Source organism: Dermacentor variabilis, chromosome 3 (genome assembly GCF_050947875.1).
Source record: "Dermacentor variabilis isolate Ectoservices chromosome 3, ASM5094787v1, whole genome shotgun sequence".
In the NCBI taxonomy this organism is placed as follows: domain Eukaryota; kingdom Metazoa; phylum Arthropoda; class Arachnida; order Ixodida; family Ixodidae; genus Dermacentor; species Dermacentor variabilis.
The window spans coordinates 84,371,871-84,443,959 of NC_134570.1; the positions used below are offsets into that span (position 1 = coordinate 84,371,871).

At 45.0% G+C, this 72,089-nt stretch overlaps 1 long non-coding RNA gene across 1 annotated transcript; it reads left to right on the top strand.

Annotated features, from left to right (window-relative positions):
* Window positions 1-20,708: 20,708 nt before the first annotated feature.
* On the top strand, window positions 20,709-33,581 carry LOC142574024 (uncharacterized). The gene is made up of 3 exons (XR_012826392.1): window positions 20,709-20,826; window positions 22,934-22,988; window positions 33,398-33,581. It is a non-coding gene; the product is annotated as an uncharacterized LOC142574024 (long non-coding RNA).
* The last annotated feature ends 38,508 nt before the right edge of the window (window positions 33,582-72,089 follow it).

Genomic DNA, 72,089 nt, shown 5'->3' on the forward strand with positions numbered 1-72,089 from the left:
CTTAGTCCAGGGCTCGAAACTTTTCTTGCCTACGGGTGTACGAGTTATTCAAGAGTGTAATTTTTTTGGGGTATGAGCCATTGCTCGTGATGATATTTCCGTACCACTCGTCCAATTTTTTAAATAGGTTATCCCGCTACGTAGCAACTAAACAGGCGTATGCATCCGGCCACTGCCTGCTGGAGTGTAAACGATCTCTATGGGGCAAATTTCCGCAACGGTCTAACGTCTATATAAAGAAGCGATCGGGGTCTCTACAACCTTTTGTAATACAGGTGAAGTTTTTGCGAAAACGGACACTATTAAGCTTGCAGGACAGCAGGCTCAGGAAGTTAGGCAAAATACCTTTATGTACCATGAAATAAAGAGATACCTAATAAAAGAACTCGTATTCTTCTGCATACTTCAGCCAAGGATGTTTATTAATAGAATTAAAGAGGAAAACACGTGCCTGAAGACGACGTTTTAGGTCTGAGTGCTAAGGAATTACAAATGTTGAGTGGTAGCATATCACGTGATTTATTTTCTTGATGACGTTTCCGTGTTATCGTTATTGCCTGTTGTCGCGCATGCGCTGGATCCCTTTCTGATATATTTAGTTCCTAGTATCCTTAAAAATATAGAAATGGTCATTCCTGCTTTTCTTCAAGTCGGTTTCTACGCGTGTAAGCTGCCTCTTTTGTTGGCATTTCAAGCTGTAGCATATGTGCCATTACACATGTTCAGCGGTGCATACATTACAGCGGGTGCTTATTGTATGTTTGAAATTTGGGATAATTCAGAATTCTCATGCATTTCTCTTGCGAGCGAACAGTCTTTAAAAAAAGCGCCACAAATGCAACTGCAACATTGGCAACGTGAATGAAGTTACCAATAGACAAGGTTGCACAATGTTGTCTGCGAGGTGTTTCGTTGAGTGATTGCGCTCTCGTTGTTTGTACTTTGGGGCATGCAGCTGAAACCAAAATTGGAAATTTCTGTGTGAAAAGCATCTCACGTTCACCAGACACTCACTCGTTATCTGGAATATTTTTATAGGGCTGGTATTGAATTGACGCAGCTGCTAACAGGGACACCGAGATGACACAGCTTTTCAATGTAACTGGCATTGAGAGCAGAAGTGCATATTTATCGACTTTATGCACCCATCAGTTTAGCGCCCAACAACAATTCATTTCGGGGGTAAAATTATGTTGGTTCGTACTGAAAGTAAGAAATCTAATCTTTCCCGCAATAAGGTTTCACACAAGGGGACAGGTTGTGTGCATTAAATAGAACATATAACAGTCCTCAGTTTATTCCTTCCTCCTATTGCTCCTCACACACAAATTCCAAGAAAAAAGGCAAGACACAAGAAAGCTGCATGAAGATCTTTAAAATGCATAAATATGTACCTTCCACTACCTCAAGTTATTCTTTCCCCTCATGGTGGGCGCGAATAAGGTTTTGTAGAGTAAATATTCACACCAAGTGTATTGCATTAAAGAAGAAAAAACAAGATCCTCAGTTAAGTTTAAGACGCTCCATGAAATTTCAGTCCTTCTTTTGTTTCCAGTTGCTTATGGCGCCGTTCAACGCTTTATTGCAGAAAGAAGGTGCACCAATTTATACATATTGCAAGCCCAAATTTCAGATGATATTGCGAAAATCTAGAACCACAATAACATCTGCCGGCGCAACCTATCAACGTTTCATCTGAATATTTGTAACACTTAAAGAGAGAAATAAATTATAAATAGCAATGACCACTTGGCAATAACAAAGCACGAATGAATAGTGTTCAGCAATAGTCATTCCGCAACTGCCAACCTTTATAATTCTGGAGAAACGCACTGCATCTGGCAGGATAAATAGAAAATGTACCACCGAAAAGAACAGCGGACACGATCTGTTTTAACTGCACAACGTTGCCTTCCACATCGCATATACTTGCAAAGTGCCCCGAGTGTCCAGTCGCAGTGCACTTTTGCCTGTATTTGCGAGCTTCTTTCGCGCTCGGAAAAACGCTTGTATGTAGCTCGTATTGAGCAACACAAAGCTGTGTTGGGAGTTCTTCATGTTGCAATAGAATTTTCTCTTTCAAAGTTTTAGTCAAATTATAATACTTGACTTCATCAAAATCTGTGCGCCAAGCGCAGGATAAATGTAGCGGAAAGGGGCTTCGCTACTCCTTTAACTGCGACTTCTGTAATTTACATGCTCATAATTACCGATATACACTGCAGTATAAGCTCCTACGGCACCTTTCTAAGGCTACACCGCATTCACTAGAGGCGCTTTTGTCCCATTTGAACCATCGAATTCATGGCTGAGTGGTAGCATCTCGCTCTCACACTCCGGAGACCCTGGTTCGATTCCCACCCAGCTCATCTTGCAAGTTGTTTTTATTTATGAATTGCATTCGGGAATTTTTCGCTCATGGCCAAGGCCGCCGACACCAACGCCGACAACACCGGCTTTTCTGCGACACGAGCTCCTTAACGCTGTCGCATTAAAAGAGCGTGGCTCCAGCAAATATGCGACCGTGGTGTACGCGCGGCGCTCCCTGCACTTGCGCTTCCGTGATGAAAACTAAAATTAAACCGTTTGAGGAAATACCCAAGACGCATTTAAGAAGTACACGATAAATAAATATTAGACCGCCGTTTGGCGTCGCTGTTGTAGAAAAAAAATGTATCATCGTGGCGGGTGCATTTCGTTTAATAATTTCCGAGAACTGAAATAAAGAACAGTCATGTTCTCTGTTTCCATCATTCAGTAACCTGCCGCGTCAATCGGCAGTGTGATGCCCTTTGGACACGTGGTGCCGGCCCGTATTGGCAGTGACAACTCGAAATAAAGTATCCTTCGGCCATTTCTAAAAAAAAAAAAAAAAACACTATTTCTTTAAGTGAGCGTTCAAGTCGCTGATGATGAAGCTGTTGCTGCTTTGAAGTTAGGAATGAGCGTTTGTAATTTAAATCTAGAAAACAAGCAAAAAATATATGGGCACTTTGCTGAGCTAAACTGCAATAGGCGAAAGCCTATCTGTGACTACCGCAGTTGCTGTTGTCTCAACTGTTCTGCGAACGGACGCCGCCATGGCTGCGAGCATGGGATGCAACCACAGCCATATGGCTGCAGGGTTAGTCGCCGATGTGCACGCACCCCCACGCGCAGTTCCCACGCGCTCACTCGCACAGCGCTACTGGCATGGCGCCTCCTCTCCTTGTTGCAGTCGCCGGTCATCACCACTTTCCTGCGTCCGCCACGGAACGCGCCCGGACACTCATGCGCCACTAAAGGCTTACGCCTTAATACAACGGTATGTCTCATTTTTGTCCAGCGTTTCAGTTTTAACCAGAAAGACTCAGTGAAAGAAAATTTACACTTGCGCTTAGGCGCCAAAGATGATGTGCACGCCACCGCGAATCCACATTCGCTCCGATGAGAGTAGCCTGCCAAAGTTAGTCATGCGTTACCGTAGCGGCTCCCTACCAATGCGGGGGACCTACTAAAGTGAAAACGAAGCATGCCGCGTCGCGAGAGAGAGAGAGAGAGAGAGAGAGAGAGAGAATAAACATATTTATTAGGTAAGTGCAGCTTTAGAGCGATATCCTGATGCACCTGCTTCACATTTGATTGAAAACACCTTTGCAAGTGTGTAAACTGTTTTGATGCCGAAGTCGTCGTTCGTGATATCGTGAGCACAGTGCACATAAGTGTTGATTCGCTGCAACGTGAATGATCTAAGCTGAAATCATTTTGGTGTGAAAGCATCAAACGGACCATTGAGCGAAAAAGTGGCCGTGTGTCGTCTCAAAAAGCAAGAAACGACACGTAAATTTCTATTGGCTGCGACGCCAAGTCATGAGCGTGCCTCGATGCAGCAGAGCGGGCGAAAGCCTACACCTGCTGCCGCCATAGAAGACCAAGTGTTTCATGAAGGGAGACGGCATCACCTCCACGCCACGCCACTCTCGTTGTCGCTCTGGAAACCTTGTGTTATCCGCGCTTTCCTTGTCAGCGCAAGCTCACGCCTGCGTTCTAACTGCGCCCCGGTAAACCCAAATCAAAAGGCGCCAAGCCACGCAAGCGTCTCAACGAGCTCGTGCCCGCGAGGAGTTCGCAACTTGATGGACCGCTCAGCGGCCTTCAAGTGGACATTAGTGCTTGCGTACTCCCAACTGATCAGAAGTGTGCAGGTGTCTTCGGATCTGTTTTCTTGGTGGGTAGCCAGCTTACTTTTGTAAGCCGAAAGAACAGCCTCTTTCAGCATGATGATATTCTCTACCGACAGAGTAGCTGTTTGCAGTAACCGTCTAAGTGCGTCTACAGGAAGTTCATTCGCATCTTCGTTAGGCCACTAGAGTGGCCTGTAAGCCGATGCGTATTAAGCTCGGATAAGAATGTCTACCCAGTGAGGCTTTAAAATAACATTTTCCTGCCACGACGTAGTTGTAAACTCAGGAAAATGGGTCAAGTAAGGCTTATTTCGCTGTGTAATTAGAGTCATCTGACATACCACTGCAATGTTTTTCATACGTCATGGCGGCTGAATAGGTGAGTCGAATTATGCTTATAAGCACAAGGTCGCGGGTTTCAATTCTCTCTCGAAAGTGGTTTCTCATAGCCTTCCTTTAAAATTGTAAGCACCACCGATAACAGAGAAAACTTCAAAAGTTTTGCAGAGTGAAATCATGAATTTCCATTAGTAAATCATACTTATACTGCCTAGAACAAAAATTCCTTGTTTGCAGGCTGCTGCGACGTGCGCAAGGTACTTGGCTCGGGCCTCCTTACAGGAAGTCAGTGAAATGCTTTGACAGTTAGAATGGAAGCACTTAGTCACCACTACCCTGCAACAGGGCTGAATGGAGCATTTTGTGAAATGCGAATTATGCGGGGCAGGTGCATCAATAATACTGCTGAGTATCATTTAAGCCCAAGCACATCTCGTGCTACATTATTTTGCCTAAAGTTCCCCAAGCATGTTCAGTGAACACATGATGATATAAATGTGGAGGAGACGTCCTTTCTTGTAAAATTAACGTGATCGTGCCGCCACGATGACGCCAGCGTGGCAGATTGCGGCACTGATGATGAGGCTGAATATGACGATCTCCATGACGATTTTTATTGGAATCCACATTCCACAGGTAGGCTGACTTCAGAATCACCAATGAGCAGGAGATAAGGCAACAAAGTAGGAAGCCGGTAAGTTCTACCACGTAAAAAATGGTCGACTAAAAAGTGAAAAAGGATTAAAGTGTCAAACTCAAGAAATAAGATGACATTCGCTCAATTGACCAAGCTGATACACAGCATGTTAATGATGTTACAAATTCTTACGTCGAAAAGTTTCAGGAAGTAGCAAAATATCGCTGCAGCATGAAATGAGTCAGGCCAAAACTTGGTATATGACAGGGAAACATGTGAGTAGTGAAAGCTAAACGCGGTGATGCCATCACTAATTTCGATAATCTAGAAAAAAAAGGCTGAACATTTTGGTACTGACCAGTACAGTCTCCAGAGTAAGCATGCGACCGTAATTGGAAGTGGGGATGAACACGATACAGATACTCTTTGTGTAACCAGCAATTGAGGAAGAACGGTTATAAAATAAATCCGCCGGAATACGTGAGAGAAGAAGATTGAACAAGGGTGAATTTATTCAAAAACAGAGGAGATAATATACTTTAAAGGCTTGTGGTCCTTTATGTGCCATGAGTCAACGCTTCTAGTGTGCCAGAGGGCTCAATGAATGCCCGCATACCCTAATGCATAAGAAGGGAGACGCTAAAAGTTGAATAATTATAGGCCATTAGTTTGTTTTCAACACTGCATAAAATATTCACAAAGGCAGTTTCCAATAGAATTAGGGCAACACTTGACTTCAATCGAACAAAAGCCATGATAGCATCAGGAAGGGGTAATCTACAATAGGTCACGTCCAAGTCATCATACTTGTAATTGAAAAATTTAAGCAGTAGCACCAACCTGTCCGCATGACTTTCATTGATTTCATAGAGATACCTTAGGCCACCGAGGCACTGCGTAGTCGAAGAGTAGGGGAAGCCTAATTGAATATCTAGCCATGCATCTCCAAAGCATCCACAGCTACCTTAACTCTCCACAAGAAAATTGGAAAAAGCACCTATCACAAAAGGGGTCAGGGAGCGAAGCACAATCTATCTAATCCTAATCAGTAAATGCTCAGAAAAAGTATTTAAGCTTTTACAGCGCGAACGACGAGTAGGCAGGATGAACACCGAATAATTCAACAACCTTCGATATGCAGCTCACATTGTCCTGTTCAGAAATACTGGGGAAGAATTGAAGCGAATGAGGACTATGCACGAGGAGTCGTACGAGTCGTAAGAGTAGGGTTTGAGGTTATTATGCAGATCGAAAGGTAACGATCAATGGCCTGGAAAGATAAGGATTCGTGATCGAAAATTAGTATCTATAGAGTCTTTGTAGCAATACGTTTATCTAGGTCAGTTACACACATAGAATCTTGATAATGGGTAGGAAATTAAAAAAATAATATTAATGTGTTGAAGCGCATACCACAGACAGCCCCAAACCATGACCGCGATCTTGCAGAGGTCGGCGAAAAGAAAAGCGCACAATGATTGTATTATACCGTTCCTAGCATATCGGGTAGACATCTGGAGGTCAACAAAGAAGCTTGAGAAGAAGTTAAGCACGTAGTGAACAGTACTGAAGATATTTGTTCTTACCTTCTCCGAATGTCTACGTTTTCTTGTTAACAGCGATGGGCGCTATAGATTTGTCTCTACTATATTGCAATGTATTCTCGTCTGGTTCATCGGCTACTTAAATGCCAGCATTGATGCAACCATCTCTATTGAATTTATCGAGGTCTGATCTAGAAATAGGGCACATTTCGAAGACTACTCTAGAAACAGGCTGATCCTATGCATGCCAGTCATTGTCAAATATATCTATTTCGAAAGGCGTTATGCTCTCTGCGTTTATTTAAGTTAGGCATTATCGTACTTCTGTAAGAGATTATCCTCGTGAACAACTTCTACAATACCGTGTATAATGTAACATACCTACAATATTTCAACAGTTTACTTCTCCATTCACGCAGTTTAAATTGTATTGGTAGTGTCTCCAACCTCCCATTAGCCATCATTGCGTCAAAGCATGGCGAGGTCTTCAAAATTATTCTGCCTTACGTTCAATAGTGAGCTTCAATCATCATGATATCAACAATAACTATTTTAGTGACCATAGAATGTATTCCGCCTCTGAACAATCTGATTCTAGGTTTGGAATTGTTCTGCGAAGTGTATAACGAGATTGTTTAGGCGCCTAACTTCTTTAAAGGCTTCAGACGCAAGCATTGCGCGCAAAATAGAATTTAGCTTTATTTTTAGTGCGACTGTTCATGAAAATTTTTGTTTTAAAATAATATGGCACATCTGCTGTCATTTTGCTTGCGGTGACTGCACATATGCAGGCTATCTGGTTATCACACTAAATATAACAATCACCATTGTGGTTTTAAAATTTAACCTTGGAACAAAAGCCGCATAAACAGCTATGACGTCCAAACCTCCGCTTTTGGTTTCATCTTTGTCACCTTAAATAAAGCCGGCAATTGGGCAGACACATGGGATGATGAATGTACTTGGACGCTATAATTTAAGCGTGTTTGCTTTTGCTGGTTCATTGCTGTTGGTAATTGTGATCAGCAGCAATATACGCCACAAATCAGAAAGAGGTGATGCTCCCGAGAACTCTATTACAACGGAGGCTTAGCACATAAAACGTGTAACTAAATTTGTTCCACTGCACTCGAGCGATGCCGCCTTTTATGTCACTTCGAAAATTTTAGCGAAGAAAGCGGCACTATAAACCTAAACAAATTAAAAGAAATCCCAGTTGGGCACCAAAGGCGAAGCCCTGATTGCAATAGCAAATTAGTAGATAGCTGTACGAAATAAAGATAGTAGTTTTATCGGCCGTATGAACTTGCAACCATTCCCTTACTAATCAAATTAACAATGATAGAACGTGCACGCGTGATTCAGCGAGGACGTAGAAAGAAACAGACACACAGACACAGCACTGTATTTGTATTTGTGCTTCTTCCTACGTCCTTGTTCAGTCACGCTTACACATTCTAACGTGGATTCAAAGCAACTAGCCCGTTAGCGTGTTTTAGCTAAATTTACCAGCACGGTGTTATGACTCGATGACAGCGGGAACTGTCTGTGAAAACGCTGGAGTTGGGAATGGAGGCCGTAGCCGCGTGTCAATTGACCTCCGTGCATCTGTTGCTTGAACGCAGAACGAAACGTCAAAAACACAGTGCACACGAAGCTACTGCCACTACGCGCACGCTGAAACATCACAGATCGCTTTGAAGATGAGGCCCGTGTGGGCGCGCGCTCTGGCCACGTCGCAGATTGCTTTCAAGACGCACGAGCGCGGGCAACGCGTCCCTACGGCGTTCGCCAAAGGCGTTTTCTACGGTGTACTCGATTTGCGTGGCCAACGCCGTAGTTAAAGCCGCGGTCGTCTCCACTCTGCACGGAGTGGCGGCTGAGGATGGCATCGAGATAGCCTAGCAGCCACCTGAGAAGAACGCCCCTCCTCCCTCGGGCTCTGCAGGAGAGGGCACGCATCTGGCGGCGTTCGTCGCTCCCGCACACGAGATTGAACCCCGTTCGGTGGCTCACCCTCGCAAGATTTCACTCATGCGGAATCTTACGGCGACGGCAACCTCGATGGCAGAAATGTGCCTGGAGTGCCCATATAATTGCTATCGCAATAAATAAGCGGCGGAAATGTAGCTCGGGAGGCCGCGCAATTCTTAGGGCAGAGAACCAGTGGCCCTTTAAAGTTGCAGGATGGGTAGCAAAGGAAAGGAAGTGCAGTCAAGGATGCCAGAATCTCAAGTGGTGTGATAAAATTTGGAAATTTGCAGGCACGAAATCAACCCAGCTAACGCCGACAGGACTAATTGGGAGTCGCTAGGAGAGACCTTCATCCTGCAGTGGACATAGATATAGGGTTATGGTGACGATCCTTTGAATCCACCGCATGTTATCCCCAAAATAGGGCACGCAGGGCCACGGTAAGCGGCGCCATGCACACGCGCGGCCTGAGTAAAGAGCAGGTTTGCTCTACACTTCCTTCCTCACCCCACCCTCCAAGCATGGGTGAGAAGACAGCCTACATTAGGGTGCCTCGATGCATTCTCTGTCCCCCCGCTTCAGGACCAGCACATTCACACACCCTACGAATGTAGCCGTCTTGTTAGGCGCTTCTGCGTTGTTTTTAGACAATGGATATTTGCGAAATAGCCTGAACTTCCGGCCTAGGAAACATACTTCAGTGCACCTTATACAATCTCTAGCCAGCGGGTGCAGAGATTATCCCCCATGAAATTCATAATTTACGAGGCGCAGGCAGCTTCACTTTCACGTTTCAGCGCAACAATTATTTAATGTCATACAGGCGGTGATTCTGTGCCAGACACTTATACTTCCAGCACACAGGACCATCAAAATATAATTTCTAGTTTAAAAATGTTCGCTGCGATCGTTTGAAATTTTTCGTTGCTACATTGCAGGGCGTTAAGCAGTGAATAAATATTAGAGATATGCCAGTCTAAGGCTCAAATTCATAGGAGTTCTAACTTAGAAAAGGGGCACCTGTAAATTTTTATACATTTAGGTTAATTTTGAGCAACTTTCTGTAATAAAATTTGTGACAGTGTATAATTTTTCTCTAAAGCCACAGATGGCAGCCCATTGTGAAAATATGAAAAATTTGCAAGTGTATTGGGATGAGTATATTTTCGTAGGAAATTAATACGCGCAAAAACAAAACAACTGGACCAGCTCCGCAGAGCTTTCTAGCCTAATTAACCTAGGAACATGCTTTGTTGTTGCGTTCATTTCAGTGTGTATTCAGATGAAATATAGCAATGCTATCGTTCTGCGTCGACGCAATGCGACACAGCATTCCAAGGAGGATTCCGCAGGAGCCCAAGATATGCATGCGCGAAACACCTGTTGCATACGTGCTCGTAGCAACAGGACGTACATGTTCAGCCAGTAGAAAGGGGATAGTGTTGCGTGCGAAGTCGCTGAAACAAAATTCTCCGAAATTTTTGTCAAGAAAAGCAGCTGCTAAACGACCACATCACGCTAAATGTTTTAGTTACTACTAATGAAGATACACAAGAGTTCCAAGAGCCGTGGCTGCTTTATGGCTGTAAAATTATAGCGTTAGTTTCAATTTTTTGTGTGAATTACTCTATATAACAGCAAGACATTTAGCACAAAAATAAAAAATTATGTATTTTTGTTTTTTGAGAATTTGTTTACTTTTAGCGTCACGCTCTTCGCTGAGATTTTCTACGTCACAAAAGAGATGGTACCGCTCGAGTGCAGCGGATAAAGTTATGCGTATATGTGGCAAGCCTCCGTTATAGTAGAGTGCACGGGAGCATCAGCTCTTTCTGATGTTTATGATCACAATTACTAGCATCGATAAACGAGAAAAAGCGAAAACCCGTAAGTAATAGCGTCCAATTTCATACATGATCACAGGTGTCTGCCCAATTGCCGGCTTTGATTAAGGTGGCCAACTTGAAACCAAAAGCGGAGGTTTTGACGTCATTGCTGTTTATGTGGCTTTTTTCGAAGGCTACACGGTAGAATCACAATGGTCATTGTTATGTTTAGTCTGATAACGGCATGGCGTGAATATTTGAGTCACCACAATTGAAATACCAGCCGATATAGCATATTTCTTGTTTACTTTAAAGCGGACAGGCTTTGTTGAAGGGTTTCCTGAAATTGTATTGGATAAATTGTAATAAAGGCCCTGTAGGTTTCATTAAATATCGCAAGAAAAGTGTAATGAAGAAAGTAAAATCGTGGGCGCTATGCTGGGAGCCGTGTAAACTTCCGAGAACAATTCCGAAGGCAGAACGACACAATTCCGAGGCCGAAATTATTGGATGGTCACTAAAACAGTATTGTTAATACCAGGGTGATCCATGCTCACTATTGCACGTAGGGAGAATAATATGGAAAACCTAGCCGTCGTTTGACGCAATGGGGCTATTGTGAGTTTGAAGACACTGTGGACATAATTTTACACCGAGAGAAGGAAGCACTTAAATATTGAAAATTTGTAGGTATGTTACAACGTTTGCGGTGTTGTGCAAAATGTTTAGCATGGTAATCTGTAATGAAACTACGATAATACTTTATTTAGATAAGCACAGAGAGCACGCTGACTTTATAGACATATTTATTCTACAATGAACGACGCGCATCGACTCATGGTGATTGTAGAGAAGTCTTCGAAATGTATCGTACTTTTGTTCAATTCAAGGCCTTTGTTCAATTGAATAGAGATGGGTGCATCAATGCTGATAAATAAGTAGCCGGTGAACTAGACGTGAATACCTTGCAAAATAGCACAGAATAATCTACATAGCACATCAGTATTAACAAGAAAACGTACAAATTACAGAAAGCTGACAATAAATATCTCTAGTACTGTTGACTACGTTCTTTTAAACTAATATTTAACAAATAAATTTAAATTTATTTTATTTTTTTAGTTTAAATAATAAAGAAATATAAACTAATATTTGACCTTTTAAATTGGAAAGATATGTGTACGAGAATCAAGGAGAAATGACAAATCAACGCGGGTTCCGCAGGTGACATATTGTAGCTAGCTCAATGCTTGACACCTCTAACCTGAAATCCCTAACCTGAAATTGCGCGTTATCGTCGGAGTATGGCCGATAACGGTACCACAAATGGCCGATGTCGCGAAGAGTAAAAGCACGTAAAAATGCTAGAATTGACGTCAAAATTATCAGGCAGGTTTCTGTAAAGAAAATAAATTGATCGAACTGAAAACAAAATTCTACAGATTTCGCTCTGGGTAGGAATCGAACCCGGCTCTCCGGGATACAAGACGAGCATGCTTTTCCGGTGATGCGGTGGTTACTGTATAGTTTAGTTCTGGCTAGTGCCTACCTCATTGCACACGTCATGTCCCTGCCCATTTAATGTCTCTAGTGTGTCACTCGGTGATGTGTCTATTGCTGTGCACTCTCGACGCCAAATCATAAGTGTAGTATAATATTTGGGGTTTTACGTGCCAAAACCACTTTCTGATTATGAGGCACGCCGTAGTGGAGGACTCCGGAAATTTTGACCACCTGGGGTTCTTTAACGTGGACCTAAATCTAAGCACACGGGTGTTTTCGCATTTCGCCCCCATCGAAATGCGGCCGCCGTGGTCGGGATTCGATAAAAATCATAAGTGTATAATATGAAGTGTGCCTCGTGTGTTCTTCATTGTACACGCCACGTGACTGCCTCCTGCGCATTACTTGCTCTTCGAATTTCATTGGGACTGTGTGTTCTGAGATGCACTCCGAAGCATTTTCCTCAGCAGCAGTTGTTAATCTGAAGCAAAATGGTCCGAGTGTTTCTCGCCTGTGGCAAACGTGTGCGCAAACACACACACACCGATTCAGCAAAAGGAACTTCATTGCATATCAAAAATCACAATCCATAACATTTCATCTATGCAATTATAATGATTTCGCATTCCCACACGTAAGCAGTCTCTTCTGAATTTTTTTAGCTGCCCTAAATTTTTTTCAAAATCACCTGTGGGAGTTAGCACAACGGTAACCCTTGCACGAAATTACTCGATGAGGCAGACATTAATTCCACGAGCGATCAAATGCACAATTGGCCATTTATTGAATTTTATGAAGTAGGTTTTTACTAATTAATTTATAACGCACGTTGCGATTTACCAATTCTAGGCAGTGAGCTTGCAAGGCATATGGACTAGGAACAAATTCTGAAAATGGCCCTGGTTTTGTGATTTGCGCCGTGGTACTTGCGGTAGAAGTCCACCATTGTTGAACCTATTTTTTTAAGAAAACGCTATTGCATCCATTGAATCGCAAAAATAAGTGAAACGCGCATGCATTAAATTGCACACTTCGAACATATAATCTCGGAACTGGTACCACCGCGACAATTCATTTAAAGTGGATGCGCTGTTGTGAACTCACCGGCTACAAATGCTAAGTTTATTTGTGCGCCAGAAAGTAATTATTACAACGACAGCAATAACTGGACACTCCAAGTGCAACACCTCTATTCTTTCGCCGGATAGAGGTGTTCACGCTGGTACTGTTTTGTGGCCTTAATAGCGTGCTACTTATTCTACAGCATAAGGCGGGACACATATTGACCTAGCAACAGCATCCCCCACGCAAACCTTAGCAGGCTAGGCAAAAGCAACTTCGCTTCAAAGGAAGACACGCTCTGTGTCAAGGAAACACGCACATTTTTAGACTTGAACTGCGACTTTCACGCCGCATCTCATTATATCTTGAGGCTAACCTTGGCAATCTGAAGTAAAAAAAAAATCACGATTATCCACCTCACGATGAATGTCGAATTTATTGCGAGTAACGTTGAAGCAATCTTGACACACACCGTATTGCCGTGGCAAAGACGCGTCATGTTTGACACGTGTATACAGCTTAAGTCCTTTAATGCGTTTTCTTCGTGGCCAGCTGCGCCATCTAGTGGCGCGAGCGCGAAGTTCGCGCGTGGCTGTTGTGCGAATATATAATCAAACAAGGTTGTCAGAATACATACGCGTGTCTGAGCTCACTATGAAGCGCGATCGATTGAGCTGACCACCACCACCACCACCATCATCATCATCATCATCATCATCATCATCATCATCATCATCATCATCATCATCATCATCATCATCATCCTGATTACGTCCTCTGCAGGGCAAAGGCCTCTCCCATACTTCCCCAACTACCCCGGTCATGTTCTAATTGTGGCCATGTTGTCCCTGCAAACTTCTTAATCTCATCCGCCCACCTAACTTTCTTCCACTTTCGGCTACGCTTCCCTTCCGTTGGAATCCATTCCGTAACTCATTATGACCATCGGTTATTTTTCCTCCTCATTACGTGTCCTGCCCATGCCCATTTCTTTTTCTTGATTTCAACTAAGATACGTTAACTCGTGTTTGTTCCCTCGCCCAATCTGCCCTTTTCTTATCCCTTAAAGTTACACCTATCATTGTTCTTTACCACCATATATATGTGAAATCATTCTTTTTATTATTGAAGAGCTGACCACCATATATAAGTCAGAACATTTTTTTGTTATTGAAGAGCGACACATCCAGTGGTGCATAACCAGTGACCCAAGTTCCCATTGAAGATGTTTATGACCCGAGCTACTGTGAAATAGGTTCACTGAAGAACAGCGCATAGCCATCTTCACATAGTCAGGGAGCGAAGTCAGTGTCAAGGAAGTTCATTGAACAGCGCACGTACAAAATGCACATGCCCAGTGTGCAAGTTAGCCTGACGGTTTGTTTTGCAACCGGGCTCCATCAGCACAGGGGCCCAATAGTCACCCAAGTTTGGCAGCAAAATGGTTAGACACACATATGCACAGATAGAAAGGCACAGAAATAAAGAAGTCGCAGTTTAGCCCGAGAAACGAACCACCGATTGTGAGAGCAAAATAGAAGACAGCTATAGGAAGTAAGGAGAGTAGTTTTGCCGGCCGTATCGACTTAGAAACATTTGCTTGCTAAGTAAATTAAGAATGATGGTGTCAGCGCGCACAAGCAAACATGAACACATCATACTCGATGAGTGCGGACTGTCGCCGTCAAAGCAGTGGTGTGAGCAAGCGCGGCAACAGCAGTGAGCGAAGTGACCTCGTGCGGCCTGTGGCTTCAACGCAAGAGCAGAGAGAAAAAAAAATGAAGGACGCTTGAGCTTAGCTCTTAAGAGTGGAACTCGATAGCATTCAAAGAACACTGACTGCTTCGCACGCTTCCCGGCCACTGAAGCGCATGTAACCGTAATACTTACCGGGCAACACTCGCGGCGAGCTCAATGCACGACGCTCTATGCACGGTGAGCTCTATGCAAACGCGGCTTTTTGCGTTGCTCGGATTCGCCGGACGCGAGCGCCACCAAGAATTGTTTCAAGGAAGCGGCCGCGCCGGTCCGTGCACTCCGAGCTACTCACGCCCGCGCACGTGCCAATTGTGTATATTCAAAGTATAATCAAAGAAGCATCTTCATCGTAGGTTCCGTATAAGTCGTAATTCACAATTTTTCTACGTATTTTAGCTTGACAAATACAATTAGTTCAGTACCTTCCTTGCGCCACATAGATGGCCTCGATATCTGTGGTTCGAAAAGTTTTTTGCTCAAATGAGTTTTGACGCTGCACGCCGGACGCCGACACACAATATTCAGCGACACGGGGCCCCTTAATGCTATCGCGGTAAGACAGCGCGCGCATAGGTATGAGCCGCTTGCATATTCCTTTCAAGTTACGGCGCGCATGAGCGCGCGTGCCCGTGCGAAGCATGCACTTGCTGGCGGAGTCGAGGCCGCCTTCCTCCTTCCCGGCTTTCCGCCATACATGGCACGCGAGATTTAGCCGCGATCGTCAGTTCCTCTTGCGCCCGGGCGCGATATGCGCAGTTGCTGCCGAAGCACAACGCAGCCCCGCTCCCTCCCTTCTACCCCCCCCCCCCCACCCCCGGTCTATGGCGTGACGGAAGACTGCGTATTTGCTCTCCTCTTTCTTCCTTCGCGCGCTCCAAATTGAGCTGCGATCGCCGGCTCACCCTCGCAAGCTTTCAGCCGCACCGCATACGGCGCATGCCATCTATCTTATTGTCCTTGTCCTAAATTACAGCCGAACAAAGGTGACGCCGATGCCGACGGCAGAAATGCGCATGGAGTGTCGATATAATTGCTATCGCAATTAAACACTCAGATCCAAACGGGAAAGTGAGGAAAATTTCCTAAAAATTCTAATTGCATATATTGAGCAAGAAATATATTCCGCTAATCTTACTTGTCAACTGGATTCGGTATCGGGCTGCCCAGCATGTTGCTGTAGAGCATAGTAAAACCTTGGTTTTCCTTGTGAAAGCGTGACCCTATAGGCGGACCGCGTGATCTGCGCGTTCCTTGTAAGCCTCACACGAAGGCTAGCACGTACTTTTTAACGCAATTAGCGTTCTTCAAATAATTTACGAACTTCACATTATGTTTCCTTGTTTCTGCGCGTCTACCTATTTTCCTGCCAACTTGTTTCTCCGCGTAAAGCATGATGACGCTCTGCTATGATGAGGAAACCATGTTCAATATCAACCTTCGAACAAGTTAGCTTACTTAGTATGCGACAGTTTGTATCTGAGGCTCTTCAATGAATCGCTTTCACGCCACCTTGGACCACTGGGTCCGTGTCGCCTTTCAAGGAAGCTCGTTGACGCCAGCTTTCTTGTATAACGCTTTCAGTTCTATCGACAATACTTATTTGGTTAGATTTTTTTTAAAGAGACTGCCAAGGAAAAGTGGCTATCATTGAAGCGTATAGACGATCTTTCTATTTTCCGGCTAGAACCTTGGCTTGCACGAGCCATTTTGACGTCCTGGCGAGTTTCCTCTTTGGCCACTACGCCGCCTACAGATTCTGTGGTTAAATCAAGAATTTTAGAAAACATGGTGCCCTACCACTCTTTGAATAAAGATAACCAGAGAAGCTGTATTTGGATGACTGTTGCGATAACCATATTGATTTAAATAGTTATTGCTATATTGATTGAATTAAGACACATACATGTAACTTCGTGGTTGTTATCGTTATTTTCTCTCATTCTTAACAACACGGACCATAGCTTTGTGGTCTCTGTTGTACATCTACGAAGGAGTACAGAGGCGTGGGCGGCAGCAGCAGCGAGAATATGTGCGCGAGGACGGGCGAATACGATCGAGGTGGTGCGCGCCACGGATGCTAAGCGCAAGCGTTGTGCCCGCCAGGACTCCGAGTGCACACACTGCCGCAACGCCACTACCACATATTCACGCTGTTGTTGATCACGAACGCCGCCGATGGTGGTCAAGTCCCCGGCAAGCCACAGTCGATCACATACGACACGCGTGCTGCCAAAAGGTGTGTCCGCAAAGTCCCGCTCGAACCTCGCCGTCGGCGCGGCGAAAATTCTGATGGATTGTAGCCACGTCTACGCCTTGCGTTGTCCAACTCCCGGTACTCGGGGTCCTGATGGGGCACCTTGGCATCCGCGGCCCGCTGATATCGTCGCACATATCCTTGCTGCTACTGTCGTCGATGCTCCTGACTTCTACGTTCCAGATGCTCTGTACTTCGTCGGTAAGAGAGCAGTTGCTGGATGGTCCCGACCCATCGGCGGCTGTGCATTCGGCGGCATCGGCTTCGCGTCGCTTTCGCGCCCATTCGCGCTGTTGCTCACGTCAGCGCTCCTTTATGGTACGTTCTTCTTCTTCAGAGCGAACAGCGCGCGTCCTGCCCGCAGCAAGTCCAAAGTAACCTCGCTAGGATGATGACTACGCCTGGAGAAAATGAGACCCAATGATTAGCGGGCAGACTGACGTTTTATTTTGTCTGTCATTGCGACTCGATAGGCGGTCCCAAAAATTTTCAGAACCTAGTCATATACAGCTTCGCTGCAATAATAGCGGCTGTCAGGCGCGTGTTGCTGCCATCTGAGGTGTGACTGTTCTTCAGACGCTAGCTTTACTCGTCTGACGGCACGGCACTTTGGGGTATTTGTTCCGTGTACAGCATGAATGAGCGTAAAACAATGTGGTGCGTTGTCTGCTGCATAGGACGAAGCAACACTCGCAATGAAGACGACAAAATAACATGCTTCTCTGTAAGCAGTTGGCGTGGGTGTTTGCCTCGTACCGTGTTTGGCGATCCATCATACAAAAGTCACGTGCCATTCCTCACAGACAGTCTTCGAGAAGTTAGCCTTTTTGCTGTTGCAAGTCTTTCTGAACAAATGATTACTTTTATATGCACCTGTAGTATCGAGTGGTTGCGCCAGAATCAAATCCCTATCAACTGTTGCATTTGTAGCCAACGTGCGTCGCTCTTATTATTTCGTATTTTAAGACACAAGCTGCGAATTGATTACTCTCACATTTTGTATGTTTCAAATCTGCAAGAAATGTTCTATCAAGATGAGCAATAAAAATGTGATTTTTGGAAGGCTTTTCGAATTATTTGCCAACAATTAAAGGGATAGCAATGGAAAGTTGTGTTCGTAGCTTCAAACAACAATCCATAGCAAATAAATTTTGGAAAGCACGAATCTCACATTCGATGCGCACGCCGCACCTGAAACGTGTTTCTCATACATGTTTCAGTTCCAAGGCCGTATGTCATTTGAAATGCTTTCAAGGCTGATGTCTAGGAGGCGAAAAGACCTCACGCATTGTCGATACCAGGCAGTGCAGCTAAGTGCGTCATTCGTGTGATGCAAAGAAGTACTCGCGTAGCTAGTTGGCCTGAGGGCAGCAATGGTCGCTGTAGCTCAGACTTGCGATGTTCCGCCTCTGGCAGTTTGGTGTAGCATAAGTGGTCGATAAGGCGAATGTTCGCCGAAAAGTTGGCATTTTCAGGACTTTTTACTAGAGCGTTGCTCCATTGTGAAACAAAAAATAAACATCATAATTTTCAGCAATTAATCTGCTGCTGAACTTATTTTCTGCGACGCTGAGAACTGTCATAGTTGACATCATCATTTTCTGAATCAATGTTTCTTTGATATGAACAAACCATAATGCTCTTCCTTTGTAGCGTTACCTCTCTTTAACATTTCAAGTGCATTCTGAGGCGTCCCTACCGTCTAAGTCTAGATAGGGGGCAAGACAGTGCCAATTTATTAAGTGCAACTGTGGCAGTGTTTAGGGTGTCTCTCTCTGGATGGCACGTTGTGCAACGACAAGAGTTAGAATCTCAGCGGTAGTGGAAAAGTGTTGTTTTCAGTGCACGAGCGTCTTTCGCTACCTTGCCCACGTTTTTTCGTCGCTAGATGCCTATTAGGATGCCTCATTTCTGGATGTAATGAAACAACAAAAGTTATACCGCAATTTTGACACAGCAATAAGATTGATTACTTGGTGCAAACTGCGCCAATTGGAATAATTTTACAGCACGAAATTCCATGCTGGAGCATAGATTTCCTGCATAATATGTAACCCAGTGACCATGATAGGCAAATCACTTAACTTCTTCGCCCTATGCCAACGGCAAGCATGAGGATGAGGAAACGTCACGATCACGCCCCGACGACATGAAAATGATAACGATGTATTCAGCAGTCTTCCTCAGTGGTGTAACCGAAAGGTCCGGCGAATCTAGCAAACAAAATGTTAAACTGTGAACCTTTGCAATTGTAAACTTGCATATTCAGGTCATTGCTTACCCTAGTTCGCTAAGCGTACTTAACCAACGCATATGTGGCATTCAGACTCTATTTCTTTATCTTGGGCTAATTGCAGGAAAGTGGGCAGACGAAGACTGCCCATAAAGAAATAAAAGAGAGGGAGCGTAAACTGGACTGGGTACTTGCAACGTGCTACTTTCGTCAATGCCAAATTCTGTCCTCCTATGGTGACAGTGTTATCCTGTGCTTCGAAGACACGTTTCCTTGGGCAGACCGGATCGAAGCAGAAACAAGCTACTGTACATGAAGAATGCATATTTGTGTTTCCAATGTATAGTTATACTTAAAAGAATCGTAGAACTGAAACTCATACACCCGTATCTTTATATTCTAACCAATATCCGACGCTCCTTCGCCTGTATGCATCACCGATAACAACCTTCCGCCACTAACAATTTTATTCGGTGAGTAGTTACTAAACTTCCAGATGTCGGCCAAACATCAAGAAATGCGTCATGATAAAATAATTCATATTAGCAATGAACATAATGTTTCACTTTCCGATAACATCTGATGGAACCCTAAGTTTTGTTAGCCATGTCGATGTTTACATGTGCGAAAATATACCTTCATTATTTAAGTTTACACCTAGTTTAAATAAACTGTCAATTTTAGTCGGCGGTCAGACAACAAAAACCAAAGGTTACATATATAAAGACAAACTTTAACAACTTTATTTCCACATGGAGGATCATATAATCTGTGCTGCACAGCATTACAGTTGCCGGATATTTCGTCATTTCGTGAACGCTGACATTTTTTTTTCAAATATATCATGCTTGCTTACCACTCTTATGACTACAACGTAGCTACAAACCACCCAGACATGTTCGTAGGCCTATGTATTGTGGGTAGCAGAAGGTATTGTGTCTACCTGAACAATTCAATGATTTTAGACAGCATAAAGCTTTTGCTTGATGGAGCAAGTTGCAAACAATGAACAATTGAATGTTCACTTTAAAGGGACATTTTAATTTCCGTCTCAGCAGCATGCAGTGACTTCCCTCTATTTCGGAGAGTAAGGGCTTATTGTGGGCAGAATATGGAGTATTTCAACATCAAAACAATAGTTCTAGATGTGCTATGATTGTTAGAATAGAAATAAATTCTACGACCTTTCCACGCCACTGTTTTAGTACATTTAGTTTCGCTACGTATGATGCTGTGGGCCCCATAATAAAGGCGTGTTATTATTGTGCCAAAATTTGATGAATGATTTAAATATTATAATAAAATGTCACGACGATGGCTATCCTTTCTGGAAAACAGAAAGAAATATATTATTCATAAATTTTTGATTATCCCTTCGTGTAAATGGCAAACACCCAACACGTACGGATGACGTCACTTGTCGAGTATAAAATGACTAAAATTTTCACAGAGTATTGCGTTCCGCTGCTCCGTTATCATGTCTCGCTTCATTGCGGTAGTCATCCTTTCTCTTGCGGTCACTGTGACTCTAATGTATGTACTTCAAACGAATGCTTATAATCTTTCTTCTCCTGCAGAAAAACTTGATTTGTGACATTTCAGTGATGGTATACATAAAGCTACTGTGAAAATTACGACACTGTTCAAATATATTTGTTTAACCAAATGTACTAGTTCTAGGTTCTATACTTGAAATAATCACCTGTACCTAATACCACTATTTTGATTTTTTATGAAGAAATTGAGTACGTAATTATCAAAGTTTCACAAATTACATTCAAATAACTTGTGCGTAGGCGTAGCAATTCCTAAATGTAAGTGGGCAGCAAACCATTACCAAAATTACTCGCTGAAGTATAGGCTCAAAGTTGATTTGTCATGGTTCCATTCTTTGGATTTAGCTAGTCGCAAAGATAGTGTAATTCGTAATAGATTGTCAAGATAAACATTATAATGGACTACAGGAGGAAACAGCTTTTGCTGTATAACGTATACTTGGCGGTTTAAGAAAACAGACAGCCGACCGCCAATTATATCGTCTGTTTCCCCCTCCTTTGTCTTCTGTCCTAGCGATCGCTCTGGGAGCGCACGCGCACAGGGGGATCTGTTTATCTCGTCTTTCGCCATTCCTTGCGCTGAGTTGGGCTTTCCTGCTTATCCCAATCCTTACTCTCCGCCATGCTGCAAGTTTAATTTGCGATGCTATTTCATGGTCACTCTGGTAAAAGGAACTGGCTCTGGCAGGCCGCATTGGCTGTTTCGAGGAGATTCCGTACACTCAACAACGGCTGGTCACACTGATGCGTCGTGCTAACAGCTAATCCCCCTGCTAAGCCATCGCGTGCCTCTTCTTAACGTCGCTGCTGACGGATCAATTCTCGTCATTACGCTCGATTAGGCCGAGCTCTACAAAATATCCATTGCTTTTGAGTGTGTATATCCGAAGGTGGACTCACAAGCGATGACAGATCAGAAGACGCGAGCTCTTCCCGGGCTCAAAGCAGGGGACAACTCTCCCTGCAGCTGCATTCGTGATATCTTGCCTATGTGATAAGGAACCTTGGGCCGTACCATGAGGTATTGGATAATGACAGCATCAGCTCTGATATTCGCCTTGGCATCATGTAGCGAGGCCTCACTTAGCGTGGTGACAATGGCCACGCGTTCGGCTGTTCAACTGTTTCTCGGCACCTAGATCTAAGTACACGATTGATTGCAACACGTTTATGTGGTCGTTTCATGCTGCGCCTTGCTTGACGCCCTATCACGATGGCCAAATACGTATACGAAAACAAGCGCTCAGACTAGCACGTGACTCGTTTAATGGTTTGAAACCAGCTCACAAAACGATAGACACGCATATCACCGCAAATTGTGAAGCATAGTGCGTTTGTTTCACTTCACCAAGTCATGCAGGTAAACAGGCAGACATTTTTAAGCTTTATAAAAATAGCGTGTTACAGAATTTTATCCCTTGAGCTGGATCATTCATCGCAGCTGACATTAATAGCAAGGGAAATCGAAACACATATCCAACTCATTAACAGAAGCCGACTAATTATCTTCTGAATTACTTAGTTTAAGGCGCATTATACAATTTACAAATAGTAACCGGTCTGTTTGCAAGGCGTATGCACTCGGAATGAATTTGCGGAAGCACACCTGTTTCGAGATAAGCGGCATAAAACTAGTCGCAGAAATTCACTGTTCTTCCATTTACATTTTTAACAAAATGCTCTCGTACGCACTGAAGAGCAAAAGTAATTGGAACGTCCGTGTATTTTGCTCCAAACTTTACGAAATAATATTTAAGAACTCGTGCCCAGAATTAAACAAATTACATAATAGCTCAACACCACAAATTAACATAGGAGATACGTGACTTCTGTCCTTGACTGACGTCAACATATTATGTTACAGACCTTATGAGTAAACTTCGAGGTAAATGAGCCTCAGTTATTTTAGCCTTCTTTATATGTTAATATTTTAACGGCGCCATGATACTGGTGCAAAATTATTCAAGGTATACCTAAAACAAGAATATTTTTAAATAAAATTGTACTTATACTGCATAAGCACTTAACTAAGCAAATTATCCGGCACCTAATAAATATACTGGTTTGTTTTTCCTTTCTTTCAGAACCGGATATTACGGACCTGAGTGGTCTTCATACAGGTATTACAGGTGCAGTGGAGTAAGTCCTGTTGTGTCTGCTATCATAACTATTTCGATAGCTTCCTGAGCAAGAGTTTAGGAATCATGCAGCGGAAAGAGTGAAAATAGAGTGCTTGTGACAATTCTGGGCATTATCGAGTGACAGCGCCCCTAGACCCACTTATTTCGCATACTTGGCCGATACGTACGAGACCGCATTTATGGCATGCACCAGCTGAGAATAGCAAAACATTAAAATAAATCTGGTAGAACATACCATTACGAGACCAGCGTGGCTGGTTCATCAGTCCTCTTCCGCCATCAGCATCAAATTATGCGCGTAGCGTTTTGGCAAAAAGAAACACTGAACGAGTTTAGAATTTACAAATTTCGGGCACCCTGTTTGTCGGGACAGATATTATTGTCTGCTGATTTAATCCGTTCAGCTGGTTTGATTGCAATGTTGCCATGCATAAGTATTTTATCCGTGCTTTACTTGCAGCGTGCAAAACCCGAAAAGTGGAGCATGATTACGCGACCGCATGTAGCGTCACACAGCTCACTGAAGTGATTTCACAGGACGAACTCCACTCGATATCTTGCTCAGCAACAGCCTAAAAGTGGCAAGCTGAGGGTGTTTGCCCCCTCGTGATAACAAACTGAGTGTTCCACTTGCCGGTCGCCACCTGCGCAATGACATTGGAATTGCTGAGTTACGGTAGTCAATTCCTTCTAAAAATATTTGGAGCTTAGTGTCGCGCTGCGCGGACGCGCAAAGGTGCCATCCTTTTTATATTTCTTGCGCTGTAGTAAAGCCGCGGAAAAAATAATCGCGCGTGACTTAACCTAGAGTTTTGAGAAAGCAACAGCAGTTTTTCTTTCGGAAGGGAAGCCGTGAATTCAATTAAACACTCGTTTAAACAACCTTCTTTTTTTTTCAGCGGATAATTATTTCAGAAAAATTGTCCTCGCTGCGGAAGAGAACTCTTGTTCGAACACTTTAGAACTGATAACCGTACACCACGCAATTTTTTTGTCAGTTTGGCTGAAGTTAACTTGGGCGCCCTGTGTATTTGTAGTGCATTCCCAAAAGACACGTGTCAATCGCATATGCGGAGAAACCACTTTACTTCACCATCATAGGCTTTAATTGATGTTCATCTACCCTTCTTTCTCTGCGCGTGGAGGTGCGACGAAGTCGACCTGTCCGTCCAGCGTTCATCTGTTAAGTACATGAACCAGCTTGGCATCACCGAGCTTCGATACTTCTCTAGTGACGTTCTACAATTAAAAAAAACGCACAAAACACTTGATCATTCGAAATAATGTCGGTGCGCAGGTCACTTGTTGGCGATTATGCCTGCACAATAATGCATCTGATGGCACACAAAAAACGGCTGCCAATTTCAGTGACAGGCCATGCGCCGTTACTCTCATAACGGCTAGTGGTAGTCACAGAAAAGACAGTACACGTTTTGCCTACTGCGTCAGAGCTCTGGCCAGTAGCAACCAACGGCCAATAGCTACGTGCACAAAGATAGGTAACTCGTAAAAACGCGAAGTGCGCGAATCGGCCCACAAAATTATTAGTATTGCAAAGAAAGACGGAAAAACAGAAATAGGCAGGGGCCATGAATGAAGCCTGTCGTCCCTTTCTCCTGAGAGAGAGAGAGAGAGAGGACGCCGGCGAGGAATATCGCTTGCGCTTTTGGTGAAAGCAATATGAAGAAGGGCGCGCTAGGAGGAAGTGCGCCCCTGATTAAACTACTAGCTCGCAAGGCTTCAGTTGTCATACATCTCTACAATTATTAAGTACTTTTGACAAGGTCTGGGGGTAGGGTGCTCTATGAGAGCTAATCCACCATCTCTGGTGCATAGTAAACATTTCCTTTGAGAGCCTTTAAGTTACGCGGCCTCTTTTTTGACATATCTTCATTCAATTGAACCTTATAAATGAGAGGCATGCGTTGCAAACCAATCTAATGTAAAGATATATATTCCGTATAAGGTTATACCTAAACGAAATGACGTGAACGTTAGGGGGGAAATTTTTCTGGTCGACGAACGAGAAACCGGGGCACAGACTAGCAGGTAAATTTAAAATTAAGTGGAAAACTGTGAAATTGAGCTCACTACAGCAACTTTGTGAGTATGAAGCATTGTGGCTGTCAGCGCTGACAATTCGGTTGAATAGTGACAGCGTACAGCAAGGTGAGAGGAATTTGCAACAAAGGTTGGTTTCACAAAATAAAGCAGGTTTAAGAAGTGTATGCGCTGCAGGCGTCTCTTATGTCTCATGAATATAACTAGCTTCGCTATTTTTTTTCTCAAGTTCAAGTTCAAATTTATTGTTATTGGTATTGCATGTACTTGAAACGGGCTTACATATTATATACAGCATCAGGAGGTCGAGAGTAAGAAACTGCCAGGGAGACCTCCTACCATTAGTGGGTACATAAGAGTATTAGAGAAGCAAGTAGAGGGCGGAGAAACAAACAAAACAAAAGAAGGGAAAAAACGCATCAATAAATACAATTCGTAGGGAGCAAGTTATAATAAATAGAAAAACAATTAGATATTTATTAAAAACAGCGTTATACAATACTATCACAATAAATAATTATGAGCAGAAGTAGCTATTATTGTACAACAAAAGAATTTGGTTCTTCTACATATTACTAACAAAAGAATACAAAGTGTTCCAAGAAATATGAAGCCTAAAGATACAATAATAATATTAATGTAATGAAAATGTAATAATTATGAAAATGCATTTATGGCAAATGAAACGATGGTTCTGCTAACAGTATCTTTTTTTTCATATTGTGTTTAAGAAACTGCAATGAATGAGATCATTTAATATTAACAGGGATGCGATCCCAAAGTGAAATACCATGAAAGCGAAGTGTGAATTTTCCATAGTTGGATCTTATTTTAGGTAACAGAAGATTATTGCGTTCTGAAAACCTTGTATTATTTTTGTTCATGAGGCTATCAAAAGGAAAGCTGTCCAATGATTTTGCACGATGAAAGAGACGAAAAGTAATGAGTGACAGAATGAGTGACTTGTGATAGAACAGCTGTTGAATGGGTAAAACGTTAAGATGTTGATAGATAGGTAAATAATGGCAACGCAATGAGCTAAACGTCGTTAATTTTATTGCCTGATTTTGAAGACGTTCACGTGGTTTGAGATGAATGACATATTTATTACCCCATGAAGATAAACAGTATGAAAAATGACTATAATTATAAGCATTATAGAACAATTTAATAACATGAGGTTGGACGAAGCCACGTGTTTTATTGATAATGCCCGTACCAAATGAAACCTTTTTTTATTAGCAAGTTGGCGTGGTTATTGAACTTACGGTGTTAGACGAAAGTAATACGCAGGAATTTTACAGTATCAGATGTAGGTGTAACATTAGTATTTAACGAGACATTTATGGCAGAAGAAATCGCTGTTTGTGGGTTATGGAACAGTACAAACGTTTTTAAAGGATTAATTTGAAGTTGATTATCTGTGCACCAGGAATGCGCATTGTTAAGATCCGTGTTGAGTGTGTCCTTATGCGCGGTAAGCGTTTTCTGTTATAAGTAAATGGTCATGTCATCAGTATATAACAAACAGTTACAAATGTTAAGTACATTAGGTGGATTATTTATAAATAAAAAGAACCACAATGGACAAAGTATAGAGTCTTGAGGAAAGCCACAGTAGAAGAGAACCACTTTAGTAGAAGAGAACTGGCCATTAAGACACACTACTTCAGGCCTGTTAGGCAAGTAGATACGAATAAAATTTAAAGGTGGGCCAGCAATACCGAAAGATTCGAGCTTATACAGAATATAATGGTCTAGAGTCTTTCAAATGCTTTTGTTAGGTTGATGAATAGGGCTCCTGCAACAAACCCTTCTTCAGTAAATAGTTTAATGTTATCCGTGAAGTTAATTAATGAAGTTAATCAATAACGTCGCCTAAAACCAAACTGGGATGGACAAAGTAGGTTACATTTATGTACATAGTGCATTAGACGAGTGTAAATAAGTTTTTTACATGGCCTTACTAAAAACAACAAAATGCAGATTGGGCGGTAGTTATTCATTTTTTCACGAGTACCCTTGGTCTTGGACTTGGTCAGCGTCTCCATGACTACATCCGTGACTTCCTGAGGGGAAGGCAGGCCTCGCTAAACGTCGGGTCCCTGCAGTCGGAGCCAGTCATACTGGGTGACAGGTGTATCCAGCAGGGCTCGGTGATATCCCCTAGCTGTTCAACCTGGCCATGATAGGACTGTCCAGGCAACTGACTCGAATCGAGAACCCGCATCATGCCATCTGTGCAGATGACTTGGCCATGTGGGGGCGAAGGGGAGCAAAGGACAAATCGAGCACATTTAACAAAATGCGATCCGAACCACTGAGGGGTACCTCAAACTAACAGGCCTGTGGTGTTCGCCGAGAAAATATAAGCTGCTGCTATATTTATTTATTTATTTCAGGAGTACTGCCAACCGCCCATTGGGGCCTTAGGCAGGAGTGGGTTATAACACAACATATTTGAAAACCAAGAGAAACAAATCTAGAAGCGCAACAGAAAAAGTTGCCAAAGCAAGTCCAATGCAGGTACTAGGAGAACGTGATGCATGCACAGGTACAAGAAACAAGCGCTTGAAACACGAATACCAGAAATTATACAATTCAAGGGCAGAATGACGGCAACAGACATCTCTTGACAAACATCTCTGCAACGAGTGAACATACCATAATCAGAGCAAGATAACACCGAAAGATACACACGACGCCAAACAAGTATTTTGTGCACACTGCAAAAATACTAGAAAACGTAAATTGAAGCGTAGTGCGCGTGCGTTGAACGAGGCCAGATAGTGGAAGGGGGGGTGCATGTACGATGAGGTAAATCAAGTGGATTGTTGCCGCAGCTTTGCCATGAACGATTCAACAGTAGTACAGTTTACTGTATCAGCAGAAAGAGCATTCCATTCAGTAACGGTGCGCGGAAAAAACCCAAGAGACGAGAGTCCAAACCACAGAGATGGGACACAGGCGGCCACCCATGCGTCCGCCTGTACACCGTTGAAAGCAACACGATTCCAGTGGTCCGTCACATCAAGATGTTGGGCATGACAGTAGAGGCGAACGGCTTGAACACCATTGTAACTAAGCTCACCACGAAGGCCGAGAATGCCGCACGCCCACTGAGACGAGTGGCCAACCGACATCACGGGCTCAAGGAGAACAACCTACTTGGACTTGCACAGGCCTTTGTAATCACTTACTTCGTGTACATCGTGACCTCCAAAGTGGAGAGAGACAACCTTGAAACGCTCCAGCGTAAGGTCGCCAAGAGAGCCATGGGTCTCCCGTGCACACGAGCACCGAGGCACTGGACGCGTCAGGCATGTACAACACGCTGAGCGAGATTGCGGAGGCACATTGCCATTGCCAATTTGCCATCTTGTGCCTAAAAATAGTGTGGCGAGCCGGGGACCCCGACCATATTTGAGGCCCACTGGCATGGCAGACAGTCCTAGTGCACGCGGTCGTTCTACTCAGTGTCATCTGCCTCACAACAGGCCCGCGAGGACTCAATAGGCACGTCTCAACACCATAAGGACGTCGCACTACACAATCTTACAAAATAATGCACGTAAATCTCAAGGGCAGGCGATGACTTTGGTGTTTAGAGTGCAGGGTAATGCTACTTTTTTACTTCACAACAAAAGAGGCACAACAGTACGTTTTATTAAGGAAATAGGCGACAAATAGCTATCCCGCGGAAGAGCTTGTCTCATCATATATAGGTGGAAGAGAGCGGAACAAAAGTTTGCAAGAAAATACGCACCGAAGTTTCAGGTACAGAACACCTGATTTGACGAAAGAGTAGAGAACCCTCGGGCCGCCATGCTCTGGACGGTGTTGGAAGTGAGAGTGCCGACTAACTGCTGTGGTAAGCGCAAGTCTTGCTTTGAAATTTCTGTTGCCATGGATCTGGTTCCGCAATCCTTGAACACGTTTCAAGGCAACGCATTTGAATCGAAGAACGGCACCGTGGTAGCAGAAGCCCAAGCGTTGTACTTCCTACGCGCATCCATACCTTTGACAGCAGGCGCCACAAAGCCACTAATCGTTACTACGCACCAAACAAACATGAATGGTCCGGCAACAATGTGGGTCAATTCCTTACCAAAAAGGCACCGTGTGCACAACCCCGGCGAGCGGGAGGCGCGACGTTAAAGGGCGTTGGGTTGCAGATTCTAGCAGAATCACATGCCGCTCCCTGCTAGTTTTTTCCCTTCCTCCGTGCCTTCTCGACGCGATACCAGACGTAAGACACGCTGTCTATGCAGATGATATCACGTTATGGACAAGGGCCTTAAACACTGGAACACAAAAAACGCGCCTACAGGAAGCAGTAGATACCACCGAGAGCTACTTGCACAAATGCGGCCTCCGCTGTGCTCCCGAGAAGTCGGAACACCTCGTCCTCAAGTCAAGAACGAGAGGCAGACCTCCCGGCTACGATGAACCGATCCCAACGTCACCCTTAATGGAACGCCCATTCCAAAAGCGGAAACCGTACGAGTTCTAGGGCTACACATACATAAAAACGGGTCTGGGGCGGCCACCCTCCCGCGACTACAGCGAACGCTATCAGAGCTTACGCATCTCGTCAGGAGAGTTGCAAGCAATAGAAGCGGGCTTGAAGAACACGACACGCTACGCGTGATGCAAGCACTCCTCACCCGTCGAATACCATATGGCACGCCCCACCTTGCACTGAAGAATGCAGAGGTAGAAAAAAAAATAACATTCAAATACGCAAAGCCATCAAAATCGCCTTGAGCCCACCATCTACGGCTTCGACTACAAGACTTCTCGAGATGGGCGTACACAACACCTGGCAAGAACTAGCTGAAGCTCATAAAGCTAGTCAATTATAACGACTGAAGCTCACGCTCACCGGAAGATCAGTGCTGCAATGGCTGAGCTCTAGTTGGGCTTTAAGTTGCTGAGAATTAGGATGCGTTATGCACAGAATTATTCAACGCGTCAGCCTGTGCATATCAAAAGGATAGTGCCGTGTCCAATACAAGTGGCGTTTGTGTGAACTTCTATAGATGCGTCGGGGTCAAAGTGCCGTAAAATGCCAAGTTGAGAGAAGACAAAGCAGACCAAGCACAGTGTCACATTTTAGTGACCAGGAAGGCATGTCACAGGTTCTGACCCTGAGCAGTTTAACCGGTGCAGTTGTGATCGTGGCTGAGTTGCGAACCAATATTCGTAAATATGTACAACCCCAAAGAAACGTCGTAGTTCCCGTGATGTCGTAGGAAAGAGACTACACGAAGTAATGTTCGTAGTTTTATCGGTGTCGCGCACGCTCAGGCAAGCATTAACAGATCTCAGTCAATGACCACGAACTAGCAGTAACAACGTGAGCGAGCGCTACGTACCATGTCTCGGAAATTGGAGATTCCACGACCCCTAACACTAGACGTACGGCAACAAAATGCGCGGGAAGGCACCATTCATTTCGACTTGCCGCGGTGATGTTACCTCCCAAATCAATATGGCGCTTAACGCACGCACAGGTGCGTATAAGGAGAAGGCAGATAGGCGCGTGTTGAGAGATAGGCGTGTGAGGCAGATCGCTTTCTCGACGGATGTTGTCCCTCGCATCCTTTATTGGCGCCCTAGGACGAGGGTCTCTATCCTTCTCTGTTCCAAAAAGTCGCAACACGCTCCTTTCTTTTCTTTCCTAACAATTTATTTATTTCAGTTGGCGTATCCCCATTCAAGCATCCTTAGATCTCCTTAAGGAAATGAAACATTGAGCGCAGCACTTTGTGCCGTTAGCCTGCACCGGCGCATCGTATGTCGTCGCTGTGCGTTTCTCTCTGCATCCCTAAACTATATTTCGTATGCTTAGCTCCGGACCGGCGCCGATGGCGCATGGCTGCTTCTTTTTCTGCACTACAGCTATTGCAGCCATTATGAATTCAAGTACGAGAAAAGAATATGCTGAATAAGGGCTTGTCCGCCGCTATAGCTGTTCCGGTGTATTGCACGCAGCAGCACATTACGTTACCTATAAGATGAGCAAATCCAGGCCAGATGACCAGGCTTGCGAATGAGTCTGAAACTCATTCGCAAGCCTGGTCGTCGTCATCACTTGCACGTACAATGTCATGTTCTGTCTACACCTAAGACGCAATTGCAAATATTTTTGCCAGAAGATTACCGAGGTCATTAGAGAAAAATTGCACTGACTCTGACCTGGTGCCTAATGTGGCATCCTTTTTTATCTGAAAAGATGAGGTATTGCTACTCGAGATCATCGCTAAGCTGTCGGCACATGCTCCTTCGGATGGGCATCACATTATTTCTACCATTATTGCTCGATCACACATAGAAATTCATGTGGCACATAATCCCAAGGAGGTGTATTACGTGTAAATTACGTCGTTCTGATAACTACGGCATCGAACGTGGTCGTTTTGTTAACCTCTGTACTGCACATTGGAAGAAAAACTACCAGGACCGATAGAGATGGCCGCTTCTTGATGGCCTCTTCTTGCCGTTGTTTGGGCCACTCTGAAGGCTTAAGGATGGATGCTTCACTAGGATGGGCTCTCCAACGGGAAGAATTTCTTTGTCCTTTTTTCTCTGTTGACAAAAATTCGTAGTGTTCTTGGGAGCTGCACATACATTTTGGAATAACGAAAGCCTAGCTATGCTCCTTTGAACTCAAGATGAACTAGCATGACTACCATTACCATGGTCAAAGCATCAGCTGGTGGCTTTTCAAAAAAGCTATGTTCTTCAGGCATTAAGATGAATGTAAGGTTGCTTTTGCTGATATGTTTTTATTCATTGTGCTTTGGTTTGCTGGCCAGCTCTTTTGTTCCGTACCATGAGAACGGAAGAGTAACCTCAAAACATACAAAAGTTTCAGTGCCCTTCCATTCAGTGAAGGATGGCCATCGAAGCTGCGTATGGGGGCCCCTTAACGGCGAAATGCACCTCCGCCCCGGGTCCGCCCGTTATTGCACTATATTCGGGGTCGGCATACGTATTGCGAGTGCTTAACGCGTGCTTCACATTCGTCGCGGGTTGGCCCGGTATTGCAATATCTTCGGGATCTGCCCACGTCTGGGGTAGATGCTTAATGCCTGCTTCACCTCCACCGCTGGTCGGCCCCGCATTGCACTATCTTCGGTATCGGCCCCCGTATAGGTAGTGTTTAACGCCTGCTTTACCTCCGCTAACGTTGTCCCGACGCTGCACTATCTTCGGAATCGTCCTACGTAATGACGTTTTATTGTAGTAGGGCTGCGCCAATCGCGGTGCGTACTCGTCGGCACGAACGCAAATGGCGTCTGACGCGGACGCCGGACGAGAAGGCTCAAGTTTTATGTGGATACATGGACATGATCCTGGGGGAACTAACCCTTAACAGATGCGCTTTAATTGTAGGAGAGCGCAACGAATAACATGTTATTCGATGTTAAAAACATCGAGCCAAAAATATTTTGGGACGGTGAATTCACGGCTCCCACAGGAGAGCCTTTCTCACTGATTCTGTGGCCGATCGTTGGATTAGGTTTCGATCATTTAACAGTGCTTTCATGTGGGAAGCAATAGCATTACCAACCTAAATATTTTCTGATCAATGTTCCTGTATACCTGTTGTCATGTTCTTCCCCCTCCCAGCACCGACCTGACCGGATTCCGTCATGCACTCAATTTGAAAACTTACTTGAGTTACAGACCCTAACAGGCTTGTCTTTTAACACGCTAGCTGAGTAAATATTAATAAAAAGGGAAAAATGGGTGACTTGGTATCGAAGCATGGCAAAATTCTGAGCGCGTGCTGGAACATAAGCTAGGACACAATAAGAGACAGGAGATGGGGCAACTCGCATCTGAAAGCTTATTCAATAGGTTAAAGAGTTTATGTTTAGGGTTACATGTCTTCAAACGTCATCACACGTCATAAAAAACAACGAAAATATCAGTCTAGCTTATACAGCGCTTTATTACACTAAAATATCTTTTCTAGATTTATCTTAACACGCCGCAGGTTTTTGGCGTGCTCACACCGATTATAAGCAATCGGTTTCAGTTGCTTTTCATTGTTTTTCCTTTCAAATAATGTTTCAGTGGCGAGTTTCACCGTGCCCTGCGTTTTCTTGTGCTTTAGACTGGGTCCCAGTAGTTTATGCACTGAATTTAGCCAGCAATAAATGTTAGCACTAACAGTTGTCATGACGGCAAATAAAAGGAAGATGAGAAAATTATTTTTCTTTCAGGCTTTTCTCTCTCTTTTGGGATGCCGAAAAACTACAATTGTTTTGACAGACATTCTATATTTTTGCGGTCTAAAGTGATCGTTCTCATAAACCTTTTTCTTTGTTCCAGCGTTGTCTTCGGTATGCAAATGGGAGATCTTCTGGATGCCTGAATTGCATTTATTGTAAATGTTCAAAGGACATCGACCGATCAGCCATTTGGCCCAAATGGAGTATTTGCGTACCAAGAAGACGTACTGGAAACCTCTGATATTGAAACTGTTTCCAAATTAAACTAATGAATAGACCAGGTATCGCTGCATAATCGCAAACTATTTGCTTATATCAGACAGCTACCAATGCCACTCACAGAATTTATGAGAGCACGCTGAGGTAATAATGTTGAGGCGGTCTTCATTTTAGAGGTGTGCAAAATTAGGCCCGCGACGTCGCAGCCATGCGCAGATTTTCTTATATATTCCACTCTTCTTTGCCCTTTGACACACTGCTTCCTTCCTCGACGAACACTACCACCGAATATGCTAAAGACGTGTTCGCCCGGGCTCGCACGACACGCAAGATTACCGGCTCTCGGCTTACTGAGTCTCAGGCCGCGCAGAAGATCCGGTACGACAGCCGACACCTTGACGTTCGATTTCCTCTTGGATCCGGTGTCTTCCTATGGACACCATGTCGCCACATGGGCTTGTTTGAAAAGCTGATGTCGCGATACACAGGCCAAATTATAGCGTCGGCTTGGCGATGTCAACTGCGAGATCACTCTGCTGGACTCGCCTGTCCTTACGGACGTTGTGCATTTGTCCCGGCTGAAATATTCCTTTGTCACTAGTTCACCTGCCTTGTAGCACCGAGACTGGGACCTCGAGAGGGGGGGGGGGGGGGTAACGTTACAGCGCAACCAAGAGTGACGCAATTTAGAAAAGGACAAATTGATGTGTAGAGGTGGAATTGGTCTTTACAGCCATCTTGTTTATGAACGATTGTCTTCATTGTATATAATATACATGCATATTGATGTGTGACTTCGGCAGCATAATGTATATATATATATATATATATATATATATATAGATATATATATCTCTATATATATAGATAAATATATATATATATATATATATATATATATATATATATTTATATATATCCTCTTCACCCGCGAGAAAATTGTACTGATGAAAAACGAGGCACTGCTTCGAAGAAGACGCCCAAGACAAGTATGGTTGAAGACGAACGTCTGGATTGGTGTGTTGTCTGACTGGGGTGCGCGACATCTCGCTGCGAGTTGTGTGACGTAAGATATGCAGGAACGAGACGACGAACATTTTCGAAGACCTATGTAGTTAACCTTCTCGGCTGGTGCACCAGCCTTCGTCACAGTACTGTACTTTGACGAAGTCTGGTCCACCAGCCGACAAGTTTAAGTTAATGCGTCTTCCGATATATATATATATATTGAAATACCAGGGTCGAGACGACGCTTTGTTCGAAGCAGGAAGAATGGTGTCGATGCAAAAACGAACACGAGCCGATGATTGATGGTGACTTTGTACAGATAAAGATGAACTCCGCATAAATTCTTATAACTAATTTCCCCCGTGGACGGCAGCGGCCAGCCTGGCCGCACATTAGACAGTGGAACGGAGATGAAAGGGCTTCAGGTGGCAAAAGTGCACGATCTCTGTTCCGCGGCAGCGTCGGTCAGTTGGGGCATCAACACGTGTAACGCGATAGTTCACCTGCGAGGTATGCTCTATGACTTCGTAGGGGCCAATATATCGAGACTCAAGCTCCTCACACAAACCGCGTGTTCGTGCAGGGGTCCATAGGGGCACATCGTCACCAGGGCGGTAGGAAACGACGCAGTGAGAGGCATCATACCGATTTTTGCGATCGTCTTGGCTGGCTTCAGTGTTCATACGGGCGCGACGATGACATTGGGCAAGACGAGACACAAACTGGTCGCAAAGGAATGGTTAAGCGTTGACGGGGTTAGACAAGAAAGAAACGTCGAGTGAGGAGGTTGGGTGGTGGCCGTATACTAAGAAAAACGGAGAGTATGCGGTGGTCCGTGGAACAGACGTGTCGTATGCAAATATTACAAATGTTAGAATCGCATCCCAGTTACGATGGTCAGCTTGAATATACATGGATAGCATGTCGCACAGCGCACGATGAAATCTCTCTGTTATGCCGTTGGTTTGAGGGTGGTAGCTAGACGTTGTCTTGTGCCCGGTGTTGGACCCTTGCATAAGACTCTAAGAAAAAAAGAGAGTAAAAAGTGAGTCACAGCAACTTGAGTCTCTTTTTTCTTCGGAAGACCCACGTTTGCGCGAGTAGAGTCACAAAACAAGAGCCAACATTTGCGAATGGGTCGTTTGACTCTCAATAGCACGCGAAGAGTCGTCGTGGAAGATTGCGGCTCCTCGGATATTCGAGATGAGTCTGGCGAGAGAAATATTACAATGCAGGAGAAGAAATACCAGATAACGTCTTCTGTTTTAGGCAGGCCCTCGGGTTCCTGTCCTGGTTGTAATGCGGTGTATAATTCTTTCATCCTTGTCATGTTCTGCAATTATTTCGAACTCTATATATTGATGTTCCTTGGCCTCGTTTGTTGTCACCTCACAGGCTTAGGTGATAGCTGGTTTCCTATGCTAAGGAAGACCTGGATTTGTCACACTGGATTCTGACCATAAGTAAATCTAAAAGAAGTATTGGCTACTAAAGAGAGCACAGCAACGAGGTAACAAGTTCAGTAGGCGCACTCACCAGTGTCAATTGTAAATGTAATTCCGCTACGTAAAATTAAATTTTGAAGATTTAAGTTCCAAAATCAAGATCTTGTTATGAGGCGCACGGTAATGGAAAGCGGCAGATTTATTTTCAGCAGCTCGGGTTATTTAACGTGTACGGAATGCACGGTATACGCGCGTTTTCTCATTCTGGCCCCGTTGGAATGCGTCTGCCGCGGTTGTGATTGGACCCGTGACTGGACTCGAGCTCAGCAGCGACACACCAAAGCTACTGGGCTACCGCAGTGCGTTGCGTTCTGCGGCCAGAAACAAACATTAGCGTACGCAACATTGCTTTTCAACCCCCAGAAATATAGAAACAAAGATATAGCAGTTTCACTCCAACGCTGCATGAACGACTGCACAAACAACTGCACGAGCCAAGGTTCGTAGTTTTATCGGTTGCAGTAAACATTCGCTTACTCCTTCACGCGCGGAAGTGCAAACATGAGCAGATCTCACTCAATGACCGCGAACACTCGCTGTCACAGCGTCGGCGCAATGAAGGGCGCAAACAGAACGGACCGAACGCTTCTGCTGCTTCTTCCTTCAAAGCGTCTCCGAAACTTGAAATGGCGCTATCTGAGCGAGCCCCAGCTTTGCATCCATCGGAAATTATCTCCAAGACACAGCGAGGGTGGCGCAAGACTGGGCTAGAGCAACGGCTAGAGGAGAAGCGCGCTAAACTAGCGCCACCCTCCCCGGCTTGCGAGCGTTTTTTCACGTGACCTCCTATAGATACTTGACTTGTGGCGCCCATCCAGCCCGGCTTACCCTCGAACACTTCCTTTAAAGCGCACAGCCAACGGCGCGGGACAGGATCTTATCGCACTTTATACGCAAGCTCGCGGCAACACCGACAGATATATTTCGACGGTTGTGTCCACATATCTGCTATCGCAAAATTCGCAATAAACAGAAAATTTTACTAAGGACCAACAACGCTGCTTCTCCACGTCGTGAAACAGCGGTGAACGATATTTTTGGAAAATGTATCGCTAAATCTCCGCCAAATGACTACGCTCGCATTTGGTGATAGCGGAACACGGTCGCAAAAAATTGTGGATGATATACCGGAGTTCTGGCAGTTTCAGGTGCACTATATTATTCAGTAACATCGATGGCTTTAGTTCCACCTGACATCAGAGCAAACTGCACTCGACAGAGATCAAGGGCAGCCGCACCGTTATAGCTAAGCAAATGAAGCACAATTACGCCGCGTCTTCACACTTCGAGCACGCTCCCACAGCCCGACGAAAGATATTTGAAGCGTAACCACACTCGGACGAGCAAATTTTGTTTCTGCGAAGTGAACGTAGCGGGTATTTCAAGACGCGATGGTAAATTCATGGCTGTTTCATTTGTGAACATTACTTAAGTGACATAAAATTATCAGTGAGCATAACAGTTTTTATTTCAACGCGAGGAAAGAAAACCGAAACTAGCGCAACTGTTTTGCTCAGTTGTGCAGACACAAAATGATCCGAATCCGAAGCCGTCAATATCATGACGCCATTTTGCAGTTGCGCTGCATCACGCGCGAGTACGTTGTCGTTGAGTGGTTCTGAAATCGCTGCGTTAGGGGCGACTGCAACCAGGCGTTGCGGCAAGTTACGGTGGGAACTTCTGTCCGTGCTGTGTGATTGCGACGAGGAGTACCGCCGGCAGCAGCGGCGTGTTGCCAATTTCATCTTTGCCGACATCGAGCAAGTGCAGCTTTCCGGCCCGTCACAAGCACCCGAAGTGTTGTGATTTGCACTGCGTCTTTCATTGTGATATGAGAGATTGCAACGCACAGAGATGGTCAGATGCATACGAAAGACTACCAGCGGGGAGTGACCTGTGCCTTATTTCTCTTGACGTTCCAGGTAAGCATATCAACCCTTTTTCCGTGTTTACAAACGGCGCGTACTCGGCCCTTCCGGTATGGCTACATTTTGCGCCATGTTTCTCTTGGAAGTTCACAGACGTTCCTTAGGCATGCGTGCGCGTATGTATGCGAAAATACTATTGGCAGACGGAAGCCTCAGGAGAACATGTGAAATTAAAGCAAAGCTGTACTGCCAGGGGAAACACCATTCTTAACGACTCTAGTGGCGAAAGGCCTTTCGCATCGAAAAATCCATAGAATATCAAGTACTGCGTAGCTTCAAGTGTGGATGCAATAGTAGCACCAGTGTGACTTTCGCTGGCGAAGACAGGTCGTCGTAAACATTGAAGACAGCTTGTGTATTCTGAAGATTTACTAGCGCTTTAGGTATGTTACAGTGAATAATAAAAGCGCTACAATGTTATATTGAGCGTCAGGCGACGTGGCAGCACAGACACTTTCGTAGCGGTAAGGCGGCCGCATGCACAAGCGCACAGACACAACGCCTTAAAAGCGCTGAAACAGAACACATTTATTGTGGATTTGGCTGCAAGTCGGAAATACATTAGCTCACAATCTAAGCCGATGTATAATGTTATTATTTTTTATCTAATCTTTATTTTCACAGTTGCACATATTTAAAAGCATGAATTTGCTGCAACCGTTATATAGTAAATCCTACTAGGCTTGCAAAACCTGGTTGTGCTATGTGGAGAACTTGTAGTATTGCTACTGGATATTCTATTTTGAGTACGGGGTTTTATGAAAAAAGGGTCTTTTTAGTTGTAGTCTTATGTAAGTGCATATATTTTGTAAGCAGAAATGAGTTGATTACAAAGTTGTACCTCCCAGTGAGCTGCATATGAACCCAAGTTTATCCTGTCTTGGCTATTGTAATGTGCATATAACAATTTTAAGTATATGCAGGTGTAGTTGGCTTAGTCGCTGTAGCGCATTTTGTAAAACTACAAGGCTATCAATATTGTACTGTTTTCATGCAGAAATACCTTTTTTCTTGTATCAGGAAACGCTCACAGCATTGAATAAAATGAAGTGTGGTGTATTTTTCTACTAATTTAATAAAGACAATTTCGTCTGCCGTGTATCAGAGATTAGTTTACTTTCTTTTACTAAGCAATGCGTTATCCTCTGCTACTGCTGTTTTCCTGTGTATTTTTGTAATTTTGAAATGTACTTTATTTCAGGTATTCAAGAAATGGGCAACAGCCAGAAGAAGTCGCCATCTTATCCAGCACGTTATGGGTGAGACAGATCGTAGGAGGCACTTTCGCATGTCTCATTAGCATCTGATGTTATTTGTTGTAATTTTTGTGTCTACTTTCCTTGCCTTTATTCGTTTTAGCATTATTGTGCAAAGGGTAATACTTTTAAATCGAGATAGAAGACATGGCTGGAGTAGACGACACACATAGTTAAGCCTCCTTTGTCGCTATCTCAATTTTGTGCAGTTACTCTGTCGTTATCTACCAACAAGCCCAAGTTCTTCATCAGCTACATTTACTGACTCCACATTATTACAATTTCATTGATACAACATTGAAAGTACATAGGTACACAGGAAGACAGAGACTTGAAATGATGAAGAGCCATAGAACAAGGAGCATCGCCCGCGAGGACTCAATAGGCACGTCTCAACACCATAAGGACGTCGCACTACACAATCTTACAAAATAATGCACGTAAATCTCAAGGGCAGGCGATGACTTTGGTGTTTAGAGTGCAGGGTAATGCTACTTTTTTACTTCACAACAAAAGAGGCACAACAGTACGTTTTATTAAGGAAATAGGCGATTTCAGCGACTATAATGTATGTCCGTCTTTATGCCCAGTTTTTCGTTGTTCTTTTGTACTTGTGTATGTAATTGATAGGTTCATAATTCTTGTTATACAGAAGGCTAAAATGCTAACTTACGGCATTTTCTTCTTCCTTTTGATAATCTACAGCACTGAAAAGTGTTCAAGAAATGCAACCTAACATGGGCTCTGGTGCAGGATACATTTAAAAGCAATATAGAGTACTTAGTTCAAACATCCATTATTTTTGGAAAAGCCAAGAATATAGGAGCACAAAAAGAAAATATTAAACTAGAGAAACATGAGTTCCCCTCATAAGTAAGATAATAATGTGACTTCCTTTCACTGCAAAGATACGAGTGCTACTCGCATACGAGGTTTGAGACACGAAAACTATGATGCCCTTGACATTTCTCCGTGCCTCTTTGCCACACTGACTATGTCAAAGGCCTCGTAGGTTTCATGCACACATTGTTTGTGTTACACTTTTGAGTATTGCATTTTTCAAACACAAGTTTACAGCAGTGCTTTAAATAGCAAATGCATTTCCTAATTTATTAGTGCAAGAGTAACAGTGCAGATCATGTAAAAATATTTTTAGAGACTATATGTCCATGGACGCTTCTGATGACATAGCAGTGACGTGGTCATGGGATGAATGTCTATTACAGATTTAAATATTGGCTTCCAGATCTGGGTTAGTCTCCTACACTGAGTATTCTAGGTCAGAGCCCATTTACTGGAGAAAGTGAATTAAACTAGGAATTATAAACATTAAAAGATATTGTTTAGGACACTAATGTGACAATCAGCAAGGTTCTTTGTGCATTCATTTCCGAATTTGTGAGGATATATTTTATGACTGGTTTCAATATTGCAAGAACAAATACTTGTTTATTGTCACACTAGAGTTGGCTTCCCCCATTTGTATACAACCCCTTTATAGGCTAAACTTTCACGGTATCACCCTATTTACTCGCATAATGATCGCACTTTTGTTGTCAAAAAATTGACTCAATTTCAGGGGTGCGATAATTAGGCGGGTTAAATTTCCTGCAAAAAGAAAGAAAAATCATCTGGCATTTGCTACGGGCTGACAACCGGTCAACAAATAGGCGGCTGCCGATGTATGTAGTACGGGACACCAAAAAAATGACGGCCGGCGAAGCAAGCCGAACGCGCCGAACGCGATTTTTTTTCTTCTCGTGAGTACATTACGTGCATTCAAAGTTTCTTCCGTATCAGTAACGAATAATATCGGCAAGTTTGCGGCAATAACATAGCCATGTCCGCTTTGAGGGGACAGACAGATGGGCGCGCTGAGCTGCCAGCGACATAGGAACACATGCCGGGAATGCTGCGGAAACTGCGGCGTTTGTCTTCACTGCTATCTTAATACGGCACGTTTCCGCTAAGGGTGGGCGAATATCTTAGCTCTCTTACAAACGTCGGCGTATGAATACGGTACACTTCTAACGTATCAGTGTAAACGTAGCTGCTGTCGTTGCCGCTCGCGCTTTGTTGCGTGCCCACTAGTGCAGACGAGAAGAATCCAAAGGCGCTTTTTTGTTGTTTGTGTTGACCATAGCCATTATAAAGCCTACACATAATAAAGGCAAGTTTGGTTGTAGCTTTTTTTGCCATGGATGTGCGGAAAGTGACGAAAGGAATGAAATGGGACATCTGCTTAAAAATGTTTGGTGCATGCAGACCACTTGGTTTGTCTTGATGAGCCGTTCGCATAGCATTTGACAGATGGTCATCTCGATCATTATTAGCCCGAACTGGTACACGACATATCACTGCGGCAAGTTCGGGGTGCGATCATTACACGGGAAATAAAAAAAATCAGATTTTGACGACAAAATTAAGGGGTGCGACCATGGTGCGAGTTAATACGGTAATAGCTTGTTTTTTTGTTTTTCGCACTCACTGTTAAGGGATGGAAATGGTGACATGGAACAGAATGCAAACATGACTAAGGAATGCAAGCAGGGCGTGGGGCTTTTTAGGCCGATGCGTGGTTGTGCTATTTATAAAACTCCTCATGGTAGGCCTGAAGGCATTTTCTAACACTTTGGTAGAATACACTGACACCCGCTTATTAAGGGGAAATACTCCTCTAAACAACTTTTTTATATATTTGTACTACAGATTTGAATATACTGTCATTCATAAAGTGTTTTATCAGATATGAATTGTCATTGATTTTGTGTAGCTGCTGTTTTTTAGTTGTGTCCTACACAGTGGCAAAATATTTTTGTGGGCACTTTCTTGTATGTAAAATTTTCACAAATAGCTCCTTGCTGTATCTTGTATAGCTAGTTGTATACTACAAAGTGGTGATACCTATCCAAACGGCTTGTACAATTACTGGAACTATGCAGAAAAATACTAGGCCACCTTAAGTAATTTTACAGATTGCTATTTCAATTAGATATCAGCATTCTGCATATCTTGAAGCAGCAGTCTGGCAAATTTCGTTAGTATTGGACAATTATAAGTCCACAAGGTTATTATCATGCTATTGTGAGAAAAATTATTGAAATATATTTAATAATTTTTTTCACAATAGCATGAGAAGTATGCAAGATTAGTAGGCAGGCCTGTCTGCCTGCCTACTAATCTTGCCTACTTCAAGTAACTTTACATGCTGTTTGAATAGATATTGACACTTTGCCGTCTACAAAGAGCTGTTAGCTACAGCACACTGCTTTTTGTGAAAATTTAGTACACAAGAAAGTGCCCGCAAAGATCACTCTATTTTCCCATTGTGTAGGCCATAACTCAAGAAGCAGCTAAACAAATACTAATGACATATATGAAATCTGCATGAGGAACTCTGCAATTAGCTCTCTTTTCAATTTCGTGTAATATTGAATCAGCAAAACGTGTCCCTTGGAATAGTGACCTACAACATAGCGACGCAAAGTTGAAGGCAAGTCCTTTTGTCGGAGCGACCCTGGGCTGTCTTCCCAGGCGCTGCTGCTAAAAACACTGAATTTTCCTGCATTTGCCAGAAGTGCAATACTAAAACGTTCGTGAATGTGCAATTGGTATTGGCACACCAACAGAAAAAATAACAGTTCTGTGAAACGCAGAATCGACTATAACTTTGTTCGACATTTGCATTTTGACTCCATATCTTTGTTTGTGTTTTGCACTGAGTGTTTCAGCAGTGACTGCCGCTAAAAATTGAACAAAACTGCTTCATGAGAATGTGACAATTTTCGCTAACAGAAATTTATAGTAGAGGCAGGCATTATAACTACAGTACTCAATAATATCTACTTTGTAAGAACTCAGACTAGCACCATATCTGAGATACACAACCCAAGAAAGCAATGATCAAATAGGTTTCTCTTCCACACAGAATTGTCCCACAAGGCTTACAAAATCTTTTGTGGCAAAGTAATATCTGAAACAGCAAAGTATGTTCCACCTATTGTGGCGACAAATATTTCAGAGCTGTCAGTCTGAGGACTCCTACAAATTAACAACACCTTCAGCACTGAATAGCCTCAATAATGGGATGTCAGCCATTTTGCTGACATTATTAAAACTTCAAATATTATGATCTTGTTCAAGAAGAATTTCGCAATTATGATGCAGTTCTAATCTCTGTCACTTATGTAAATATTTTCCAATTATTTTTCAGACTACAATTTTTGGTATAGAGGTATTCATAGCAGAAAGAGCTAGTACATAGCATTTAATAATAAAGGTACTGGTCATTGTATACTTTCTGTCTTCAGCATTTGTTCTGTTGCACAGCTGTTTCTTGAAGTCTGAAATGCTGTGCCCGCCTCCTTTTGTTAGCATAAACAGGAAAATCTGTCAGTATGTTTTGTATAAAATACAGGTGATCAACCCGATAGTTAGGCTATTTGCTAATTATAAATTATAACGATAATAGTGCAGGACCATAAAAATAGATTGATGCTGACTCACACCTTTGCTCAGCTTCATCCATGCAGCTGTGCCATAAAATGTGCATGTGTTCAGAGGAGCCAAATGCCCCAGAGAGAAAGCAACAGTAACTCATACTTGTACCAGCAGATTATGCGCTAGGTGTAATTTATGCTCAGTAAATGCATAAATCAGTCATGTGAGGTGTCTTTAGGTTGCAAGTTCGAAGTTCTTGTAATCTTGCTTGTTTTTATTTTGTTTCCATTGGGAGCATGAGTGACTTGGTTGCCTTTTCATATGCTCTCAAAACTGTTTCTTCATCACTGGGAATCACGAAATTTAATGTACGTATAAAATTCCCAGTTACTAATTTGCTAGGCTTCGAGCTTAATTCTCTTAGCTTTTATTTGTTTATCTACCAAGTAGTTTTATCGTTCATTGAAACATATCCACGCAATGCACAATGGGCACCCAAGTTATAAATCAGTTCTTGCTTTCTACCCTTCTCTAACCTGCCATTGGTGCAATGGCCTGTCTGCACCTGCAGAAAATTAGCAAAGTGGCTAAAGTGAAAGGTCAACAACATCATGAAGATATAAAGCAAAACCATAAGTTTGCAATTGTCCCCCGTAACCAGAGTTTCGCTTAAAATTAAAAAAAAAATGACATCATGGTATGGTGACAGAGTTGCTTTGGCCACCAAGTGAACTGCGTAGCACCTGTGCTAGAGTGAACAACAAAGCAGAAAATGACGCCACGTTGCAGTGGTAAGTTAAGCACACATGTTTTATTTCACGCACCATTAATGTGGCTTATCATCTGCTCCTATTTTGTTTTGTTGGAACGCATGCATTGGAAAGACGATTTTTTGCGCCAATGTTATCTTTGCGGGACACCAGAGAAAGGTAGAAATCATGAACAGGTGTTCACACTTGGTTGCCCACAGTGTATTATCTGGATGTGTTTCACTCTACAAAAGACTACTGTGGAAGATAATCATAAAGACAAAATAATTAAAAGAGGTATGTGTCAGTCATCCGTCCGTGACCTCCTGTGTTTATAGAAACACTTCTTCTGTATATGTGCCAAGCTGTAGGGAGACTTTACGTAACTCAGTCATGCTTGCTAAGTTTAAGGCTGGAATAAGGAAAATCACACCTAATGTAACTTATACATGTATGTGCTGAGGATAGATTACAGCCACTGCATAATGTGCTCTTAGTGGATGACTTGTGATGAGTAAAATAAGCCTTGCTCACATCTTCCACTTTGTTTCGTTTGGATTTTTGTGCACTATCTGTATTGTTACAGCAGCCTGCATGCGGCTGGGCGCAGTTTGCTTATGTGTTCTGCTTCGTCCCTTGTCCTCATCATTCGTGCAAATACAGCTACCTGTGCTACTTATTTTATCAACGTGTTTTCATTATGGAAAGTTTTGTATTAGTGGTTATTTCTACCTGTGAAATTGTCTTTGTCAGCTCTTATACTTAGCCTTGCAAAAGTATGTTTCTCAACATAAATAAATGATCAGTATAAGTGTTGCTGTATTTATTTTTGTAGTATTGTCAGTTATGAAGTTTTTATGCACTGTTGCATGTTGTATGACATAATAAAATTGATGCACAACTTTTTAATGTGGTGTTTTCAGACCAATTTTCATCTGATGCTAACACGAACAAATTGTGTGGGAAAAAGCCCCGGCAAGAGTACCATAAGGTAAGACAGTTGTTTTTAATTTTAGATTGGATTATCGATTGCCAACAAGTTGTTTTCAGCATACATAGCATAATGCATAGATAATGTAACCGAAGTTGGAAGGTTTTTATTGCACTTCATTATCAGGGTCTCCTTTGTGCATAAGTGCAGCCTTTCTTATTTGTTATGTGTAGCTTACTTGCTTAGAATGTTAAGTCTTAAGTTAAGTCTTTTATAACAGTGAAATAGGTTTAACTTGTAAATCTTGACATATTATAAGAGACTTGTGTGGCGGTGAATTGAACTTCTACATGAGTTACATAATATTTTGGGGTCTCATTGTGGTTCTGTGTGGCATTGCAGTGCCATGCTTATGCAACTGCAGGCTACATATTAGATATTGAGTTACGACTGTTTTGCTTGTTTGGCTATTGATTCCAGTTTAATATTAATTAGAACTGTCTTGCTTTCATAGCGATTCTGTGCTGACTGATACATTCGAATTTTACAGAAAACAATAAGAAAGATTGATGAAATATAAACTTTTTCTTGCTAACTTGTCATGTGCTTTTTGGCAAGTTTACTATGAATTCTTTGTTATCCTATGTTGTCTTTTCATAGTAGTCTTCTTGAGAACTCACCGTAGTCGTGTGAACTTAAAGCAAGAGTTGTTGACACAATTTGAAAAGCGACTCAACACTGTAATCCAAGACTGAAACGACTTACATGGATTAGCTATTTTAGTCTATTTCCAAGAATCCTGCACCACGCACTAAGGGCAACTTGACACCCACTGCTGGAGTCATCTGCCTCATCTAGAATAGTTAACGAACTCCCTCAGCTTCAGAGTCTTGTAACCCTTTTGAGAGGGTACAGGTGACTACTACAAGAGAGTATGCATGACTATTGTGTGCGGAGTCACGTAAACACCTTGTATTGAGCACAGATAGTCTCCGGACTATCTGCCCCAAGAGAGTTCGGGTGTCTCCCACAAAGTGTGTTGTATACGTGACGAGTTCGAAATGAGTAAGGGATACTCTTTTTTTTCTTAGTGTGACCTTGATTAAGAGTGCTTGAAAGAAATGCCTTGCCTCGGTCGCTCAAGAGAACGTGAGGCGCCCCGTGACGTAAGTAGATAGATAGCCTGCAAGAAGAAGGCCGCCACTTCTGAGGCAGCTCCTGAACGTATTGGGGCTGTTTCAGTGCAGCGGGTCAAGTGGTCAACAGCAGTGACGATCGATCTGTTGCCGCCGTCTGGAGTAGGTGGGAGTGGCCCGAAAAGGTCAATCCCGACGACAGAGAAGGGTTTTGCTGGACAAGGAAGTGGTTGTAGCGTCCAGGCCAGAGCAATAGTAGGTCGCTTACGGTGTTGGCAAAGCGTGCACGAGGCAACATATCTAGCTATGCTCGTGGAAAGACCTGGCCAAAAGAATCGGCTGCGTATGCGCTCACGTGTTTTGTGGTAGCCAACGTGGCCTGGCGTAGGGTCATCGTGTGAGGCCTGCAGAACAGCAGCGCGAAGAGAGCGTGGTAGGACGGGAACGAATCGATGGTATTCCGGGTGAAAAATGTACCGGTAGAGCACGTTGTCTTCGAACTTAAACACTTTGAGCTGTTTCCGTAGCCTGGCATTACGTGGAGATGAAACACCACTAAGGCCCTTGATGATACTATGGCAATAAGAATCGTCGCGCTGGTGAGTGGAAAGCACTGAAGGGTGGTTTGATGGAGGCAAGAAAGAAATCGGTGTAACACACGATCCGTCCTCCGTGCAGCCAATTTGACAAGGGGATGTGACGTGCTCCGATGATGGTGGTTTAGGGCATCATGAAAGCGCATCGGTATCTTGGTAGTTCCTGCCGGACTTGTATATGACATAAAAATTATATGCTTGTAATCGGAGTATCCAGCGGCCAAGGCGTCCAGACAAGTTTTTGATTGTGGACAACCAACATAGGGCTTGGTGGTCGGTCACAACCCTGAAATGTCGACCATGGAGATATGGACGAAATTTCTGGATGGACCAGACCACAGCCAAACACTCGTTCGGTTATTGAGTACTTCTTTTACGCGGAAGTGAGAACGCGGCTTGCATCTGCAACAACATTTTAGCAAAATTCGTGGTCGCGCTGCAGCAGTACGGCAAGAATTCCTTGAGCACTAGCGTCGGTATACAGTGATGTGGGCGCCTTGTCATCAAAATGACAAAGAACAGGTGGGTATGTTAGTGAACGCTTTAGTTCTTGGAACGCGGCTTCACACTGATCTTTCCAATCGAAGGAACTTGAACTAGCATGGAGGTAGTGGAGGGGGGAGGCAATGCTGGCGAAGTTCTGGATATAACTTCGAAAGTATGAGGCGAGTCCAATGAAGCTGCGCAGTTCTTCTGCATGAAGTGGGCGTGGAAAGTTGAACACTGCGGAAATTTTGTCCGGATCGGGCTGGATGCCGTCTTTGCTAACGAGATGACCCAGGACTTTAATCGTTGTGCTAGCGAAACGGCACTACCTCGTGTTTAGTTGAAGTCCGTCATTAGAAAGGCATGTGAGCACTTCATCTAAGCGTTGCAGATAGTCAGTGAAAGTCGAGGAGAACACGACGATGTCGTCGAGGTAACGTAGACAAGTTTTCCACTTGAGGCCGTAAAGAACCGTGTCGATCATTCTTTCAAATGTGGCGGGAGCATTGCATAGACCGAAAGGCATTACGTTAAACTTGTAAAGACCATCCGGAGTAGAAAAGGCGGTCTTTTCTTTGTCCGCTTCGTGCACTAGAATTTGCGAACATCTGGAGCGAAGATCAAGGCTGGAAACGTATTGCGCGCCTTGAAAAGAATCGAGGGCGTCATCGATACGGGGAATCGGATATACATCTTTACGGGTGATCTTGTTTAGCGCACGGTAGTCAACACAAAGTCGCACCGATCCATCCTTCTGCACTAAAACGACGGGTAATGACCATGAACTGGCGGAGGGACGTATGATGGTTCTTTTCAGCATATCGGCAACGTTCTCCTCGATGATTTTGCGTTTGGCCATAGAGACTCGGTAGGGACGATGGCGTACAATAGTCTGGCCATTTGTACCAAAACGATGGAAGGCAACGGAAGTCTGTCCGAGTGACGAAGTATCCATATCAAAGGAGGCCTGATGCTTTGCGAGCCATTTGATAAACGCTTCACTCTTAGCAGCAGTAAGATCAGGACTTATCACGGAAGCAAGGGCAGAGGAAGCAGATTTGTCCCGTTGAGGAAGAGCTTGTGAGGCGGCAAGAGGTAGCAGGGAGACTGGTTGGGTATCCACATAACAGGTCACTGCGGAGCCTTGAGGTATGAGGATTGTCTCAGTGGTCGCATTTAACGCGATGACTAATGCAGGAATTTCTTTGAAACGCACCAGGCAGGAAGCGAAGTCAATCCCACGGGCAAGACAGCGGCCTTAAGGAGTGATAAACACATCGCCATTGGTGATGTCTGTAGAATAGAGACTTATGATTTGCTCGTGGCCTGGAGGCAGTACAGAATCGGCAGCAGTGAGAAAACGCAGTCTTGGCTCATCGGCACTCGCGCTGCAATGAACAGGCTCGGTCATATAGACTACGCGTTGACGGAAAGAGATTAAAGCGGACGCCGACGAGAGAAAGTCCCAACCCAAAATTTGTTCATGAGCGCACGGAAATAAAATCGCGAACTTAATTTGAAGACGGATACCATCAATGAAGACGCGTGCTGTACATTAGGCTGATGGTCGAATGATTGCTCCATGAGCCCCAATCAGGGATGATCCAATATAAGGCGTCTTCACTTTCCGCAGACGAGAGCACAGGTCCGCCCGCATAACAGATATACTAGCTCCCGTTTCAATCAGAGCTAACAAATGCACACCCTCCACAGACACCAATAGCATCTTCGAAGGACGTTCAGGAGGACTTGGAGCACTTCGCGGCGATGCAGTTTTCCCTCCGAAAACTGCATCGTTAGTTTTCCGGTCGCTGGACATGGAGTTGGGAGACAGGTCGATGTTGCGAAATAGAAGGTCGGAGCAGCGATGGGGAGCGGCGTCTCGAGGCAAATGTGTTGTGTGTGGTGTTGGAGAAGTCGGCCGGAGACGGAGATCGGCGAACGCGAGGATTATCGTCATAAGTGCGGTAGACACGAGGAGGTGGCGCATTGCGTTCAAAGGCAACGTAACCACGCCGTTCGTCTTGCTGGTGGCGTCGGCAAAACTGGGAGATATGTCCTCGAAAGCCGCAGTAATAGCAGACAGGCCTCGACGAACACCAGGCCGAGCAGTAAGGCGGGTTCGGAGCTCGGGTGACTAAAGGTGCCAGGTGATCGTGGGCCTGCGTGGTTGTGGCTCGGAATGGTTTTTTGCCAAGTGACGTCCGAGGCCGACATCGCATTCTTTTGCGACAAGGCACCCTTAACGTTATCGCGTTAATACTTTTTACACTTACAAAATTGTTTCCAGTAAAGTTTGAGCAGACGGTCTCGACGCGGCATGGCTCGTTTTCGCTCAGCTAGTAGGTCCCGCCCGTGGGTAGGGAAACAGACCAACGATAGTATTTCCTAGGCACCCTTTCCACCAGACTAAAAATTAGGCACTTCTACAAAAATTTGATATAAACAACGCTTTGACCACATTGAGTGAACTATGCAGAAGGCTAATCTGCAAATGTTCCCCTAGTTCACATGCCCATTTTGGTTGTAGCTGAAGTGCCGATTGGCTCGGTTGGGACACCAGCGGGAAAGAAATAAACGCCTGTAACCAGGGGTGCTATGCAGGATGCGCCGAGTTTGGCAAAACTTGGGATCTTCGCGAGCTCTGGCGACACGCCCAGACGAAAGCACAAATGGTACCTAGACAGTTTATCTTTCGACAAACCTCCAGCCTCATTGGTTTATCTAGGTTCACTCTGGCTGGCTATCATTCCTTGGGAGTTGCCTCCTCGGCGTTTGACGCACTGATAAAACAAATGCATTTAGCATAGTAGTATTAGCTACTTTAACGTGGTTTAGAAGCATTTTAGAGCTTACAAGATGTACACTGAATGCGTATTAGACTAATTTGTAATTTTTAGTACGTTTCGCATTATACCACGAGGGAGCGCTGTGGTGGCGTCATCACATTCATTCACCGGGCGAGCATGGCGGCTAAGCATCGGAGAGGCCCAGTGTAAATAAACTCGTACAAAGAGCTTGCAGTGCGCGACGCAGTGATCAGGTTCGACGATGGCCACTATTTCTTGGATGGTTCTGTTCCTCCGTGAGCAAGCAATCTTTCCGTGCACCCCGTAAAACTTCCAATAGCTTCGGCGATTTTACAGATCGTAACGCGCTCCTACTGTTCACGGCGTAATGCAGAAGAAACAACTTGTCCGGTGCTGTTTCTGCGAGTGCGCTGAGTTCCTCCAATCTGCGTGACTGGGAGCGTCACAAATATTACATAGTGTGTGCAAAAGGAAGACACCCTATATAGCTACGATGCCACAAGGAGGTGGCGCCGACGATGGATCTCGCAACCAACGCAGTGAAGCAGACATCGACAAACTGTATATAAGTATATTTCTACCGTTTCATATTTAGCATAATAATAGATCACGGAATAAGTCGCAGTAACGAATTGAATGTCCAGCAGTTTAAAAAATGCATTCAGAACCAAGAAGTGTTCGTGCTTCTACTTGCACGTGGGCCCGCGAATATGTATAAGTGATCGCGTTTGCCCGAGCTTCCAAGCCATGCCATGCCACGTTCATGTCATCAATCAGGTAATCGAAAAATCTGCATGGCACAACAAACTTTTTACATGGCATCATTTATAGCAAAAAGGCAATTGGATTAATTAGATACCAGGGTGCTATTAATTCACTGCACCTGGGTATCAAACTAATATCACCCAGGTAGTATTTACTACACGGTTAGAAGTATTCGAACTATCACTTAGGCGGACCTGGAATGACCATCGGAACGTTAAATAATATGGAAAAGATAAACGTAACATTCGCTAACTTGGTGAGATAATAGAAATTCATGAGTGACATTCAGCCAGCCGAATCTATGGAAGAGTACCTTTATCCTGGTGAAATATCAATAGCAGGTATTAATATAAAGGATGAAACTTCTACAAAAACTTCGTGGGCTGAAGGGCACATGGAAGGCATTACCGAATCGTGATCGCCACGTTACCGATATCCTTGAAGAATGTTTAGACTCATTGCATTCTACCGCTTATGCAATATGGGACATAAACCTGCAGGTTAACAAAGAAACTTCAGATATCAAGGACTGCAGACAGCGAAGTAACAAAAATTGTTGGAGATAGCATTAAGGCAGGAAGACGGTGGCGCAGTAAACCGTGGCAACTGATATGCTAGGTGAAATTGGGAAAAAAAATGGAGCCGGCGGGCAGACCATGCACGTCTTCAATCACTTGTTGCCAATTCATAACAGGTGATCACATAAGCGTGACAGCATAGATGTCAAGGAGAGAGAACTGCAGCCGAGGATGGTAGACATTTGCAGAATGGGGACAAAAATATGATGTTTGTAGGCATAGGATGTAATCAGCTCGCATAAGACGGCATTGTAGGGAGAGGCATTTGTTTTGCAGTGAACAAAAATAGGTTTTTGGCGCTGAGAGTAGAGACACGCGCTGAGGCGGGGAATCATGCTGAGCTGCTGGCACACTAATCAACATAACAATTGGCTCTGAAAAAGACAACCCCCGTTATGAAAAATAAAGCAACGTTGTCACGACACATTGTTTTATTACGCATACTACACTAAAGGCTTCCGCAGTGGGGCGCTTAGTACCAATACTACAAGGAGCATTTGTATTTGTAAAAATGGTTTATATGCGGTTGATTCATTCCAACAATCCACTTTTTTGTTTTGCAGCAAAAAATGCTGCTGCTGGAGGCACTCAACCGCCTAGTGGCAGTAGGCGAGCGCCAGGCACGTGCTCTTGAGAGTGTGCCTAGCTGCTCTGTAACAGCAGCATCGGTGCACTCACTGCTCTCCAGTCGAGCCCTCAGAGGACACCTTAAAAAGGGGCTTCCAGTTTACTATTTTGTTTATTATTCAAGAGCATGAATAAAATTATTGCAATAAACATTTTGCTGTGCATATTAAGACACATATAACACGCGCTTGGTGTCTTTACAAAATGGGCAGAAACGTAAGACAACCTGTGCCACTCTTGGATCATGTAAATGAAAAATAAACTAATGGAGTATACACGTCATTGTGCTGTTTCTTCTTTCTATGTACAAGAATACAGTGCGTGTTGATTAGCCAAAGATGAACGGTGTGTGTAATTCACAATGAAAACACAGGAAACAAAGCAGGAGCTTAATAATGCTATCACCTATAGACTGTGCTTATGAATGCAACACTCCCCGATTCAAACGTGCCATTACATGCATGTTCGATACCACAAATTCTTTAACAATGTCATATAATTGCACGTTCTAATTTTCACGCAGCTTAAGCCCTTGCATAACTTGCTTGTGATGTATCCGTTTCATAGGCCAAATAATTGCACACTTTATCCTTTTGTGTTATACGAAAAGCGGCATCCTCTACGGTCGGATACAACTTCAAAAAACGGGAGAGGCACCGCCCAGATGACCAAAGCTCAGCAGCCGATTTCCTCCATGTCTAAAGAAATAGCCCCTCTCCAACGAGTGGTTATAGTGCGTCCGGCGGCGCGACGTCGGTCTAGAGCGCGTGCCCATTGGTGCAGGCTTGTGTTCACCTGCATTTTAAATGAAGATTCCGCGGCCTCCCAAAGTTGCATCCGACTATAGAATCATGTAATTCCTTGCACCGGCTGCATAGTCATTAGCAACTTGACAGCACACGATGATCAGGAACAGAAATCTATAAAGGCATCGAAGTAATGCTGGCTGGCCCCACTTTCAAAACGTTCTCGCCAAATATTTCCATGACTTCTTTGAAAAAGAGGTGGTGTTTGGCACTTCTTTAGAATCAAAAACAGATTACAGTGAGTGTTTTGTACCACGTCAAAACAAACTGAACTTTGTTATCTGCACAGAATGTGATGGAAGCTTGTGGTTCACATAGGAAACAAGCTGATCTGTCCAGTACAATTGTTGAGTCCGGTGTGGCGCCTATTATGTCAACAGTGTCAATATACAAATTACACTTTCCAAAAGCCATTCATTTCACCATTATTTTGTATGAAGGTTCTTGCAATCAGTGCCTGTATTACATGAGCAGATGGATCTGAAAGCAAGGCTTTGTTTGCAAACCTTTAGACTTCCGTAATTGTGTGGCAAGCACTGGCATGTTGTCGAATAGCTCACACTTGCTCGGTCCGGCACCAAAGAAGCCCAATGGTCCTTTTGAAGTTGTATCGTGCAAAAATTCGACGGCACACAATGAAGAGTAGCCTACACTGCAGCGCGTTCTGCAGTGTGTATTTCGCTTCTTTGTGTCTCGTCGAATTTTTGTGCAATTCAACTTCAAGCTTCTATAACACTACACCCAGTCTACAACCTCACGAATGCTCTAGTTATTAGACCACAATGGCGTACATCTTCGAAATGTCCAAACACAAATTAGCTCTCCAAAAATCACCACAAGCGTTAAATTTTGCAGCACAGCTGTATGCGCGTGCCATATCCTTAACCACTAAACTCGCAGGCATCAAGGGGGCGAACATTAACCAGCCTTACTGCTGCCGTTACCATCACCATCATGACACCAATGGAAAGACAGTGCCATGTTTCAGCAAAGGGAGTGCTGGAGGGAAAGGTGTGACAGTGAGGCTTACAATAAAAATCGCAGTTAGAAGACATATTCAATGCCAAAATATGCTGCATGTCGCTCATCCTACTTTGGCATTGTGGCAAGCTTTTACTCGTTTGAGCATATCACGTTTTGTGTAATCATTGCTCTAAAGCTGTACAAAAGGTCTACTCGCTCTGCAATTTTATTTTTATCATGGCGTGTTAAAAATCCATGTGTTACTGGCATCTGCACCACATTTCCTCCGATATGTAATTTTGCCTTCGTTGTTCTTGACACCCTCACGCACACTGAGTTCTGCAGACCATTGCATCTACATTGTTCTACTGCTTAAGAATTAGAGCCACATTATGAGACGAAAAGTTGTGATTTGTCCAACCACAATAACGCTGCCTCTCCCTCCCCCCCCCCCCCGAATACACTGAACCTCTGGTATATGCATCGACAGTGAACGGAGCAAACACCCTGAAGTATTTCCTTCATGCAAGCCAGCACACTAAGATTCTCAACGCACTTTCATTTCGCCACAAATGTATAGGCACATCCAGCATGGCGCAACATGCGCATCTCGCGCGGCAACGAATTGTACAATGCCTCGCTCTTTCATAGTGCGGCCGATAGATGACGCATGAACAAAATTTAGCATTATGCATACTAAGTAACTTCACCAATGAAGAACCCCAAGTTCTTTATGAGATTAGCATTCATAGGGTACGTCACATAATTTGTGATATCCATTTATCTATATATAATTAACCTCTTTCCCAAGGAAGGGATCCATTCGGAAGGCACCCTGACAGACAAGTAGAACAATCGGCAAAAAGTCAGCAACCAGCGAAAAAGTGAGTATCATAGGCAGCCGCATGTGAGATGTCGGTAACACAAAATTTAAGTCGGCTACACAGAATGACAAATTTGGTGAAATGGCTTGTCTAGATATTGCTTCAATGCTGATCACAGGAACGCTAACCTTGAAGGCGCCATACTTCCTACGTACGTTACGTCGACACACTCGACTACGATAGTAATGTTCCTGCGAAGTAGGAAGCGTTCTTTTATATATACCCGCTCAGCCGCCGCCTTCGGGAAAGCCAGCCACCGCTTACGCACTGCCGCATCGACAAGCGAGTCACACACATCTCTGACACAGCGGTGCACAGTAGTTTGCTGTCCGATGTAACGCTCGGCGCCGACGCTTCCCTGAAAACTCCGAGTGCCGTAGAAACGGAGGGCGCAGAGGACTTGCTCTTCGACGGTGAGCGAATGCAGTCCACCACGCTGTCTCCACAGACGAGAGTCTTCGCCTAGCTCGTCACACAGCCAGCGCACTGATGCCTTCGACAAGCGAAAATGACGCTGAAACTCCACGTCGGTCATGTACGTGAACGGGTCCCGACGGTCATACTGACGCTTGCTGCCGCTGGATGCAATGACACAGGCTGTTGCTGCCGCCGCCATGTTCTTGAGTTGCACACGGAGGGGGTTTTGCGATGTACAGGTTTAGCACGAGTTTGACGGACAATCAAAACCAGAGGTCATGCCCCGCGCGAGGCATGTCCTCCTTGTGCGTGCACCCACCACGGTTGGGCCACGCCCAACTTATTTTTCGGCAACAGCGACGTGGCGCCGAGGTGAGAGGCGTCGACAACCTTGGCCGCTGACATAAAACACGCACACCGCACAGTCATCGGTGATGTACTGAGCACCACTATTAAAAATAAAGCGTTGACTGTCGCCGGCTTATGCACACATCTTCTCGGGCTGAGTAGGCCCCACAGCACGGTTTCATTGCCCGCATTGTGGCGATGTAGCGCACAGTAAGTAATTATCGGCACGTCACTGTAGGTGCTTGCAAGGCGTCGATGCGCCGGGGTGGAAGATGATGCTGAGGAGTGCGTATCGCAGCAGTCGTTTCAGATGGCTGCTCTATCATCGGTGATGTATCGGAGCCAGAGCTTGCACACACGATCAGCATCCGAGAATCGCTCGCTTTTCTAGACCCAGCGCAATGGCATTTCTTCATCACAAGCACTGGGCACTCAACGTTTACAACACCTTCCTTTGTTCGAAGTCTCATTTCATAACAGCACACAAGAGCTCTCACCTACCAAAATGCGATTGCTGCGGTGTCGTTGCGATATCCATCTGCGATCGCTGCTGGTTCCAGCAGAGGTAATCCGCAAGCACCTTAGAGTGCACAACACACTCAAATACTGCGTACATTGACTCAGAGGCACCTTCACTGGGCATGCGATGACAAGCGATGAATTGTGCTGCTGAGAAGCACGCACGTTTTCGGAATGCATCGCAGAGGCTTCGCTCACAAAGATAAACTGGTACATTTTCACTGTACTGCGTGGCTACGGGTCCTAAAATAACGTACCACCATTTTGCAACGAGAGCCATTGCTCCGGTATCTATGACCAGTGTGTCGTTTTTGGTTGGTAAAGCGGGGGCCTTAATAGCATAGTGAAGCGCCTGTGACGAACAGCAGTACCACGACGCTGCATTAACATTCCCTAATAGAGACAGAATAGTCACGACTCACTTTGTTGAGAATACCACTGCCACTCCCCTGGGCGACTGCTCACCTTATGAACTACCTTGTGCTAGCGACCCTCTTCAATGTATCCGCTTCTAAACTTTCGCCTCACTGTCGCCACTCGCGGCAAGAAGCGCAAAGTTTAATCATTTCCTCGATCTCCCTTTGTTATCGCAAATTTCTAGCATTCAAAACAAAAAACAGTTACTTAAAGCATTGAAAATGTTTGTTATTTTATTTGTTGTATTTTAACGTATTCCATTGAGCGAAAGTGTAGGTGCAAGAATGCGCCGCATGTACCCTGTTTGCATTGGACGGAGATAGAAAGACAGTGCCCGAGACAGGAGGCACGCCCTTGACGCGCCCGAGAAAGGTGTGGCAAGCGACTCACGGCAAGTGTGCAGATAGACAGCGGGAAAGCCATGGTATTGCTAAGTTGCGATAATCCGTTGATAAGAATACGCGGCGCTGGCGCGTTTCGTTGTGCAGTCTTCTGCGCTTGAAACGTGGAAGCAGCGTGCCAGGCAGGGTGCGTTCATGTTGTCACAGGCGGCTTTTTGTCTACATATTTTTTTTGCCTCTAGCTTTTGCGCGTTTCACGCTACCTCCGTTTACTGACTGCCGTCGAGCAAACTTGGTTCAAACTCTGGTGAACGATAAACTCGGCGCATCATGCATAGCACCCCAGTTTGCCTCTAGAGCTAATAAGCAGCGGCCAAAAAGGAACGTGCCCTAATAGGACACGTACAGGATACCTCCCCAGTGCTCAATAATGGAAACACAAACATCAGCAAAGTTTTTAAACGCCATGCAGTTCGTGGCGTACATTTCCCACTTCAATATTATCTATCTATCTATCTATCTATCTATCTATCTATCTATCTATCTATCTATCTATCTATCTATCTATCTATCTATCTATCTATCTATCTATCTATCTATCTATCTATCTATCTATCTATCTATCTATCTATCTATCTATCTATCTATCTATCTAGCCGTCTACGTCTTGGTACTCTCAAGATGATATAGTTAACTGGGTTGGTATGAAAATTGTCTCAGTATGACAAGATTGTAGGACGAGCACAAATTATCTCTCATGATATAAATATGACATGTGTGTCGCGTAGGTCATGAAACTGTCACCTACGTCTTGGTGCTTTCATGTTCGTATCATCACATTGGTATGTACCCGAATTGGCATCGTATGACGAATATAAATGATAGGTCACGACATGAATGTCCTGACATCCGTATCATATAGGTCATGAAACAGCCGGCTAAGCCTTAATGTTCTCGTGGTCGTTTCGTTAAGTTAGTAGACTACCCGCATGCTGCTTCGCATAACATCGATTCCGACAGTGCGGGGACCTGCAGGCTTTTTAATGCGTAAGCATGCCTTGGCGAGCTTCCCGGCTGTGTTACGCAGAAATTTTAATGCCTTCTGTGACAGCGCAGCATGTCATGCCGCATGTGTACTGGGCGGGCTAACTGCCATGATACGTGTGATGTCACATAGCGATGTACACCGGCACTGAACAAACTAATTCCATACCCGGTTTGGCTGCGTGTTGATGTTATAATTGGCGACGCGGGTCTGACATACCCACGTAAGCGACGGCCTTCGGCCTGCACGGGCGGACAGGCACGAACGGAAGCAAGCAAGTGGAGCTTTCGTCCAGCTTCAAGGCGCTGTACGTGCTTCCGGAGTACGGCATCACCCACCGAATACCCCTGCTGAGGCGCTCGGCGACGAGGAACGACAGCGAGACGCAACAGTTCCTGTATACCGAGCACTACCAGAGGAAGTACTCGGCCATAAGGAACGACAACGGGGCAGTGCGACGTGATTGTTAAGTACAACAATCAGTGTATAAGGCTACCAGTGATTGTTGTAAAAGACAACGGGAGGAAGTCGCCTGTACTAAGGTGGCGAAATCGGTTAGATTGTTTGAAGCTTGACTGGCTAGAAATTGGCCAGATTGCAATTGAAGAAAGTTGTGCTAAAACATGAGTACTCTGCCGTGTTTTCTAAAAAGCTGGGGACAATACAAAACTTTGAAGCAAAGATTGTTATGAAAGCGGGTAGAGTTCGTGTATTTTGCCGTGCTAGACCAGTTCCGTTTGCCTTGCAGCAAAGAATTGAGCGGCAGCTGTGAGAACTTGTGGAAACGGGCATGCTGTGTCCTGTATTGCGAAGTGACTGGGCTACGCCACTTGTCACAGTTGTGTAGAAAAACGGCAGTGTCCGGTTATCTGGGGATTAAAAGACTACAGTAAACCCCGCTCCCAAAAGAGATGATTACCCCCTACCCAGACCAGAGGACTTCTGTACTGCCTTAGCAGGAGGAAAGGCGTTCAGTGTATTAGGCCTTTCTTCGGCGTACCAGCAGCTGACACTCACTCCGGAATCACGACCGTTTTTGACAGTAAACACTAGTCTTGCATTGTTCGAATTTCAGCGCCTTCCTTACGGGGTGGCAAGTGCACTTGCTATCTTTCAGGCAATGATGGACGAGGTGCTTCATGGCATCCCATGCTTAGGCTGTTACATTGGCGACGTTATCGTCACAGGCACTGATATCGGCGACTGCCACGAGACACTAGAACGTGTCTTGCAACGCCTCAGTGAATATACCACGCTTAACTTTGATAAATGCCGTTTTTCACAGAAATCGGTTAGATACTTGGGCCACACAGAGACTGAGGAAGGCATTTACCCTACCGACACAACGAGGAGTGCAATCTCACAAGACTCCGAGCCCACTGCAGTTGCATAGCATAAGGCGTATATAGGAATGTGGAATTTTTACTCAGTTTCTCAAGAACGCTTCGAGAGTAGCAGAGCCGCTTTATGGGCTATTTAGAAAAGAAAAAAAAATGGTCGTGCACGAAGGAGTGCAGCACCGCATTTAAAGATACGAAGCACTTGCTAACAAGCAGCAAGGTGCTCACATTCTATGACGTAAAGAAAGCGCGCGCAATGCTTTGCGATGCATCGTCATATGACTTAGGAGCCGTTATCTTTCACGAGACGGCTGAGGGTGAAGAGAAGCCAATTGCTTTTGCTTCGCTTACACTGTCGGAAGCAGAAAACAAATACGCGCAGTGAGAACGTGAGGCTCTGGCACTAATCTTTGGCCTGAAGAAATTTCTCCGGTAGCTTCATGGCCGAGAATTTACTTTAAATACAGACCACCAGCCACTACACGGGGTACTAGGGCACGATAAGCGTACCCCGACTATCGCTGCTGCACGTATGCAACGCTGGGCTTTAACCCTGGCAGCTCACGTATACCGGCTGAAATTTCGGAAAGAAAAAAATTCCGAAGTGGCAGACGCCTTGTCTAGGCTGCCCCAACCTGGACGTGTGAATGACGAGCCATCAGATTGCATGCCAATCTTCAAGGGTCTCCCGCTGACAGCAGAGGAGATTGCAAGGGTCTTGAAGCGAAGCTTAACTCTATGCCACGTGGCCCAATTTACGCTAAACGGGTGGCCTAGACAGCAGGCAGATGAATTGAAATCTTACTATGTTCGCTGCGATGAGCTGTCACTAGAGCAGGGCTGCGTGACCTGGGGCGTAGGAGTCGTAATTACGAAGCTGCTGAGGTACCGCGTGCTAAACATGCTGCCCGGGGAGCACCGTGGCACCAGCCGCATGAAAATGCTAGCGAGGAGATTTGTATGGTGGCCAGGAATCGATTTGGCCATTGTACAGTACGTTCAGAGGTGGAAAATTTGCGAAGCAGTTCAGCCAGCTTTTTGCCGAGCTCCTCTTCACCCTTGGCAAAACCCCTTGCAGAGTTGGTAACGCGTCCATGTCGATTTCGCACAGAAGGTTACGAACATGTCTCTGGTATTGGTCGACTCATTCTCGAAATGGATCGAAGTATGGCCGATGTCGTCAACCTTTGCACAAACAACATTGGAAAAACTTGGGAGTGCTTTTGCCGCTCATGGCTTGCCCGAAGTATTGGTGAGTGACAACGTGCCATAGTTCACCTCAGAGGAGTTTCCAGAATTTATGAGCAGCAACGGCGTAAAACACGTTCGTATTCCTCCTTATCACGCAGCGTCCAATGGTGCTGCAGAACGAACAGTACAAACATTGAAAAAGGCCTTACATAAACAGGTGCTCGAGCGTGAGGCCTCGGGTAAGCAGCCGACAGGACAGGAAAGTATTGATAGTTTTCTCATGGCCTACCGGAACACACCTAGCAGTGTGACAAGCAAATGACCAGGTGAACTATTTTTGAGGCGCCAGCCACGCATAAAGCTTTCACACCTCAAACCTGATTTTACAACATCCATGCAAGAAAACAGGAAAACTGAAAGAGCAGCGCGATTTTTTTCGTGGGCAGGAGCGCAGCTTCGTAGTGGGGGACCGGTTGTTGGTGAAAACTGTGCATGGTGAACGCGTTTCGCGGGAAGGTGTTGTGATCCAAGTTGTCAGTGCTGTGACGTATATCGTGAAAGTGCGCGATCAACTCCGGTTCACGCACGCCGATCATCTGCATCCTGGACATATTGACCCTGGCGAGACGCCCCCGCACGCGGGGTTGGGTGTGAAATAAACGCCACCAGAAGAGCTGCCAGCAGACGACCGCACTCCGACACCAAGACAACTGCAGGCAGACCCCCGGTTCTTCTGGGACGCCGGCAGACCTCAATCGCAGAACAGCACTAGAGCATCACGAATCAGTACCACCACCCAGACAGCAGCCTGTACCGCAAGACTTGGCGGAGTCGCCCGTGCCAGCGGCGCCAGCTGTACCCAACTCGGAGGAACAGCCACCACTACGTCGGGGTACTCGTGTGCGTCGGCAACCGGACTGGTTTAGATCTGAAGACATTAAGTAATTGCCTTCTTAATTAGTCATGTGTTAATGTTAAATTGTTAAATACACATTACCTAGTCTTACTAGGTGTTACTCTAGTTAGCTAACCCATGTATTTAATGGAGCAGGGAAGAGTTGTGACAGCGTAGCACCTCATGCCGCCTGTGTACTGGGTGGGCTAACTGCCATGATCCATGGGACGTCACATAGCGATATATATTTTCGCACGCATCGCTGCGTGGTGACGTTATAACACCTTGTATCTGCACAAGAATGCGCAACTTGCAAACTTACGATATTAATCGTAATCGCAGTATAAATGTAGATGATTCGTAGCTTTTAATTGGTACGGAAGCATTTATAGAAAAAAAATAAAGAGAGAATTCCCATAGATATGCATAGGACTCCTTAGAATATGCACGGGGAAGCTTTTAGTAGTGGCGCGTGAACTGAAATTTGGGGATGGGTGAACTGGAAATCTCGGGTTTGGTCAACTTGAAGTTTGGGTGCCGGTCAAGTTAACTTTGGGGCGCGCCATGTTGAATATTCAAGTGGGCCAACTTGTAATGTGGATCAGGCTGACTTGAAATTTGGGATAGCCAACTTGAAGCTCGAACTTGGGCCAAATTGAAATTTGAGTGTGAGCAAACTTGAAATTTGAACATGGGATAACTTGACATCTGGCGTGGGCCAACTGAAATACTGTGTTGGGCTAACTTCAAATTTTCACGTTGGGGAACTCAATTTTGAGGTGGGTCAACTTGAAGAGTGGAGGTGGGGACTGGGCCAAGTTACATTTGTGGGTGGGCCAACCGTCATTTGCGTCGTGTGCAAACCTTAGTTTCGGGGTTGGCCTATAGTAAATTTGGGTTGACAGGTGTGGAATGTGGGCCTGGCAACTGGATATTTGAATGTGGGCCAAAAATAGATTTTGGGATGCCGCAACGTCGAATTGAACGCTACTGAGCATCCGTTCAGTTATGAACACCGAGCCGGCAAGTGAACGCGTTCAGTCGCTTGGCTTGTTCTCAGTGTACTTTACCCAGGCGCAGTCAGAAGGTAGGCGAGAGCTAGCATGGAAAAGGAACACGCACCTAACACAGGATTGCAAAAGTGTCAGCGAGAGTGACATGGCTACGTGGCGTTGCACTCTCCCGTCATCGAAGGCCTCACGCGCTGCCTCGGCAAGTGGTGTGCTGTTTCGACCGCTCTGCTTCGTCGAAGCGCGCTCGTGCACAACGTTCCGGGTCAATTGGTACGATGGCATTGAAGGGGCAGGGTGCGGCGAGAAAACCTGACCATTGTCTGCCAAAGCCTACGCATTCTTTTCCACCAGAAAGGCCACGTGTGGAGGTACATAAAGTAGTAAAAGCAAGTATGCAAAACTAAGCAAAAACGAAGTCACTGCCGACCCAAAGAATGCTTACGCGATAGTAGACAGTTCTCTGAATTTCTGTTCTATTTTTACGCCATCTTATTTCCGGAGAGTTCGGAAAGTCTCCTCCTGGACGCCCGGTAGCTCTGTCTACCAGGTCGGTGTCCGAAGCCTCCAACAAGCATGTCCGGCCAGATATGTTGAATCATGTCGCAGGGATGTCGTCACTTGAGGACATACGATTATCTTGCGTTTATTTGGCATGTTTGCAGGCATTAAGGCAAGGAGTGGAAAATTATGAAATCCCACATGCTTGCTCTCGAGGTAGCTACCGCAGCAAGACGAGCGCTGCTTTCAGAAAGTGCCTGGAATCCATCACTTTTCCATTCTGGAATCCATTCTGCTTTTGGGCAAGTCTTTCCCGGCCGGAAGTGAAAGGGTCTTTTTTTCTTCGGTCCCACTCGCACATAGTCTACTCCCCGCACGTGACGTGAGCCCCGGTGACAAGGTGGCAATATGTTTTCCTTCGGGTTCTCGGTTGGAATCGAGAACCTTCTCTGGAATCGCGTTAATGACCTCAATGAGAACATTAGGGCCGCTCGCCAAATGGCACGCGCTCTTAGGCGGACGCGAATCCGATAAACCACGCGCCCTCCCAAACAAACTGTACGCACTTCCACAGTTCGCTTCACACACAGCGGCCATGCGTGTGAAGCAAATACAGGACGAAAGTATGGCATTTCATTACCCACTTCAAGAAAACTTCGCCTTCACGTAAACTAATGCATGCGCCTTAGTTCTGGGTACTGTTTTTGATAAGCTCTATGGAAGGTGCCTAATGACTCAGAGGTGCATAATATCTCTAGTGAGCATCTTGTTCACGTGGTTTTTATAATGTGGCGATCTGATGCAGACACCCAATATGATTGACGATGCATGGGAGAAAAATAGCCAGTGTTAATGTGATTCCTAACGAGTGTAGTTTGGCCAATTTGGCGATTGTTATTGTCAAAGACATTGGGCTAAGCCCACTGAGGAGCGGCAGCGAGCTGCAGGCACATTGGTACTACGCGTCACAAGAATATCAGGAATATGCGAGGCGACGTAATCAATATCGGGCACAACGAAATTGCGAAATATTGCGGAAATTATTCGAAGTTTGATCGAGAGAGAGACGCAAGGAGAGGAAAGGCAGGGAGGTCAACCAAACCAGCATCCCGTTTGCTACTCTATAATGGGGTAAGGAAAGGGGTAAACAAGGAAGAAAATATGAAGAAAGTTGTAACTGAGTGCACTTCGGAGGATACATAGGGACGATATGGATGGTCTCTCAGACCAGTGCACTTGAAGAACTGAACTAATGAAAAGGTAAAAACGATCCATATATATTGGCACTTAGATAGAAAATAGAATGCGTAGGTATTTTCGTGATGTCACGGTGTGCAAATAATTGAGGTCCATTTGCTTCAATTTAAAAGGCTTCCTACCTTCTGTAAAAACAACAGACGGACGACAAATGGCGAAAAAAAGCAATACAGGACAAAAAACTTGCATAAGCCGCGTTTTGTACGTTGTTAAGCTGTGGTATTTAGTGCTGAAAGGAAAGCGCGCATTGAGTGAGTGAGTGAGATGTGAGTAAAGACTTTATTTGAAAACAAGGTATTGACGGATGACCTTGTTGTTAGGCAGCCACGAGCCCCTGGGCCCGGGCGGCTTCTTCAGCTCTCTCGATGACCTTGGCCGGCAGGTCAGGGTCGGAGCTGAGCAACACGGCCTCCCACTGCTCAGTACTACTTATTTCGTGATTTTTTTGTGTGATTTTCGGCTGGGCACGACCACATAATATGGAATAGATCCGCTTTTTGCTTACAATGCTTACATGTATTAGGGTATTGGTCCGGGTAGTAGTAGTGATAGGCACGGGGTTGGGGTAGGTGTTCGTCTGAAGTCGTCTCCAAGCTACTTCTTGTCGCTTGTTAAGCGATTTGTGTGCTGGCGTGTACACTGCCCTGGCTAACCTGTAGTGCTGAGTTATTTCCTGGTAACTGACCATGCGATCCCTCCCTGACCCCAGCGTGAGCCGTCCGGGTGCTCGGTTGGCGAGTCCTCGAGCGGCGGTGTGGGCGGCATCGTTGCCGGGTAGGGAGGAGTGTGCTGGTGCCTAAATGATCTGGATTGGTCGTGGGTGTTGGTTTGTGTCTATTATGTGTTTTGCGGGAGCCGAGACCCGACCTTTCGCAAAATTGCGTACTGCTGCTCTGGAATCGCTAATAATGTAATGACAATGTGTGGAGGCTATTGCCAGAGCGATAGCCGCCTCTTCCGCTGTTTCGGAGCTTCTGGTGCGAATTGAACCACCAGCGCGTATTTGACCTGAGGAGTCCACCACTGCAAGGGACAGACAGTTGCGTTCTATGTATTCTGCTGCGTCGACATAGACTACGTCTTTGAAGGAGTGGAATTTCTGATGTAGGGCTTTGGACCGCTCGGCCCTCCTTTCCTTGTGGAATTCGGGGTGCATGTTTTTAGGGAGTGGATTAATTTTGAGATGGCACCTTTGATCGTGAGAAATGTCTACTTTAATGCTTTGCATCGACTCGTAGTTGATGCCGAGATTCTGGAGGATGTTTCGCCCGGCGGCACTCTGAGCTAGCCTTTCGTATTGAGATATAAGGTGCGCTTCTACTAGTTCATCGAGGGTGTTGTGCACACCTAGGGCTAGCAATTTAGCGTTGGCCGTTCTTATAGGTAGCCCAAGAGCCTGTTTATAGGCCCTCCGGATAATCCCCTCTATTTTCTCTCTCTCAGCCGCTTTGAGGCAGAGGTACGGGGTGATGTAGGTGATGCGGCTGAGAACGAAGGCTTGTACCAACCTTATGAGGTTGGCTTCTTTCATGCCAGAGTGTCGGTTTGCAATTCTTGAAATGAGTCGCATCGTCTGCTGAACGCATGCTTCCAGTTTATGAATTGTGTTGCCGTTGCGCCCGTGAGCTTGCATGAAGAGGCCTAGTACACGGATGGTGGTCACCACCGGGATCGCGCCTCCTCCGGCTCGCACTGTGATTTCTGGGGATGGCGCAGTGTCGGATTTGCGGTTTGTAGGGGCTTTGAGTAGGAAGAGTTCTGATTTTTGCGGGGAGCAGGCGAGGCCTTTGTCGGTAACGTACTTTTCAACCGTGTCTACAGCTTGTTGCAGCGTGGTTTCTATATCTACATCGCTACCTTTAACCACCCACAGGGTAATGTCGTCGGCATACAGACTGTGGTGTAGACCTGGAATCTGATTAAGTTGTTCCGGTAATCTGATCATCGCTAAATTAAAGAGGAACGGGGATAAGACTGATCCCTGCGGTGTGCCACGACTTCCAAGAGGGATCTTGTCCGATTGTAGTTCTCCTATTCTTAGTTCCGCTGTGCGGCGGTTGAGGAAATCTTTGATGTAGTTGTAGGTCCTCTGGCCCACACCAAGGTACTGCAGATTCTCTAGTATAGCCTGATGCGCTACGTTGTCAAAGGCCTTTATAAGATCAAGGCCCAGGACAGCCCGGGTACCATTCTTGGGGATGTGGTCCAGAACTTGGTGTTTAAGCTGAAGCATGATGTCTTGCGTGGAAAGTTTTGGACGAAAGCCAATTATGGAGTTGGGCAATAAGTTGTTGTCCTCCGCAAAATTGTGGAGGCGGTTAAGTATAACGTGCTCCATGAGTTTTCCTACGCATGAGGTCAGAGAGATCGGGCGTAAGTTCTCGAGCTGTAGTCGCTTACCATGTTTAGGTATGAATATTATTTGTACATGCTTCCACTGCGAGGGGATAGAACCTGTTTCCCAACAGCGGTTGAAGTACTCTGTTAGGGCAGTGATAGATACGTCGTCTAGATTTCGGAGGGACTTATTCGTTATTCCATCGGGGCCTGGTGCAGATTTAGTTCGGAGTTTCAGCAAGACGGCTCGTACTTCAGCCTCTAGGATGGGTGGGTCTAGGTTAAGATTCTCCGGACCAGTGTATGGTTTCTGGGGGATTTGTGCATTTGTGCCTATGTACCGGGTTTTGAGCTCTGTTAGGAGCTCGTCGTTCGTGCCCTGGTATTGGTGAGTGATTTTATTGAGGCATTTCCTCTGCTCGGATTTACTCTTATCCGGGTCCATAAGGTATCGGAGGAGATTCCACGTTTTGGCTAGACCGAGTTGTCTCTGCATGCTGTCGCATTCCTTTTCCCATTGGTTTTTGGTTAATTGGCTAGCGTATTCCTCGATTTCTCTGTTAATTTGCGCAATGCGCAATCGGAGCGTACGGTTTAGTTTATTCTTTTTCCAGCGGGTTTGCATGCTATTTTTGGCTTCCCACAAGGGCAGGAGGCGGCTATCCACCTCTACCAGACCATCGTCTTTAGCGATTTCCCTCGTGGCGCGTTTCACGCAATCTCTGAGATCCCCGATCCAGGCCGCGAGATTGTTTATATGCTCGGTGGCGGTTGTCTCCCGAATCTGGCGGAAGCGGTCCCATTCCGTGAGCGAAACTCGTTGGCCCTTCTTTCGGGGTGGACCCGCCTGAATGTGGATTTCTATGATATAATGATCGCTACCGAGGCTTTCCCTGGTATTAGTCCAATCATAGTTGCCTATGTGTTTGATGAAAGTTAGGTCGGGAGTGGTGTCAACACAGACACTATTCCCGATACGGGTGGGTGTCTGGGGGTCTGTGATGACAGTCAGTCCCTGTTGTTGGGCTTCTAGCCAAAGATTACGACCTTTGACTACCTCTGTGCGGTATCCCCATGCAGTGTGGGGAGCGTTAGTCACCTAATAATAATATGGCCTTTTGTTGGGAGATTTTGAGAACCTTCCTGAATAGAGTTCCGAACTTGTGACGTCGGCACATTGGGCTACTATAGACATTAGGAATGAATATGCTTTCATCCTCCTTACGTTTAGGAATGAGTTCAATAAAGACGTGGTCTATGTCGACTTCTTCAATATCATGTTTAACGACTGTTAGATTTCTGTGAACTAGAATAGCGGTGGTGGAATCCGACCCAGAAGCATTATAGGATTTGTACCCTGCCAATTTTGCGTGGCCTCCCGTCTCCAGAAGGGCAATGATATCAGGGGCCGCCTTACCCCGAAGGAACTGCTGAAGGTTTCCCCGTTTGCGGCGAAACCCACGGCAGTTCCACTGCCAGATAATGTAGTTAGGATTGTGAGCCATTTTGAGGTGGCGAGGGTTCAGCGATCGGTTTGGAGATTTCGGATAGGGGTGGACGGTCATAGGGTTTGGATGCCACGCCCTTAAGGGAGCCGGAGGCCGTGGATGTAAATCTCGACTCCCAGCGAAGTACTTTGGCTTCGGTCGCGGCTACCCGAGATTCTAGGTTGGTGGTTCTGGTTTCCAGAGCGTCTAGAAGTGCGCTTATTTGTTGCAAGTGGGCACCATTCTCCTGATGTTGCTGAAGCATCTGGTTGGCAAGTTCAGTAATCATATGTTCTAGTTTCTCGAATCTTGGGGATATGTCTGAAGAGTTGTCTGTATGATCTTCTGCCTTACGTTTATGTGGTGGTGCTGTGGTGTTGAGTGAGGGATTAGATGGTGGGGTTGGGCGCGGCGTTTGACTGCGCTCCTGTTGTTTTTGTTGTAATCGGGTGATTTCTGCACGCTGCTTAGTGATTTCGGTTCTCTGTTGTTCTATTAACGGCCTCATTTGTTGGAGTTCTGCCTCGAGAGCCTGCATCTTAGGATACTGAGCATTGGGAGAAGAGACCGTGTTAGCCCAGCTCACCTGTGGACCGCTGTTAGTCGGGGTCGTTCGTCTCCCGGAACTCGACCGGTTCCGCGACGTCCCGGCGGAGTCGGTGGCACTAGGAGTGGAGCTTAGTCTCGCGTAAGACCGAGATCGGCTCCTACTGCTCGATCCTCCGGGAAAAAAGCTTGCACTGGTTTCTTGGCTGTTCTGCGTCGATCGGCGTTCTCGCGATCTACTTTGCCTGCGCTCGTTAGGGTGGTTCTGTTCTTCCACCGAGAGTTTCTGCAACTGTCGTTGTCGGAGGATGTAGGGGATTTGGAAACGTTTCCTGCATTGCTTTGAGCCGGAGAGATGGTTGCCGTTGCAGATAGCGCATACTAGTTCGCAGTCATGGTCTGTTGGCGGGTTTTGCTTGCCGCACCGGATACAACATTTTTCGTTCGGGGTGGGGCACACATCGTCCAGGTGGCCGACTTTTCGGCAGATTCCGCACACTTCGATCTTCTGCTTGTACAGAAGGCATCGGTACGTAGTATTTCGGTAGTTGACGTAGTGTGGTACTTCTTCACCTTGAAAAACGATGATAACTGAGGACGTCTTGCCCATGCGCCTGGCGTGCAGGACCCGGGGGGTATTACGCGCCAAACTTCTAATAATGTCTTCTTGTGTGTCGTAGTCCGGAATCCCATGGATGATTCCTTTGGCCGAGTTTTCGGGCGCCGTAATGTACGTAGTCATGCTGAATCTCTTCTCTTGTAATTTGAGCTCCTTGATTTGGCTGTATTTGACGGCGTTGTCTTCTCTTGGTGTGCTGAAAATAATGATATTTTGGCTGGTGTTGATTCGGATCGTGTCTTCTAGCTGCGTTGCCGCTTCCAGAGCGGTCGTTCTCATGATGTTGTCGGTGATGAGCACGGAGCTCCAGCCGGCTGTATTGAATCCGTCACGCGGTCGGAGAACCACTTTGAAGTCGTCTTCCGGCAGGGGTGGGGGCTTCGGCACTTGCCGACGCGGACGGGACGACGGCGTCTGCGCTACCGAATTGGTTCTTGTACGCGGTATGGCTTTCGATTCGTTAAGGCTTGGTTTGCTTCGCTGTAGGGTCTTATGGGCGGCGAGCCATCCTGCGTCGTTTAGTTCTTCCGGGGCGATTTCAGTCCCCTCCATTTCTATTTCCATAGTTGCCTGATGAGTTGGTAGAGATGCCGGGCTGCCGAACCGGCGTTAGGGTTAACGCGGCGGCCGGCGAACCGGGCACGAAATGTGGCCTTTTATGGATGGATATGGAAGCACTTGCCGAGATGTTGATCTCTACGTGGTCCTGATGACTTCCCGCAGTAGTGGCGATGGTTACTTCCAGGAAATCTATAGGCTGACGGTCGCTGTGAGTGGAAAAAGCCGGAGCTCCATGTGAGGTACTTCTACATTTCTTCTTCTCTAAAAAAAATGTTTCATCTCAATTTAAGGAGTTATCTTACAACGTCTTAGAATATTTTGGAGAAAAAATAAAAAAATCCACTGAATTTTAGCACGAAAGGAGTCCTATATGCGAGATTCTGATTAAGATAGGTTCACAGTTGCATGGACGTTCCTGTCAGTTCACAGATTAAACGCAGCAGCAACGCCTTACAGGGAGTGTGGTCTGCCATTTCAACAAACCCTAAGTCTAGAATATGGAAGAATGAGGTCGAATTATTTGGAAACAAATGATCATTGAACGTGAGAAATCTGGTATGGAGAAATTCAAAGTTTGGAGGAATTTTTTTTGAAAGGTTGACCCATCCGACAACACCACGAAGCAAGAGAAAAGCCCATCCAAATTTCATTGCGTCGTGCAACGGTCGTGCAATGATGTGTGTTTTTTTACGGAAAAAACTCAGTAAGTATACATGTTTAGCTGACATGTATCTGTATTTCAACATTTGAGGGCCGTAAACTCTACGGCATAACTAAAGCGCCTTAATAATTCTAAAGTTGCAACGCTCTTCTTCCCGCGGCGCTTTCTTCCTTGATTCTCCTCACCCTCCTCCTGGGCACGCTGCGCACGGCAAGCTTTTTGTCTTTGGCTCCGGTGGACGGGCCACAGCAATCTATAGAGGCGCGCTATTTTGGGCCAGTTTCGCGCCCCAGTGATGTTGAAAATTTCTAGAAATGCTGATAAAAGCATCTATATTGTCGAAGGCAACATTTATAAGGAAGGCTGGTTTTTTATTAAGGCCGCATGAACGGGGCATACTGATTTAAAAGGAGCTTTGAGGCGAGTTTTGTACTCCATACAATTTTTCTGCAATGTTATGAAATACGTTAATCTGTGCGTCAGATCCACTAATGCCTGCCGCACACGCCTCAGTGTGTGGCTTATTAAGCGAACGCCTAAGATCTCCATTTCAACGTCGCGTTGTGAGGCATAGAAGATATCGCGTGACCCAAGGAAGGCAGGAATACGAACTAAAGCATGTCCAGCCGTGTATAAAAGATGATTACTGATTACTAAGGTCGTTATTGATCAATTAGTAGTTGTATTAAGATGGGCCAAGGTTTATGAAGGAGGATTAACGTGTATTGAAGAGAATTAAGATTGATTACGGTCGATGAAGGAGAGTAGAGTGCATTAATGTGGATGTAGGAGAATTATGGGAATTAAGCATGATTAAGGTTGATGAAGTAGGATGAAAATGGTTTAGGGTGGATTAGGGCGAAGCGTTGCAGTGCTAAACCCTATTATCTGCAGAATATTCTGTCTTACTTACATCGGGGCCTCAATCATGATTGACTGCTCAACCTTTGTAATCAAAGCGCATTGATGCAGTCACTTCGCTTCATGTTAAATCAATGGAAAAAGTTTCCCCACTAAACAAACCTGCAGAATGGATAATTAAAAAAAATTGATGGACGCTTATGCTTCGCCTTCATGAGTGGAACGTGATAGCGTTATCGCACCCCGTTCGCACCGCCCACTCATTCACTCGGCGTGCTCTTGAGTCACACAAAGACAGCGTCCCGCATCGGACGCTGAACCGAGGAATCGTGCTGTGATCGGAAAGGAGAGCCGCGTGGCCTAAACACGAGAATTCGAGTGACGCACGCTGGAATTTGGTACGGGAGAGAGCGAGAAAACTTATTAAATGCAAGGGTATTGGGGCATCCTCGCACCGGTCCCCGCACGGCCCCAATGCGCTCAAACAAGACTAAGGGGAGAAGCGGGCGAGTGGCGCGCCACCTGTCGGAGCAGCGGCATACATTGCGAGGAGGGGGCCTTCTCTGTTTGCAGTAAGATGGCTCTGCGTGTGTGCCAAGCGCAGAAGAAATGTAGCGGAAACGTACTTCGCTAGTCGTTTAAATGCGGCTTCTGTAATTTATATGCTCATAATTACCGATATACACCGCAGTATAACTTTCTGCGGCACGTTTCTAAGGCAACACCGTATTCACTAGGTGTTTTTTTTTGTT